General features: G+C 32.3%; 1 long non-coding RNA gene across 1 annotated transcript; it reads right to left on the bottom strand.

The window, feature by feature from the left end:
- Positions 1-15541: 15541 nt before the first annotated feature.
- On the bottom strand, positions 15542-70331 carry LOC143196691 (uncharacterized). The gene is made up of 4 exons (XR_013005788.1): positions 70258-70331; positions 16501-16561; positions 15703-16049; positions 15542-15639 (listed from the first exon to the last, which is right to left on the bottom strand). It is a non-coding gene; the product is annotated as an uncharacterized LOC143196691 (long non-coding RNA).
- Positions 70332-72089: the final 1758 nt, after the last annotated feature.

Genomic DNA, 72089 nt, shown 5'->3' with positions numbered 1-72089 from the left:
CGTTTCACTTCTTATAAATCTCTCAAAAAATTCGTGGATAGCTTGAAAAGATGCATTGTTCTTTGGAGATGGAATACGTAACATAGGAAAAAGGAACTTCTGTCGATAGACAATACCTTGAATAGAATACAAAAGGTAACTATGATAAAATTAACAAAAGATCCTCGAAAACTACTTGATAGACCTAATACTTTTTGTTCTGTGGTCTGTTCTTGTTCTCGACTTTTAAAAAATCGAATTTAAATACAAACCCATTTTAGGAACGTTCACGCCTCTGCCTCGACATCGCCCGCATCTCGAAAAAGTCTACACTGATTAAAAATAATAAAGTGACCGAAAAACAATTTCCCCAGACCAAAACAATGACCAGAACGAGCGGGTACCCAAAATACGGCGATCTATTCAAACAAAATCCCCTCGAAATAAAAAAAAACAACTGATATTCGATTATACGGGCTGTACGCCGACCGCGATGCGAAATAATTGAAATTTCGTATTCGGCGCGTGAAATAAAGAAAGAGGGAATTAAATTTGTTTAGGTTCGAAGACCTTGTGCGGGATAATAAAAAAACACTTTGGTCCCGGTTCTCTATTCCGACCTGTTTTAATATTAAATTTTCGGCGATATGAAGCACATCAATCATTTTATTGTGCAGCGTCGGTTGTTGGGGAGGGGTTGGGAAGGGAACGGCAGCTGATCGAGGAGATTGCGGACGGTTTAAAGGGTTTTATTGGTCCTTATTATGTTTGAATCCTCAAATTCTAAGAAACAGTATGGGTGCGTTTGCATAAAGGTGCGTACTAGCCAAAAGAGCGAGCATGAGCGGGCAATATCAAATCGTCGTTCTACGATCATGTTCGTTGTGTCTGCACCATAGAGTAATAGAGATGCAACTCAATAGGGGACTCTGATGAAAACTTTTGCTTTGCCCAACTTCCAGAGGGCGCCATAATGGGCAATTCAAGTAATTTGATTGGTCAATTTAAATCTCCATTACAGGTACCTGTAAGAAAAATATTTTACCGTCAAGACATTTCATTGGCTCATTAATAATGTTTGGCATGTGACAGCCAATTCAATAAAAAAACATTTTTTTCTGAAATAAATTTATTAAATAACATTCAATTAAATATTAATATAATACCTATAAATAAATAAAAATAAATATATAATGTAAATTTAGGTACAAAATATAATTATAATATAAAAATAATTATATCTATAATATATAAATATTATATACATATATATAAAACCGTAAGCAAAAATCGTTAGTGCTTTACAAATCAAAATTAGCTCTTCCGTCCTTTTTCTTTTTCATATTTGTTTAGTGCCATCAATTTAATGGGATCTATCAGAGTTCTGTCTTTTTGTTTTCTTATACTGAAAGCAAATTTTGAGTATTTCCCTCTTAATATTCTGTTCACTTGTTTTACTCAAAAGTATATAGAATACCTTGTTATTACTTTTAATATTTTATCCAAAAGATCATTATGGAGTGTACAATTGAAGGGTTTTAAATTTACTTTTTCTTAAACATTTGACAAAAATTTGTTATATTATCGACGTGGTAAAATCGTTGAATAAAATAAGACCTACTGACAACTTTGTATAATAAAACAACTTTGTTGGAGTCTGGTGCACCAGATATTGTCTTGCCTCTATCGAATCAGTTTCAGTTTGTGGGTTTACTGATTTATTTATAATTGTATGTCACGCTTAGTTTTTTTTCAAAGGTTTTACTAAATAACCTGAGAGGTACAGTACGGTACAACGTAAAACTTTGTTTGCTCTTATTGGAACATCTGGACTGAAGTTATAGTCAGGTAATTAACGGTAAGAATGAGCAGAAATGGGGATACTGGCTGAATGAATAGAAACTTTACCATTACCTTCTGGAGTTTGTTCAAATGTCGATGATACTTGCTTCGAACATCCTGGTTGTGGGCCTGGAACGATGGAAATAGGTACTACAAATAGAGTAAGACAGTTTAGAAATTAATTACGATACGTACGAGTTTGCTCCACTTGCATTTGTACATATTCTGGGTTCGTGGTATTATTTTCGTCATCACTAACGTGTTCATGAGTACTTAAAAGAAAGTTTAAATGTATCACAAAAATGTTTGACATGGTAACGATCATAAATCTGTTTCATGTTTAACCCGACCAGTTTAGGATTTTTAATGTTTTCTATCCATTTCGCCGGGTACTTTTTCAACAACACTTCCTAGAACGAGAATGCATTTCAACTACCGACTTGTATATAATAATAAAATAAAATAATAATTATTTTATATTCACTTTTCTCTATATAGGGCACATTGAAAATGGCGTACAAAATAAACAAACAACAGAACGAAATGAACCGATCAGACCCCGTCGCGGATCTTAATATAGCGAATAAAACAAGTAATATATTAAAGGTAGATAGATACATCTACATGTTGGACGTCGCAAAACATTTCGCCAGAATTTCCTATGAAGTCTCTATTTCTATATGATCTGTACGTGTCAGCTAGCGAGCGAATCCTTGTTTGTTCGTTTGCGTAAATGATCGAGTCGATGTCGGTACATCAAGGGAAGATCGCGTTCTATTTTTCATAATAATTCCGTTTTTTTAATGCCATTCTAGAATTTGTACACAATATGGAATGGTCAAATCGTACAGTATTACAATTAATAGAAGCATACAGAGAACAGCCTGTCTTATGGAACTCAACTGACTTTTATTATAAAAATAGGAATCGAAAAGAGGACGGCTGGAACGAATTGGCGGGGATTTTCGGGACTGACAGCTCTGAAATTAAGAAAAAAATCCAGTTTTTATTAGCGTCATTTAGAAGAGAGAAACAAAAGGTCATGATCACTTCAGGAGTGGGCACAAATGAAGTATACAACATAAAATGGTTTGCATTTAGTAGTTTGCTGTTCCTAAATGATAAAAATAAACCAAGGCAAACACGGGATACGGAAGCTGGAATAAGGCCTGATGATGGGGTGAGTAAAAATCTTTGTTTCGTTTTTCGTTTTATTCTAAATTAGATTAAGAGCTAATACATGAATGAAAAAGCAGTAGATATATCAACACATGAAAATTATGCATATCAATATTGGCAAGATACTTGTTCTGTATTTAGAAAATATTCAGCAAAATGTTGTCTATTATCTTTATTAACACATGAGGATTTATGTGCAACTTTTTTGATAGGAAGAAGTGATCTCTGTTTTTCGTTTTGTTGCTTGGATCCTGGTACTGCATTCATATAAATACTACGAGATTATACATTTTCGCAAATAATTATGTAAATGAATGCATGCTAAAACAATTTTTTGAGCTTTTTCCAGTTCTAGTAACATTGGTTTCCTTAAAATCCTGAACACTCATGACATAATTCCAAAGACATTTTTCACTACTCTCCTACCTCTTGATAATCTATTATTGAATGCTCTTATCTAAAGAACCCTTTGATGAAGACCTGGTTAGGGTTTTAAAATATATGTCTGCAAAGGAAATTCATCATCCGCGACAAATACGTAAGGTAGTGATTGATCTGTATTTGGTAAGGCTTTTTTGGTGGTAACCTCAAAGTATCTTCTTGTAGTTTTTTTAAAAATGCTGTATTTCTAACGATACCATCATCCATCATTAGGAGAGCTCCATATTTCTTCAAAGTGCTTTGCAATACACAGTCATTCATCTACACCTTGTGAAACAACTGAAACAACTGAAAAAAACACTAAACATCAATACTTTATCAATTTTTTAAATTTTATTGTTACAGCCATATGAGCCCATAAAAGATGATCAATCACAACATGTTGATATTGACCAGCCTAACAATCAAGAGGAAAACAACAATACAGAAATCAACAGTGAATCTCAGCAAAGTTTTTGTGAAGAGAATGATGACAACATTGGCCCGAGATCCAAAACTGTTGGAACATACGATGATGACACAACATTATTAAGAGAACCTTACAGAAAACCCAATAATAACATCAAAAAAGCTCCATCACACTCTAATAACATACAACTGAGGCTCGAAATTTGGCGGAATTAATATCAATCAACCAGAGATCTACCCGTGTAATTTTTATAACTACAACATCTCCTGGCGGTGGATGCAAAACATCTTGTTTTATATTTATATACTTGCTAAAGAAGAACAACTTAACTAAACAAGATGTATTGGTTTCTTGGGTATAAATCAAATATATAAAATAATTATTATCTATATAGATAACATTATCTATAAAGATATTAATAATATATTCTACATAAATACATATTTCTACGTGCCATGTATATAATAATTAGCATTAGAAATACTTACTTTCCCCTGTGCAAATTGTTGAACCACTAAGAGTACAAAAAGGGTATTCATTGGATTAACATCCATTTCATAAATACAGAATTTTAACGAGGCAAGGGTCTGAAAAATCAAATGTAATATTTGTTCTTAGTGAACTGAAATTACCAGTTAATATTTGGACAATTTAATGTTGCCATTATGGAAAAAAACTGTAGTATATTGAGTTTTATACCTAAAACAATTTGTGAGATTTTTTGCCTATTTCCTCTGTTATTGTTAGTTTAAAAATCATATTCAATGTTAAATCAACTTTCCGTCGCTCTTCATCCAGATCCCAAGAAGAAAATAATATAAAAAAATAGTCGCTGATAAACTTCCGTTTCTGTCGTTTTTATTAAATAAGAGTCCCTTTTGTATTTTTTCTGTGTCCTTGCCCTGGTCGATCGATAACATTGCCATGAGCAAAATAAATTGAACAAACAAGCTTAGAATCCTTGTCGGACAATTATTGGGGAGAAATTCGCCTTTTAATCATATATTTTCTCGGAGAAGATAATATTTGATTAGGGGAAAATTCGTCAAAGTACGTTAATACGGTGTTTATTGCTGTTCGAAAAAGAAAATTTCCCTCAAAATAAAATATGTAGATTTTCAAACTTGATACTTGCGTAATATATAATATGTTTTTACGGATACTTCTCTTATTTATACATTATCATTAATGAAAAATATTCCGCAGTATTTTTGGCTTTCAGTATTGGCATGGATGGTTAGTTAATATACTTTTGGGTTTCTTTGGTTTTTGGTGTTCTTTTTTAATATAAAAAGGTATTTGTTAAAAAAAATTGGTACAATATATATTGGTCAAAATATTTATATCATTTTTTACAATATTTTTCCTGCTCTCATCTATTTCATTTTTTTCCTGATTTCGAAGTTCAAGTTGGCTTTTCCTCCAGTAAGTTTTGCATTATATTGTCTTCGAACTTTTTCGGTCATCCAGGCTTGAAGGTCATTGTTAAACATATATATATATATATATATATATATATATATATATATATATATATATATATATATTTATATATATATATATTTATATATATATATATATATATAAATTGAGAAGAGTACCTAGAGCACCTTTCAAAATCAGAATATATATGTATGTTAATCCATATAATAAATTTCATTAAAGCATTAAACGATATGTTTGTTGTGAAACGTTGGTATTTACTTAAATATATAAATCAATTAATCAAGTAAATCTATTACCTATTCGACAACTTACACTGCATTTTACTTTAAAACAAATAACTCAGTTATGTCAATCTCATTCTCGTTGACTGTTTTTTTTTTAATTTTGACACTGAGGCATGTCTTAATCACTTTATGTATCTTATGTGGCAGAGCGGATGCTGGAGACATCACGAAGCTGTTCTCTTTTGAATTAATTTTTAACCGGAATTAACTTACTTATCAAGAAAGTAAATAACTTATCGAGAAAAGAAGAAAAGTTGACGTTGGACTGCCAGCTGTTTACTCAATTTTACTTTATGTAATTTATATAAAAGGCAACGCAATATAGATAATGGAGTCAATCTACTCGATACCAGAGTAGATTGAAATTGTTGAAAGTTCCCTAGTCATGAGTTGCATGAATCAGGAAACATCAATACTTTGAAAAACTGCCTTATATCGTCGATTTCTACTACAAGTTCTTTAGCGTGTAAAGCCTCCAAAAGCAGGTTGAAGTTACTGTGATTTAACCTGGTCAGCTGAAATTAGGGCAGTAATTTGTAATTTGTATTGTACCGCCATTAAAGCAAATTGCATTAGCTCATTAGCTAGCACGTCAGTAGACTATTGAAAGATGGGTATACCATACAAAACATGGGAAACTATTCTGTTCAGGCAACATGGAATTTGGCGTAGAGACAAGTTTAACAAGACCACCAAAGCTAAACTGGTGGACGAAGGAACTTCTCTAGATAGGGCGACGACCACGTATATCCATTTGGTCATTTATTCTGGAGGGAGGTTTTATATAACGCGATTGATACCACCTTGCTTATTGTTTTTATATCTCGCTCCGAGATTTGATGAGTTCAGTCCTTAGAATTAAGGGTTTCGTTTGTTGTTCGAAAACAAGTCGCAACTTCTTTCCATTAAGATAAAATTGGTTTGCAATAATTTAAAGCGGTTTGTTTCAAACCCTCCACGTTTTTTATACTTATATATAAGATTGTATATATAAGACAACGTACAAAACTTATATTTTAAATAATGCATCATCATCATTTAGCTTTCTGGGAAAAGTTAAACGAGACGTAGTGTTTATTTCATCCATTAAATGTTTAATAGAGACGAGAACTTTATTTAACTGGTTTCACCACTTAATGTTGGTCATTCGTTGGCTTTGGAACTAGTTAGTCGCATTTCAATTATTACCGTTAAAGTTTGTCTCTACTTGGTTTTGTTTATGACAAAACAATTACAGATTATGTCTGTTTTAACAATCTATGTTTTGTAATTTATGTTATTTACGACTGTTAAAACTGAAGGAATGATAAGAAAGTAATTTATTTATTTTAATGAGAGAAAAATAAAAGCATTGTAAATATCAACTAATTTGGGTTCCACAATTTTGAACTTAGTCAATTAGCCATCAAAACCATTACTCAGATATTGAAATCAATGGAATATGGTTGCCATAAGCTTAACACAACATTCGATGACTTTAGTTTCAAATTATAGAAGAAATATGGAATTTATCGAATATAACAGTTAGGGTCGATTGTTCTTCATCTTCAGGGTCTTGCATCTTCATCAACATATGTTTCTTATCAAAATATATGCAAGCATGTAATAGTAGCACTGTTGAACATTAAATTTTGCCAATTAACCAATTAAGTATTTGTGGTATCTCTCCTGTGTCGACATCGAGATATTAAGATAAAATATAAAATATAAATTTGGCTTACATTATGTGATCCATATATTAGCTTTGCGGTTGCAGTGACTGAGGGGACAGGATGGTTCTCCTGCTGCTGCGATAATTGCGAATTTCTAAACCACGAAAAGAATATGTAATACTTATAGAACGGTTTGGTATTTGTAAATTACCGATATATCGAAGAGGATACATCTATATATTTTTTTAGATACAATATTGTTAGTTTATTGGTTTTTAATATGGCTACAGCATCTACTATAGTTAGCGGCTTTCTATTTCTAATGTTATTATTAAATATTGACGTTTTTTTATTTAATTTTCATGCGTTCTGATTTTGAAGGGTGCTCTAGGTTCTCTTTTAAATTTTTTCATATCTTTTCTCTTTTATTTGTAAAGAAATTAGTTAGCGTATAGTTAAATCCTTGTTGGAAAAACTTTTCAGACGAAAAACAGCCAATGTTAAAAATGTCTATTTTGTATTTTTGGGTTTTTGTTTCAAATTTGGAAATATAAATACAATAAATAAATTTGATGATATTAATAGTATCAAGCACTTGAAATAAAGACGTGTTCCATTCATCATTTACTCAATATCTGTAGGCTAATTGTCCTTAAATACATATGTTTTTTTTAAAGTGTTGTTAAAAAAGTGTTTATTCTTTTAGCTCAAATCAAAAGAGGAGACATTTTCCAGAACCCTCTTTGTTTTCGGTGTGAAAAACACCACTTTTAAAATATCAAAATTATTCAGATATTGAAAACAATGGAATGTTGTTACTACAAGCTTAACACAACATTAGATACTTTTAATTTCAAATTAGTGTAAAAAAATAATACTACATACCTTTTCAAAGCACTAAAAAGTTTTGTTTGCATTTCGACAAAGTGACACATGAAATATATTTTTAAAACTGAAGCTTGTCATTGAAGTAAATACTTGAAGTTTAATTTTTAGGGTTAATAAATTGAAAACTTCATTGGCATTGATTTCATTACGTTATTACGTTCAGTATTGTCTTAACAGGAAGAAATATATCAAATACATCGTTTTATAGAAACCAATTTCGGTATACATTTTTCATTTCACCTTAGAACTTATATGACTCTAATTTTGTTTATTGGGCCACAGGTGTTACCAATTTATTTTTGCCCTTAAATTTCCCACCGAGAGCGATTTTTTACCTCTATTACTTAGACTAATGTCGTCGTACGACAAGATAAACACAAGGAATGACATATTAATCTTGATTCATTCTTTATCCCGGATCAGAACTGATTCTTCTTATCTACGCTGGAGCTTAAATATGAGGTGGGGGTTGGAGGGAATTGGAATTAAAAGTTATTTTAAGGAAGAAGGTAGGAAGAGGACTTCAAACGATTTAATTGTTTATGGAGGTTTGCGTGCCTCTACCGAAATGGTCAGATTGTTCCATTAAAAACTTAGAGATTTCTAATCCTATTATCTCAAGTTTATTGTGCGAGTAGAGTTGTTTTTTGTCTTATATACGCAGTCAGTTTTTATCTTTTTAATTATTCTGTATTTCAATATTAGTTCTCCTTTTTAACTCTAGTGTTTTCGTGAATATAACTTCGGATTTTAATTAATAATTTTCAAAAATGTTCTGTATATTCATATAAAATATTTTTAACAAAAAGTTGAACCAACTTCTATAAACTCAGTAAAAAGTAAAAAGTAATATAACTTTTTTAAAACAAAAAATACATTTTAAAATAAAATATGTACCTAATAACAGTTGTAATAACTAAATAAATAAACCTTATTTAACCTATCTACTACACGTATTTTATATTCCACTATATACTCATAATTTAGCTTAATACCTACCTAAACCTACTTATAGTCTATTTAAAGTTTTTTTAGTAATGCGTTATGGATATTAGTGACGTCGAAACATTATAATGTAGTCTCATCAACTCTGAGTTTTAGTTCAGTTTGGCTTTGACATAAAAGAAAATTCTAATCTATATAAAGTAATTGAACAAAAATGCAATCAAATATAATTTATTTTAACATTATAGAAAATCAAATACATATATTATCTAATGACTTAAAACTACAATTAAGAACACAGGTATAATAGTTGGTAGGTTAGATTTGTTTCGTTTACATTAAACACTTTTTCCACACAACCTATGAGGTAGAGTTTCTAGGCACGTTTTTTATGTAGTGGTACCCCCCTAGAGGCCTAATCTACCTAATTAACAATTGCATATGTGGGAAACGTATTTTACTATCATTCGAGAGAATAGTTACCTTTTTACGTTTAGTTCTTCTCTCCTTCGATGGTATGTTTACTTGTTAAGTCATCTTGGTATCACTGTATATTTTATTTTTTCTGCTACTATCTGTTTACGCTATTCTTCTTATTATGATTAATTATTACTGAATTATGTCTAACTCATTTACCATATCGACAAAACAAAACGAATTTCCAGCATTGCACAGCATTATCACATGTCCCGAAAGTTTCCTTCAGTCCCTTTTACATTCCGACTCACTGTCCAATTCAGTCACTAAACGTTAATTTCTAATCTTTCTAAAACATGTTTATGATTCTACCATTTATCAATTACTTCCTCTGTATGTCCTATCGAGTTCATCCGAACCGAAGATTTCATCATCCGAACCGTAACGCTTGACAATGCTTCCTTTCACATATCTACATCTTACATCTCCCCAAAAGCTGCATGTCCTAACTCTTTTATGTATATTTTTCAGACAGACAATTTTTTCTAATATAATTTTATTAAATTATGTTTATACCAAGAAAATAGTAGGTTTACTTACTGTGTTCATATACATTTCGTATATTTGCCCTCGAATACAGCCAATATCAAGATGGTAAAGATTCGTCATCCCCTTTATATGTAGACGAGTTTTCTTGGGTGAATCTAACGTATTATTCTTCATTTTGTAAGCGATGTTATTCACAATACCTACACTAACATTTATCGCGGCAGCAACCCGTTAAAAATTACATTTAATAAAATTGTAGGGACTTATGTTATTTAATATCATCAATAATTACCTCTCTAACAGAAATTGTAGGCAAGAGGAGGTCTCCATAATCTCGTTTCTTTTCGAAATAACCTATGAAAGCCGTAATATTTTCCTGACTGTCTATTGTTTTCGGCATTTTCAAACTAAATGTTATATTACATAGCATATATTACGGAGCAATTTAAATTTTATCAAAATAATCAAAGCCCTAAAATAACGTTTGTCGGTTTTTAATCTGTAATAACAATAACTAATATGTTAAATAATTTTGCGAACGTCTGGCAATCGGCCGCCGTCCGTCTGTTGGACGTATGCAAAATTCTTTAATGCAATACTGTTAAGAGGTTTTAACTCTTACCGACAGATTAGTGTGACTGTTTAATTAACTGTAGTTTTCATATATACTATAATGTTAAAATAAATTATATTTGATAACATTTTTGTTGAATTATTTTGTTTAGATTATATTTTTCTTGTATGTTAAAGCCAAACTGCACCAAAACTCACAGTTGATGCGGCAACATTACAATGTTTCGACGTCACAAATATCCATACTAAAAAAATTTGCATATACCATTTACAATATTAAAAGCAAACTTACTTAAAGCTCAATTATAATATGCTGTTTAAAGTAGTAAATACATTAAAATTAAGTCACATGAATATGAGTGTATGATCTTAATTTGAAAATATTGAATTAAGCCGAAAGTTGTTTTCAAATGGTTTATTTTGAAATATCTTCTGGTATATTTTCGTTTCCAAGTTCTAATATAGACATATCAAAAGTTTTAGAAGAACAAGAACTAAACACACGTGCTCGTCGAAGTTTCTTCAGGAAGTTTAATTATAATAGACAAACATGTAGAGGTAAATAACCTGTACGGTAGAGTTGTCTTGGGAGACATTTCTTATTTAGACTCCAGGGCATGAATCCCGAAAAAGCCGAGACTGAATCCTTTTAACTGGAGATTAATATTTTAATTAATTTTGTGTTTATCGCAAGTGATTTTCCTCTTATTATAATTAAGTGGTGTCTAGTATACCGACTGAAAATTTCCTAGCGTGTTTCTTTGATATCTGTGTTTTAGTCGCTATTTTAAAAATTTTCTTAAAATTGTTTTCTTTCCGATCTTTTAATTCAAGTCTGCAATGTTTTTCTGAAACCTATAACTTTTAATTCATAATATAAGTTTGATGATGAATCCCACGATAATTTAATGCCCTATTAACTTCCAATTTTATTTCTTCATGTGCTATTGATATTCAAATTTGTTGTTTATTCGAAAGAGTGCACTTTCAACGTGGTGGAATTTATATTGGAACAATATCAGGATCTTTTGGGGGAAGGGGGGAAATCGAGGGAAGCGCTCAAATTTTAAAGGCACGTACAAAGTTTTCACATATTTCTTTTCTAAAATAATCAGATATTGGTGTATAATCTTTTTGCGGAGCTGATGTGACAGAAAATCGGAATTCATTCATTGCAAAAGACACTCATTTTGTTTTTAAGCACTAACTATAGCATACAAGACCTCGTAGAAATATTACGTTTAGCTCTCAAACTGAGGTCGCAGGTTTGATTCCTCAAGGGGACAATAACTTTTTGTTGTTGTTTAGTTAGAACATTTGTCAATTTTTTATTCATATTTTTCCTCATACGGGTTGAACCTTTACTTAGTTTACTCATTGTAATCTTAAATAAAATAATTGCGTAATTTATTGAGTATATATCTAACTATATAGCTAAAAAGGGAAAGCCCAAACGGTGCCGAGCCCAAACAATGTAAAAATAATAATATAATTTTGTGATATATGCAAAAAATTAAATAACAAACAAAATAAATTTAAATTAATTAGTAGTCAGTTGATAGTGGTGAAAATAATATTGTAAATAGATAAATAGGTTTAGGTAGGTATTAAGCTAAATTGTGTGCATATAGAAGAATATAAAATACGTTTAGTTGATAGGTTAGATGAGGCTTTTGATTATTTTTATTTGGTTATTACAACGACTATTATGTACATATTTTATTTTAATTTTTGTGTTAAAATTTTAAATTTGATTATTTTTTAATTTTTAGGGAGTTTCTTATTTATTTTTGGACGTCGGTTCAATCTTTTTGTTAAAAATATTATATATATATATGCTATTTTAATCTTTTAAACTTTTTGTTAATTGTTCATCAACAATAAGTTAATACATCATTTAATCGTTATAAAGCTCATTTCCTATGTTAGTATATTGCAACATACATACAGACATTTGTTGTGATCTTATATTTAAAATATTAACAAAACAAATTTATCATTTTTTTGCCCGATTATAAGAGAAACATGACTAATTTAATAATTGTGGCCGGATATCAATCAGAGAGAAAGTAATTAATGATATATTAGTTAGACTCAGAAATATAATTCCACATAAAGAAACAATAGAAAGTTAAAAAATATTTGTTTATTATCACCTGATATATTAAAACACATTATTGAACCGTTTAATATTGAACTTATAAATATGATTTATTATTTATTCAAAAATAATTAAAAGCATTTCAACAGTATTCATGGTGTAATATATTTTACTTCATGGAACATCGAACTAAATTGTTTTATAAACAATTTAACAATATAACAAAAACTCTCTTGTCAGTTTAATATTATATACGATTATTGCTGTATATATGTTAAGTCTAATAACAGGTGTTTTGAATGAATCGATTACTTGATAACCAAGGTTTCCAAAATTCTTGACAATATGTGACAAATTTATGTTATTGTTATGGAAACGAAACAAGAACTGTTTAGGTATTGTATCGTAATCTTTTTGTTTTTGGGAATCGTAAAATTACTTCCTTTATGTCTAATGATGACACCTGTCATGATAATTTATGTAACTACATTAAAAATTTTTATTAACATTAAAAAAAATTATTCTATTTACAAATAATTAACGATAGATATTTTTTTTATCTGACATTCGTTCATTAGTGCATAATAAAACTTCTTTTTTTCCAGTAAGGCTCCTCTTTATCCACTTTCGGTTGTGGTAAGAACTCGGAAGGTTTCTTTTAACCGACTTCGGAAAAGGAGGAGATTCTATATTCGGCTATATATATATATATATATATATATATACAATAACTTTTTGTTGTTCTGGTTTAGTTAGAACATTTGTAAATAACCTAGGATAACTAACTGACGCCAGGCGTTCCTTTTTTTTCAATCTCTACTTGGCTTACCCATTGTAATACTTAACAAAATAACTGCATAATTTATTAAGTTAATATTTAATACTAAAACGATAAAAATAAACTTTTTCATAAAACTATACAATACTTTAAACACTAAATTTAAACCGACTTCAAAAATAAATAAGAAACTCACTAAAAATTAAAAAATAATCAAACTTAAATTTTTAACACAAAAAAAAATATTTTAAAATAAAATATGTACATAATTCGCGTTGTAATAACTATATAAAAATAAACAAAAACCTTATTTAATCTATCTACTATACTTATTTTATATTCTACTATATAAACACAATTTAGCTTAATACCTACCTAAACATATTTATCTAGTTACAATATTATTTTTACTGCTACCGACTAATTCCTTTGAAGTAGGCGCCGAGCTTAAACAATACAAATATATTGTTTTTGTTTGTTTTCATTTAGTTGTTACTATTATTATGTACATATGTTATTTAAATTTTCTTTTTGTATTAAATAACTAAGTTTGATTATTATTAATATTTAGTCAGTTACTTATTTATTTTTTGAAGGCGGTTAATTTTTTTTTGGTTAAAAATATTTTATATCTTGTATAATTTCTCCATCCCTTAAATGTCATGATGAAATCATTGACTTCGCTCTTCACTCATATTTCTCCAATTTTCCTAAAATTAATCGAAGTAGGAATGAAGAAAATTTACTTTTAGATTCATTAGGAAATCTAAAGTTTGAAATGCTTTTAGAATTCTTTATTCCTCATGAATTCTGTGTCAGTCATAAGCAGTTTAATGTCTGGTGCGATGTTTTTCTTCTTTCACCTTTCCTTGTGGGAAGACCGGAAAATTTAAAACTATGTACCTGAAGCAATCTCCATGTTTGCGAAGTTATTTGACAAATTGCTTCATTAATCCCAACTTTATATGCAGCGATGGTCAAAGAACTGTATGTGGAGGTACGATTGTTTCTTTGCACCAAATTTAAGTTCCCTCTGTGGGTAGCGATTTTTAATACACACTATAGAAAAAATAAGCAAGAAAGCTTGGTAAACTCAGCTTATTGTCCGAGCAAAATACACAAGATTTAAATATCGCCACAAACCTGCCAACCATGATCTATATATTCTAATTTGAGAAGAACCAATCCCATGTACTTGCAGGTTTCTTTGAGGTAAAACAGGCGTATTTTAAGATTTCTTTTTGGTGAATCTATGAAAGTACGTCAGTATGCTGTTCGTATTGGATCGTAGCAAAATATCCTGAGTTCCTGGAATTTTGTTTCAGCATGCCAGTGTAATCCATAAAATATATTTTAAGCGAATTAAATATATTTCAATTCAATATATAGTATTTATCATTAGATTATATTAAGTATATGTTTAAGTAGTGTAAAATTTCTTGACACAAAGTAATTTTTACCCTGTTTTCATTAGGCTGCTCATTCTTTAATTATGAACACTGTAAACGTACACAATGACTGATGCTTTCCGAACCTATCTATATATAAAAAAGGATAAATAAAAAAAACAAAAGCCGCTTTTATTGCACGCGTTTGAATTGCTATTTTGTATAGCGCGTAAAGCTCACAGCAAAATGATATTTGTTTTATTGTCACCGACACATTTCTGGTTCCCCTCTATTTAATAAAGGGTTGCTTTGTCAACGTGCAGTGTAAATAACAGTGGAAAAAACGATCCATTTCAAAAGGATAATATCGCATATTTGACGAGTGAAGTTGGCAAATGGCTTTTCGGTATTTTTTTTAATGATGGTGGTGTGAGTAACACACAGATATAGTCCTTCCAACAAATCAGCCAATGCAAGTCATCAAAATTTATAATGCAACTTTAACGTATCATAAATTTTGACTCTGACATGACACAACAGTAATGTAAACAAAACAAAAATAATATTATCAGATATATTTTATTTTAACATTATAATGCATCTAATGCTTATATTTCTGAAGGACTTAAACTATAGTTAATTAAACAGAGACAACAGTTTTTATGTTAAAGTTGTTTTATTGAATTTACATTGAAGTGTTTCCACACCACTTATGAGGTAGAGTTCTAGACACGTTTTTTATTTTGTGGTATCCCTTGGAAGTCTAATCTACGGAAAGAACAATTTTATATACAGGTACTGTATTTTAACTTCACTAGAGGACATATTCACCTTTCTACGATTAGTTCTCCTTGCCTTCGTTCCTGTATTTCTTTGTTAAGTTATTTTGATAATTTCCCCTGAGTTTTCTGAGATTTATTAACTGCATTCTCCCTAATGCATTTGCCATATCTGCGAAAGAGTTAGTGTTAAATCTTTCCTTATAAATATTAACCTATTGCACATGTGTATTCTATATAATTAGGAAATATTTATTAATAAATAATAATATAAAAAATATATTAATAAATAATAATATTAAATATGTTTTTCTACAGTTATCCTATCCTATATTAATAATATACTCATCTTTATTTGTTTCTGCTCTTATCATTCTGTGTTAGTAATTGGCAACAAGTCTACAATAAGAATCACTGTTTAGGTCGATTGAAAATTTATTGATTTCTGTCTCTTAATTTCTTTTGTTGTCTGTCTAATTTAGTTTATCCAAATCGACGATGTTATTGTAGACAATGCTTCTTTTTACAGTGTATTTTTTCAGGCTTGTTTATAAAAATAGTTAATTACATAAAACACAAACATTTAATTTATAGTTATCAAGTGACAAAACATTAACTGAACTCCAAGAATAAAGCCATGGCTGTTTCCACCAAGAACAACGATATATCGGCAATAAATTGTGAAAAAACATTACAAGTAAAAAAATCTATGTTATATCCAATTTAGATACATAAATTGAAATAATAATTTTTCCGCAATTTTATTAAATGCTTTAAAAATAGTACTATTTTAATAGTATTCTCTGAAATAATTGTGTTAAATAAACTTTATATGTAACAAACTACTCACTATCTTATTTTGTACCGCTCTTTGTATTCACCCGCTCTCAATGCTTCAATATTCAGTCCATCTGCAACACGCAAAAAATATTTCTAATAAAAATGCATCAAGTTGATATTTAATAGTATAAATACTTGCCTCTTTAACAGCATTTCTATTCAGAGTTATCATTTTTTCGACATTTTTAACAACAGGCAGAAATATATCAAAGCAAGACGACATTGATGACATGCATTGGCTGTTTTATTGGAAGGGCACATATAAGTTATCGTCAAATAAGCTGTCGTAAATTACAATCGAAATTTTGGAAAAACCAATAGTATGGCTTCTAAATACGAAATATATCATGGAAATTTTAAAAGAAATAAAAGTCCGATGTGGCAAGACATAGGCGCAGATAAAGAGATAAAGAATGAGGGTGAGGGTAGACACACTGAAAAAAATAAAATCTAAAATGATAAATACGAAATAAATTCCCGGGTTATACTAATAATCCTGTCAGTATAGCCCTCCCGAAAGGAGACAGCTTATATATAATAAATCCCAATAAAAAATAAAGGTTTTTTTTGTTGTCCTTTTAACTGCAAAAAACATTATAAGAATGGCCGTTTCCCAACACCAAAATGCCATCCCAACATTAAGGGGTCACATCTTTATGGTGAGATAAAATCATTATTTCCTATTTGTTGTTTTTTAAAGTACAAGTTATGGTGCTTCTAATCCTTTCTTAAATAATGTATATATCTGGTACAGATTTTCAGGGTAGCTAATAGTAATATATTAATTTCCACAATAATTCAAGTCAAATTTGATTTCTCACAAATTCCCCTCAAGATTATTTTAAGAAATGAAACAAGTCTCAACCGTTTAAATATTTATTTAATATATTTTCATAATATGAAGTAACATGTAATATTATAGATTATAGCTTTACATTTATTTCTATCTTTTTTCTTGCAAGCATTTACTTGGACGGGTTAAACTTGATACCGCTGCTCAACTCCTTAGTTCCTTCCCTTGTTGCCACACTACAGTATCTGTACTTCAATATCCAACACAGCATGAGCTCGCCACTCGCCATCTAATTTTTGTGGTGATACAGATTTATGAAGCACTCAGTGCATCAGTGTTTTTATTTGTTGTTGTTTAGCTTCTGATGAATTTACAATGGACATGAAAATAAATGATCGTTGAAATCAAATCGTTTGATCAATATAATATAAAAAAATTTGCATCTTGTATGGAAAACTATGATAGTAGTTTGAGATACATTTTTCAAATTTTCTGACCCTGACTATTATGTTTACGATGAGATGCTAAAATCCCCTAGTGTCTAAATAACAATTACGTAATTATGTATATAGTTAAACCATATAATTTTATGACAAGATATAATAAACTTGAGAACGAAAACTTTTTTGGTAACTAATGTTGTATGCTTTTAACATTACGTAGTTCCAAGTCTTCGTTTGACAAATGGTAATATAAATAATCAATTCTACGATAGCATAGGTTATGTCAAATCTAGAGAAATCATTCCTGCTATATCGTTCTGGGCAACGAACATGGAAGAAGTGATGTTGTGTCTTAAACACTACTCCTTATAGAAATCTTTCTTTCTGATACCTTGTTATTTGTACACTCAGAACATAAAGTTTTCTTATAGGAATAATGATACTATTCATTTGATATCTTCACCAAGTTTCCATTAAGGACTCAGTTAAGATCGTCTTCGGTTAAGTATTAGTTGCAATTGATGGTGTCAGTACTACTCATGTCATTTGATATTATCCTCTAGAGGATCAATAGACCTTAAACATACAAATTGAACTGCTGGCTTATTAACTGAATGATAAGTCAACTCGGGGAATCCAACTAGAGGCACAATAGCCTTTATTTGGTTAATCCTCAATTGTTAGAACCAGGTTTGAAAATTAGTTAAGGGCAGGTCAGATTAGGCAGTTGGGAAAGAGGACTATTTGAAATGAACAATATTAACTGAATATGATTTATGTGTTAATTTTTAAAATATATTTTAAAATCTCCGTTTTACAAACGACGCTCTCTCTGGATCGAAAATACTGTTTAACGTAGGCTGCGAACCACTATCTTCGGCATTAAGCCTTCCGACTAGCGAGTGACCAACTAATAATAACTAATACCCAGCCTGGATTCTGACGTGATGGGGATGGTTAATCCTTATCGGATTTTCCACTAGCCTATGAAAACATTTACAATTACAATCACAAACATAAAGTACTTCTATGTTCCAGTAGGATTCGAACCCGCGACTATCGCAACAGGAGGATGACCGTCCTGTCGCCATAAGCACTGCGCCACCAAGCCGGGTTTATGTCACTTAGCATATTTATACTTTATAAATGTTAATATAATTATAATAAATAATTTTTTAGAAAATATTTAGCATTAAAATAAAATTGCCAGCTATGGTAATTGTTAATTATAATTATTAAGGTTATTATTATCAAATCCAACTAGGATTGGAATGTTGTTGTTGAATGGAAAACAATGTTAAATTAATAATATTTATGTAGTAATTTTATTTCCTGGCACTTTTTGCATCACTGATGTCAAAACCAGCCGTAATTTACATTTATAATTAATGTAGCACTCTCTCCAGATGCCCCTAATTTCCACTGATCACGACAAAATAGAAGTGCATAAAGCTTGATATGGTTATGATACGAAGAAGATCGTTACAAGTCAGTGAACATGGTGATGCTGTAGCTTGCATTTGATTTTTGTTAAAAAATTGTCCGTTTTGGAATGCTATATTGTTACGAAATATCATAATGTAAAAAATGCCACCCAGAATACAAAGTTGAGCAAAGATAACACATACCAGTCACCCATAATCCCAAATCAAACGGAGCATGGCCCCTTAAAAAAAACACACACACAGCACACATTTCATTCCATCCACCCGCCATCATCTCTGAAATATTCATAAAACCAAACGTCGCTCTGCCCGCTTCGCTTCTTCTTTTTCTGCGTCGGCCGTCGCTTCGGTAGCAAGAAAAGACAGCGCGGCACCATCCGAAAGAGGCAACAGCAGCAGCCATCGGAATCCATAAAAGAAGTTGCGGCGCTACGCTTCAGAATTTTATATTTTTTATTATGACGTGTCGTAATGGAAAAAATGGAGACACGGCCCAGGGGATGCGTTTCCGTATTCTGGTCCGTGGGGGGAACGGTGCGGGAGAGGTGCGGGGAGGGTGGTCGGGGAGGGTGGTCTCTCGGCCGAGGAACCGGGAAGATTTCTCTTATAATAATTCTCCCATAGAACGCACTATGAATGTCATGAATATATACGATTATGTAATGCATTATTTATGCTGATTGTGCGCGGTTTGATGGCGGAGGGAGCGGAAGGGTGGCGAAGGGGACAGGGGCGGCGGCGCGTTTAAAAGAAGCGTGTTGGGAAGACGGATTTCGCGAATCTGAATAAAATAAGAAATCATTAAACACTAAGCTGCGTCGAGAATATAAAGAATATGAAGAATACTCAATCACAATTATTGTTTTAGATATTATATTAAATTTATATTATATTATTAAATTTTTGTTATATATATGTTACGTGATATCTAAAATAATAATATTTCTTAGTATATGATAACAGGTCAATTGAAAAGTCCCCGGCCTACCACGGTGAAAAACACTATTTTGTCAAAATTTTTTTTTATTCAACATAATTCCCTTCAAGGGTGATGCATTGATAATGGCGACCCTCCAACTTTTCGATACCATTTTTGTAGTATTATTTGTCCTTTGCTTCAAAATAGGCCTCAGTTTTGGCCCATAGGCCCATTTGTCAATTACTTCTTCAGTGTGTCTGATCGAAATCATCTAAACCGAAGGTGTTAGTAACCATTTTATTCAACCAACAATATATTTGTGGATCTTAATGGAATGCTGTTGGGCCATCAAAGGTCATCTACAGGAGCATTTACGGGGGCATTTTCAGGGGCAGTGGATCATCGAAATTTCTCGTAATTGCATCGTAATTGTTATTGCTGTGTTTGATGCGTATGTATTCTAATCCCATCCATTTCGTTTTCAGTCAATGTCGAAAGCAATTGTGACATACCAATGTGACTGTTGTCATTGTTTATACCGGAATAATAAAACATGTGAAATATATCTACAGAGTTTTGTTTTTCACAAACAGTCGTCACACATTTCTACTTTATTCTTGGTAAATATTTACCAAAATTTAATACTAGTGAGCACTTAGGATATGGTTCGAAATAATCGTTAGCACAAAACCATATCTATCATTATTTTTCACTTGATTTTCATTTTCATGAAATATAAATCCTGATAAAGTACGAAAAGGTAAGTAATTACCAAGAAATTATCTTCCATGTTTAATCATATATATAAAATTTTCATGTCATAATGTTAGTTTCCACACTCCTCTGAAACGGCTTGACCGATTCTTATGAAATTTTTTATGCATATTCAGTAGGTCTGAGAATCGATTACTATCTATTTTTCAAACCCCTAAGTGATAAGGGGTGGGTGTCCACCCCAATTCTTTTTTGATTAATTTTTTCTTATTATGTGGCATTAGAAAATGCATACAACCCTACATTTTCACTTTTCTATCACCAACCACCGCTTATTAATAGTAATTTTAATAATTTTATAATTTTTTACCCCGCTCGATAACATTAATGATTATCACTTGGCTTTATTATTTTAAATACCAAGTTTCGAAGTGAAAATATATTAATACCACGAACACCTACTGTAATTCCTAAGTGTATTCAATTTATGATTAGATTGACAATTGCAATGACTATTAATAAATCCCAAGGCCAAACAATGTCTGTTTGCTTCTTAGATTTGAGCACACCATGTTTTTCACACGGACAATTATACGTTACATGCTATCGAGTGGGTAAATCATCAAGTTTGTTTGTATTAGCTGAAGACGGACTAACAAGAAATATTGTTCACGCTGTAGCATTAAGAGATTAATATTATGTAATGAATTAATGATATAAATAATTGTTACTTAAAATAAATTATAATAAATTTTAAAAATTAATGTTTGCTGTTTTGTTATTTTTTTTATTTAAATTTTCAAACGCAATCATAAATATTTGACAACGCACCAAAATGTATGAAACTACTGATGGCAGTGATAGCGACAGCGAAACATTAAATTGGAAATCTTGTTTTTTAATTTTTACTATTTTCCTGGACACTATTGTACATTTTCTTTCCGTATAATCGTTCCTTAGACTCCTATAGATATTTGGAAACTAAAATTAGCCAAATCGGCCCATCCATTGTCTAGTTTTAGGGAGACTAATGAAGGGAAATCCATTTTTATAAATATTGATAATTCGGGAAGTTCTAATCTAAAACGTAGGGCCGGAAATTCCTCATCCGACCGACAGACGATGGTAAATTCATCAAGCCACCGCCAGCAACAACAACAACAACCGTACAAAAAAAGAACCGGCGTAGGAACTAAATTAGGAACAAATTGATTCGATGCAAAAAGCTTGTTAGGCCCAACGAGGCGGACAAAAAATCGAAATAAACCGAAAAAAAATTAACCTTCACTGATCCCGCACTATACGAGCCGACGGCTAAAAAGGCGTCTCCACGGAAATAGATTGATTTTAAATAAGGCGCACGTTAAGGGCTTGGTGCGCGAAGACGTCGACGGCGGGAGGCGGGAGGGGGGAAGTAGGAGGAAAGTGGAACCGGGAGGCGGTGACGGGGGGTTGTGTGTGGTACGACTCACTCTCTGGCAATTTTCCGGGCTGGAGATTATTTCATTTAGTCGACCCATATGAGAAAGTCGTTATAAGGGAAGGTGTTAAGGGAGAATGGAAAACGTATGTACGAATATCCACGGGGAAAATCGCTCTAGACTCGTGTTAGCGTTGAACGCATCATTTCCATTTAATTTTGGATGTTGGGAAATCGATGTAGGGACCCTTCAACGATTATCGGTAAATTTGATTGGATATATATGTATATATAGTCTCTAATAAAATAAAATAAAATTTAGTAGAAATTTTCAATCTTCTCATCATGTTGAGCTTGCGTCCTAGTTCAGTGTTGTCTAAGAGTTGCAGCACTTCGAAATTTACATGAGAGTGGAGTTTTTCTTCATATCTAGTTGCCAATCTCTTAATTTTCTATTTCTTCAGAAAGATGAAAGAAAAGTTGCAGAACATTTTCCTTATTCTTTTTTTATTACTATATTATTACTCGACCTTGTCGACTAATTTTGTCCATTTGTCTATTACAGTGACTTAAGACTAGGTATTGATCTAGGAATACCCATTGGACCATATTTAGTCTCTAATGAAATAAAATAAAAGTTAGTATAACTCTTCAATTTTTATACAAAGTTGAGCCTTCGTCCTAGTTCAGTGTTGTTTAAGAGTTGCAGCACTTCGAAATTTACATAAGAGTGGAGTCTTTTCTCATATCTAGTCTCTTAATTTTCTATTTCTTCAGATCAATGTAACATGGCCAGTTAAGTACACTTTCTTTCGAAATTCGGAAGTGCGAAAATTGTTGTTGCCATTTCAATTATCTGAAGGATGAAAAAAAATTGCAGAACATTTTTCGTATTCTTTTTTTATTACTATATTATTACTCGACCTTGTCCACTAATTTTGTCAATTTGTCTATTACAGTGACTTAAGACTAGGTATTTATTTAGGAATACCCATTGGACCATATTTAGTCTCTAATAAAATAAAATAAAAGTTAGTAGAACTTTTCAATTTTTTTACCCAATTGAGCCTTCGTCCTAGTTCAGTGTTGTTTAAGAGTTGCAGCACTTCGAAATTTACATAAGAGTGGAGTCTTTTCTCATATCTAGTCTCTTAATTTTCTATTTCTTCAGATCGATGTAACAAGGCCAGTTAAGTACACTTTCTTTCGAAATTCGGAAGTGCGAAAATTGTTGTTGCCATTTCAATTATCTGAAGGATGAAAAAAAATTGCAGAACATTTTTCGTATTCTTTTTTTATTACTATATTATTACTCGACCTTGTCGACTAATTTTGTCCATTTGTCTATTACAGTGACTTAAGACTAGGTATTGATCTAGGAATACCCATTGGACCATATTTAGTCTCTAATAAAATAAAATAAAAGTTAGTATAACTCTTCAATTTTTATACCCAGTTGAGCCTTCGTCCTAGTTCAGTGTTGTCTAAGAGTTGCAGCACTTCGAAATTTACATAAGAGTGGAGTCTTTCCTCATATCTCGTTGTCAATCTTTTAATTTTCTCTATAACACTTGGAAACTGATGGTCTCTGTGTAAGCAATTTTTCCTGTGGTAATTGTATGCATCCATAAGACTTCCCAGGACGTTATTCTGAAAGACTTGTATTATGCTGATATTACTTATCGCAGAAAATCTCTATAACATAATTCAATATAGATTTTAGTATCTGCTTGTACAGCAGCAACTTATTGTACGTTATGTACGGATAATTGGGATGATCTTCCAAATAATCGATGTATTTTTTGTATATTAAATCGAATTCCTTTAATTTTTTTATAGCTTGTGTTTTGCGTGAAATTTTATCCCAAGGCACTTGGGATTATTACTGTATTGGGTAATAATGTTATTCATATTTATTGGTACATGAACAGTTTGCTTATAAGTAAATTCAATATGCAATGACTTATTCTCATTGATTTTTATTCTCCATGTCTGGGTCCACTTATTTAATACTATTACTTGCATGCTGCAGTTTTCTGATTGCTTTTTCGCCATTGTCTCCAACAGCAACTGTCGCAGTGTCATCAGCAAATATATAAAGTAGGTAAAGAACAAGACCCAAAACATTGCCTTACGGTACATCTGCTTTTGTTTTTTTCATTTTTGAATAAGTCTCATTTGGTTTGACTGGTTTGTTTGAAGCATCCTGGCTGAGATGTGGGAGTTTAAGTTAATTTTATGTAGGACTTTATAAATGAGTTATAGAAGGTTTGCGCTGTCTCCAAGAATTTAGCTGAGTAAAATGTTTTTCAAAACAAAATCATTTGGTGTTTTTCCAAACATCCCGGACATTTTTTAATCAGGATTCTCCATTAATCAACTTAGTGAGACATAATTGCCTTTTAGTTAGAGATTTTCGCAGTTTTCCGGTTATTAAGTCATAGTCTAGTGCTTTCTTTGGAATTTGCAGAAAATGATGGAAAATATTTTGAATAATCGGAAAACATACTACTATATAGAAAAAAACCAAATATTCACATACTAGTTTGGTGCTATTCGAAAACATTTAACAATTGATCAGGTACATAGAATAGCAGATATGTTCATTTACATTTTTAGATGTAGCACAAGCTTTTGATCAGGTGTTGTTTACAAAGTACCTTAGATTAAGCTAAAATGCATAGAAAATTACAACAGGCAAGTGACAATATAAATAATTAAACTGTATCGCTTATAATCAGACCGCAACAGCATGCAATGCTATTATGCAAGTCGCTATTGAAACCTGTACCTTTCTTGTATCAATATTGAGTTACCACAACTTTTGGATAACTCTAGGATAGGACACAAAGGATTATACCATTTGATATTGTGTAGTATTTTATAGTGTAGTGAGATTTAACAGAAAATCAGAAAATATTACATCAGAAAATAAGATAGGGTTGATGGGTCCTCCTAGATATATACCTAGAGTTAGGTTAGTGTAAAAAAATGTAGGTTTTACAGCAATGGCTATTAATTATGCTAATAAATAAATTATAAAGAATGTATTTTAGCAACTATTCTCAATAAATTTCTTTTTAAAATGAAGATATGTTCAATTTTGGTACAATTAAAGATAGTAACAATAATAACGATTGAATAGAGAAGCAGATTTTTTGCCAAACGGAATAAAAAATCCCATAGTTGTCACAACGATTTTAAAAATGTATATATCAAAGAACACACTCGCAGTAATTAATTTTAATTTCTACAGATTTCTATCCTGTTGTTATTTTAGCAATTGTCTTCGTCCTATCCAATTAACAAACGATCTTTACTGTGCCGTGCCGTTCCATAAACAACTTCTATATGTAATTAACTGATCTGCAAACGATTGTTCTTTCGCCTTTTGTTTGCGCGCAAATTGTTCATTTGTAGCGTTGTTTCCGTCTCCGTCTGACAGTTGCTAGTCCGTTTAATTTGCATCCCGTTCTACCTTTCGTCTTTTTCAATTATTCCGTTTCATTTGAACCCCGGCCTGTCTGGCGCAAACAAACTCGAAATTAAGCAAGCGCCTCCCTGTTTTGTTCTCGGCATAATGGAAATATTCTTGATTGTTGCTCACGAAACTCTTCCTTTTTTAACGTTCCATTGTATATTTTAAAATTTTCACGGAATAATCCGTCGAAGCCTCGTCGAAGAACGGCTCGTTGAGGAACATTCATTTAAGGGTCAAGGTATTCTTCTTAACGGTTGGTTTCTGCGTCTGTGTGTCTGCTTGTACATATTGCGGTATATTTTGCACTATCTTTTCTTGGTTATGTCTAGTATATTATCTATAATGAAAAATCAATATCAATGTTTTTATTCTACGATTTTAAAGATATGTTTTTAAAATTACAAAGTATTTATTCTACGATAGATACTTTGGGTTTAACATTTATGTAACTGTTTTTAATATAAACTGAGTTTTACTTATACCTTCACTGAACTAGATCAAATGGTTTTACTCTCCTTAATCTTTTGACTAAATCAACATTATCTAGGAGCTGGAGAAACTCAATATTCATGTACTGATGGAGTGTCTATTCATATCTTTGGCTCTGATATATATATATGAAAACCATATCAATTGTTTTTACAATATTTACATTTTTCCATCATCTTTTGATTTTATAGATATGTTTTTAAAATTACAAAGTATTTATTCTACGATAGATACTTTGGGTTTAACATTTATGAAACTGTTTTTAATATAAACTGAATTTTACTTATACCTTCACTGAACTAGATCAAATGGTTTTACTTTCCTTAATCTTTTGACTAAATCAACATTATCTAGGAGCTGGAGAAACTCAATATTCATGTACTGATGGAGTGTCTATTCATGTCTTTGGCTCTGATATATATATGAAAACCATATCAATTGTTTTTACAATATTTACATTTTTCCATCATCTTTTGATTTTATAGATATGTTTTTAAAATTACAAAGTATTTATTCTACGATAGATACTTTGGGTTTAACATTTATGTAACTGTTTTTAATATAAACTGAGTTTTACTTATACCTTCACTGAACTAGATCAAATGGTTTTACTCTCCTTAATCTTTTGACTAAATCAACATTATCTAGGAGCTGGAGAAACTCAATATTCATGTACTGATGGAGTGTCTATTCATGTCTTTGGCTCTGATATATATATGAAAACCATGTCAATTGTTTTTACAATATTTATATTTTTCCATCATCTTTTGATTTTATAGATATGTTTTTAAAATTACAAAGTATTTATTCTACGATAGATACTTTGGGTTTAACATTTATGAAACTGTTTTTAATATAAACTGAGTTTTACTTATACCTTCACTGAACTAGATCAAATGGTTTTACTCTCCTTAATCTTTTGACTAAATCAACATTATCTAGGAGCTGGAGAAACTCAATATTCATGTACTGATGGAGTGTCTATTCATGTCTTTGGCTCTGATATATATATGAAAACCATATCAATTGTTTTTATAATATTTATATTTTTCCATCATCTTTTGATTTTATAGATATGTTTTTAAAATTACAAAGTATTTATTCTACGATAGATACCTTGGGTTTAACATTTATGAAACTGTTTTTAATATAAACTGAGTTTTACTTATACCTTCACTGAACTAGATCAAATCCTTTTACTCTCCTTAATCTTTTGACTAAATCAACATTATCTAGGAGCTGGAGAAACTCAATATTCATGTGCTGATGGAGTGCCTATTCATGTCCTTGGGTCTGATATGTTTTTACAACATTTACATTTTTTCATCAACTTTTGTTATCTTAAAAATATTTTTATTATCATCTTGTCATGAGTGGCCATTAGGTGTATGGATTCTATTCTGATATATTCCAAGTCTCATCTAAATACATAAATTGAAATGATAAATCTTCATTGATTTTAATATATGCTTTTATAAATTGTACTATTCTGAAAGCAATATCTGGAAGTACCATTAGATCTCATAGTAACTTATCTTTACCCCGTTTAAATCCTATATTACTCAATGGTGTACGAAAAGTTATTTTCAAAGAGCTGTTTATCTCTATATTTTCTATAGATACTTTCCAAACTAACGGTTCCCTCCGAAATAATTGTATTAAGTTAAATTATGTTTATATTGGAAAAAAGCTACTCATTGCTTTTATACATTTCATATATTTGATCTCTGATAGAGCTAACAACAAGATTTTGATTGCAACAATTTTTTGTATAAGGACGGTTAGTTTTCAATTTCATATTTTGAGATATTTCAGTTACCGTGTGTATACTAATATCCAGTGCAGCTGCAACACGCTAAAAATATTTTCAATAAAAACTGCAGCAACTTAATATGTAACAGTAAAAATACTTATCTCTCTAACGAATTTTATTGGCAAAAGTTCGTTCCTATTCGAAGTAAATGATTAGAGACTTAATCTGTTCTGTCTGACTTCGTCATTTTCAATCAGAATAAGAGCAAGCAGCGATTTGAAATTTATTAAAACAAGTATAGCTCTGAGACAATCTTTGCCAGTTTTCACTCTTTTTAACTAGAATAAAATGGGAATGAAAATATTATCTGATTCTAAAACGAAATACAAATTGGACAGGCAGTACATTAAAGATTTTAACCTGACCTCACTATTATTTTTAATAGACTATAATATATAGCATGGTGTTCATATTATTTAGTTTATCCCCTGTACATAATAGTATGAAAACTAAGTACAGCTCATTTTATCGGGACATATACCCGTTCATATTCACTTGACGTTAAGGGAGACGAAAAATAATATATCATACGTTTTTCTCGCGGTTTAAATAAATCTATTTGGAGACATTTGATTTTTTATCAGAGCCTTCTTGACAAGTGTAAAATTAAACATTTTTCAGGATCCACGAAACGAACCCTGAGGAATAGAAAATATCTACATCACGAGCGGACCAAAGTGTCGAGCGAAGAGACGAAGAAGAGCAGAGGAAAAAAAAAACGTTTACAACTAAGATCATAAATCAACAGATAATATAGATATGGGTCAAATTCTGTCACGTTCAAACTCAGGCGAACGAACCATCTCCATTCCGGCGCTGGCATTTGCGTCTCGTGGCTGACACATTGACGAGCGCGAAATTGAAATAAACGCCGCCGGTGTGGGGACGACCGTGGGGGACAGGAGTGGGGAGAAGGGCTTCGGTACGTTCGTCGAGCGTGCAAAGGAAGCCAACCGATCCTTAAACAACGGAGATAAAAGCGCCACGATCGGAAACGAACGTTTCGTGTGATTTTGAATATTTTCAGGCAGGCGGGCGACACGCTTCCCGTGGCTGTTTGCTCTCTTCGGGTGTAACACGCTCGAGAGACAGCTGTTTCCAATTTGACTTTCGGAATTAGATTTGACGATGATACTCGTTCGGAAAGAGCGACGACACGGAGAAGGAGGACACGTTTTTTGCTTGTTAGACAGAAATTACTTTAAAATTTTTCGCCAATATTCCGCTGTCGATACGAAACGTTTTTCATGCGAACGAAAGAAAAAATATACCGGAAGGTTTATTTAACCAGTTGACTTAGTTGAGGGCGAATTACCACCTAATTTACTGCTGGGGTCGGCTTGGTGCAGATAGAACCGATAACTAACCGATACCTCAGAGCTAAACAAGAATATGCCTATTCTGACTTGTAAGTGTGCCACAGGGAAGTGTATTGGGGCCAGTCCTTTATCTTTTGTATACTCAGGACTTGCCTACCGTCAATGAAAATATTGTTGCTACATTTTCAGACCATACTGCAATCGTATCCGTTGGCAATAACAACAGTATATCAACTGAAACGTTACAAACAGCTCTTTCTGAAATACAATACTGGGCAGAAAATTGGCGCATTAATGTAATTCAGTGTATTTTGATTTCAACAACTAAAGTATCAATCACAAGCTAGTAAATCAGCAAATAATCCTGTATGGAAATATAGCCAATATATTGGTATGGCTCTTGAAGTTAAACTCATGTAGAAGACACATGTTAAGAAAAAATGTGAAGATCTCAAATTGATATACAAAAAAATACTGGTTATTGGATATATATTCAACACTGTCAGTAAATAATAAGGTTGTACTTTACTATCAAGTCTTGAAATCAGTTTGCACTAATGGTGGTCAACTCTGGAGCATGCCAAGGAAACCAACTGATCCTTAAACAACGCATATAAAAGCGTCACGATCAAAAACGAACTTTTCGTGTGATTTTGAATATTTTCAGGCAGCCGGGCGACACGCATCCCGTGGCTGTTTGCTCTCTTCGGGTGTAACACGCTCGAGAGACAGTTGTTTCCAATTTGAAATTCGGAATTAGACTTGACGATGATACTCCTTCGGAAAGAGCCCGGACACGGAGAAAGGGGGCACGTTTTTTTTTGCTTTTTTGACAGAAATTACTTTTAAATGTTTCGCCAATATTCCTCTGTCGATACGAACGGTTTTCTTTCGAACGAACAAAAAAAAAACATAAACGAGAAGATTTATTTAACCAGTTGACTTAGTTGAGGGTGAATTATCGCCGAATTTACTGCTGGGGTCGGTTTCGTGCAGATAGAAATGCCCACAAAGGAGACCGAGGCAAGACGAATGGTTGAGATCAAAATTATATCTGACTGGATTGGCGGTGAAGGGCATATGACCGTACAAGTTGGAATATGGATGAGAGGACTTTCATCCTGTAGAGGATGGATACCAGCCTGGTAAAATATTTCAAAGTCTAATATATTATACTCTATTTTCTGTGTTATCTGAGATACTTAATTATATAGGATATTTAATGAATCAACTATACAAAAGTAGTATTTCTGGGAAAACTGAAATAATAAAATAATTTTAAGATACTCAAAATATTTTAAGATACTCAGAATTATTTTGTTTTTCTTTGCTCTGATGAATATCCGCATTTCACGACTATAAATCTGTACGGTGTTGATATAATGTGGACGGGCACAAACATAAAGTGTAAATGTGACATAATATATAAAATAATAAATAAAATTAAATTGATTATATAAAAATGGGATCTAAAAGTGAAAATAGTGTATGTACAATTTTAAAAAGAGCGCAAATTCAAACCAAGTAGAGACTTCATGCAGACTGCATACACTAACACCCACACCGAAGTTGTAATGATCATTTGGTTAGCGACACTCATCTCAGCATAGGCTAGACCCTATGAATATCACCGATTTCTGGTAGAAATGGGATGACCTTGCTTGTATTTTCTCCTGTGAAGGAATTCGTTATGTATAGGCTGCTATACATAGTTATAATCAGGCTAAGCCATGGACAGTCGTCCAGTATGTAGTAAACTGACGTAAGGACAAGATAACAAATTTAACAGTAAGCGGGCGGGCTGGAAGTTATCAAGTGGTCGCCGACAGACACAATCTCAGTCGATTCTCGGAAAAATATTAAAAAGAGCTTCTAATGGTTGGTCTCCTGGGCTCAACGGTGCTGTACTAGAATAACGTCAGCGTAAATACAAACATTTGTGATGCGGAGGTACCAAATAGAGGATACGGATAATTGGCAGTGAGTCGGTGACTAGGGGATGATTGAATATCTGTTCCAGGAATCATTTGACGGAATTTCGGGGGATTTCATTCACTAAAGGAAATTCATTCTATTGCAATGTGTGATAAAGCTTTGAGTACATCAAAAAGTTAAGCGGTTAATGTTAAACCCTGTTTATGGAGCTTGAAACAGATTGTATATTTGCTTGCAGCCGGGGTAAAAATAGAGATGTTCCCAGGACTTGGAACGAACGAGATAAGCACAAGTCTTATAGCATTCACAAAAGGATGTGTTTATAAAAGGGGTAGTGAAGATCAAACGGAGAATATTAGGATATGGAGGGCAATGGCAATCCAACTCCAGCACTGGAAGGAAGACCAACAATTATATGAGAAACAGCCTCATTTCACTACAGTTTTATTACATTACATTTTTATGTAAAATTGGCGAATACATTAACCAAATTGCACGTGTATAAAATTATGAGTATATAATGTATATAATTATTAAGGAAAATTCATATCATATCAAATATAATCAAAATAATATATTTATTTAACCTCGCTCCTTATATCTCTCTGGTTCATTTCCATCTTGTTCATCTACTTGTCCTTCAGTTAACATAAAGGCTTTAGAGAAAGAACGCATCTAATACGCTATATCTCCAATAACTACAATAGCTGTATATATATATATATATATATATATATATATATATATATATATATATATATATATATAGATCAAAATACAATAAATAGTTTCATCATATAGAATGTATTTCTTAAGATTTTTTTTATTTCGTCCACCCTGTATGAATTAGACGCAACAAAATAATTCCTTGATAAAATTTCACCACAGATTTATTACATTACTTCTTTACGTGAAATATACGGAATGTATAATTGATAAGGAACAGGCCATGTCATAACGCAACACTATCAATAGAAAGTTACTATATATTTACATTATTGCAACTACCATTTTACAAAAAATGTGCAAAATTATAATTTCGATTGTTGAAACTAATTTTTAACAAATAAATAGAAAAAAAATACATAACAGTGTTGAATTTATAAGCTTCAACAAAAAACCACATCCAACATTACATCTCGAATAACTCTACAACAAAATCGCTTGAAAATTTAGGATAAAAATATGGACGAAAATACAAGAACTAATATCTAAAAAGCCTATTTATATTTCTATACACTCAAAATAGGTAAAAATACAATAACTCGTTTCATTATAAAGTGTTTAATTCTTAAGTACATTTTTATTTCGACCTCCCTGTATTCATTCGACCTCCCTGTATTCATTCGACACAACAAAATTCCCTTTTGTTAAAATTTCACCACAATTTTATTACGTTACTTGTTTACGTGAAATTGGCGAATATTTCAAGCAAATTACACGGAATGTATAATTGATAAGGAAAACGCCATATCATATCAAAGAAAGTAATATTTCTATTTAGCCTCGCTCCTTGTATCTCGCTGGTTCATTCCCATCTTGCTTATCTTCATGCCCTCCAATTATTCCACCAAGGCTCAAAATATAGCAGCAACTCTCATAAAAGAAAATATAAACTTAACGCAACACTATCAATAGAGAGTTACTATATATTTACATTATTGCAACGACGATTTTACCAAAAATGTGCAAATAATACCTAAAAAGCCTATTTATATTTCTATACACTCAAAATAGGTAAAAATACAGTAACTCGTTTCATTATAAAGAGTTTAATTCTTAAGTACATTTTTATTTCGACCTCCCCGTATTCATTCGACACAACAAAATTCCCTTTTGTTAAAATTTCACCACAATTTTATTACGTTACTTGTTTACGTGAAATTGGCGAATATTTCAAGCAAATTACACGGAATGTATAATTGATAAGGAAAACGCCATATCATATCAAAGAAAGTAATATTTCTATTTAGCCTCGCTCCTTGTATCTCGCCGGTTCATTCCCATCTTGTTCATCTTCATGCCCTCCAATTATTCCGCCCCATTTACGCCAGCCCTCGACGCAGGAAACGGTTCAAATTAAATGAACGCAGAATCTTTTCGTTTGGCCTCGTAACGAGGTCTTAAATTGTTATGCTGATATTCGCCAAGTGCGACAAAATATCATGACCGAACGGAAATAGAATTTACAAGGGATCACTGTTATTAGGTAAATTGTCCCAGCTTTATTACAAGGGATAAATAAAAAATACATTAATATAATTCCTAAACTAAATAATATTTTTTAAGAATACTGAGTATGCTGAGTACTAAACTGAGAACTATAGCCTATTCAATTTTTTTTTGTACATACATCATCAAGATGTCTAATGTATTGCTTGCTGCAATTTGTAAATTCATTTTAGAATCAGACATTATTTTCTTTCCTATTTTATTCTAGTTAAAAAGAGACACGTTGCTGTCAAATAGGTTCGAACGTGTAACGGAATTAGCCTGTCAAAGTTGTCCGGTTGTCAAACGCATCCCAAATCCTTCAAAACAATAGTGATAAGAGGTTATAAACCGACAAAAGCCAAGGAGGCGGAAGAGGTCAAGCGGAACTTCCAGATATTGCTTTCATAAGAATAAATTTTTTAAAAACATATAGTAAAATGAGGGAAGCCTCATTCAATTTCTTATTTTCTTATTTGTTCTCAATTTATGTATTTAGATGAGTCTTGGTATTTCACAATGGGACTAATATACCCAACGGTCACTTAAGGTAAGATGGTAATAAAATCAGTGTTATGATAACAAAATATCAAGGAGGAAGGTAAACGTTGGAGTAAAAAGAGATAAGGTTTTAATAATCATAAGATTTATTAATAATTCATTGCAGATAGATAGATTCGGTTTAGATGAACTCCATAAGGCACATTGAAGAAGGAATTGAAAAATGAGGGAATTGTGAATAAATGCTAGATAGATAGGAAATTATCAGCTCACTTACTCGCTGGAAATTTGAATGAAACTTTCTGAATATGATAAGATTCAATGCTGCTAATTTCTAAGAGAGGGTGATGAGAATGGACACAAGTAAAGATGAGTATGTAATTAATATATAATAACTGTAGGAAATGTTATTGTATAATGTAAAAGATTTAGGTGCACAGATATGTGTGTGATTGTTCAGAATATACATATGCATTTGGTCAAAATGTGTCTGGAGAGAAAAAATAGTAGATGTTTTACAGATTTGGCAAATGTGTTAAGCAAAATGCAGTGATCAAACAATATGTATACAGGTATTAACAGAACAAACAAAGGAAAAATACAGCAATATAAAACTGTCTTTACAATGAAACACTGTAGGAAGGACACAAGAACTAAGTATAAAATGTCAATATGCTCTCTAACGAAAGTAAAATATATTACTTGGATTTTAAGTCCTTTGATAGTGTATTAGATATACTATAATGTTAAAATAAATTATATTTATTAACAGTATATTTGTTTAATTATTTTATATAGATCAGAATATTGTTGTATGTCAAAGGCAAACTGAATTAAAATTTAGAGTTGACGCGGCAACATTGCGAGGTTTTGACGTCACAAATTTAGATGACGTATGAACAAAATAACTTTAGATAGACTACATATTTCTTTTAGTTTGAACCTCATTGAACCTAATTTAGTGAAATCGGTACAATATATTTTATTTAGATTATTGTACATTGATAGCCCCTACTTTTTCTTATCTTTCAGGCAATTTACGGATTCCATCTCGAAAGAACGATGTACCTTCTGAGGATATCTACAAATCGACCCATATTTCAATATTTTTATTAAAATTAGTAGTGATACGTTACTCAGATTGGTCACTATTCGTATGTTGGAACAGGTAGTAATTAGAAGCAAAAATGTCTGGAGAATATGGCAAAAGGGGCAGCAATTCCCATTTTAATGTATCGACGTATGTTTTCACCAGTTTTGTAACATATGGTCGGATATTATCATGAAGAATTGCATTGTCTTTAGTCTTACCCATATTCCCATCCCATTGATTCTTTCATCGATTATTTCCTTCAAAATATTTGGCAGTCCCGAACTCTCTTGGCCTTCGATATCAAAATCACTACTTTAAAAAAATCGATCTCAGTATTCACATGTTGAAGTCCATGGAGCATCTTGCAGCAGGCTTAACGTAGAATTCGATAAGCTTTAGCCTTCCTTTCCTTCTAGTTGAAATAAAAAAGCAAAACTTCTAACAAGATGTGAGATGCACCGATCTAAATGTAAAAAGAGTTGGCTACCGAAGAGCTTACATTTTGCGAAAAGAACTGCTTCGAAACGAATCAATATCTCTTATTGGTACCTCCACATAAAGCTATTATTTACCACTGCTGTATATAAAATCGGGATTGATGAAGCAATTTGTAAAATCACTTAAGAAAGATGGAATGGAAAGATGGCTTCATATAAATGGTTTCAAAGGCTCTGGGTATATCGGATGCAAATGTATCAGAGGTAATGTAATTTTATTAGATCAGACAATAGACGACTTATGGGTGACCTGCAATTCATCACAAATATGACAGATCTTCAAAAAAAGGATAGATTAATTTTAGGGAGATAATACAGACATAAACTATAGAAAAATGGTTAAAAGAGTTTTAAAAGCATATCCACCTGTAGGTCGCCTTACAAACCCAAAAGTACATTTTCTTCATTCTCACCTTGATTATTTTTCGCAAAATTAACAGGATATTAAATAGACGGAAAAATATACCAAATAATATACAGAGTCCCAATGATATAGGACTACTATTGGATTCTTCAGAGTGACCTTATCACAAGCGAATATGTACAAAGACCTCACTGACAAAATAAAGTATTATAGTATGTACTAGTAAACGTATAATACATAAAGAATATATAAACTGAATGATGAATTTAATAAATTACCTAAATGGTCAAGAAACGTGAAAAAATGAAGTCATTCTCGGATTCAGCACACCAAAAACATATAGATTACATCACAAAACCCAAATAGCCCTTAGTATTTTTGGCAAACTTGTGTTATCAATATATGAACGGACAGAAGTGTTCGTGTAAAAGCAACATTCACAACAAGTGTTTTGTATAGACATGTTGTCTTTATGTTAGATTTAAACTAACTCTATTCAATCACGCACTGCTGTGGCTCAAAAAAGAGGAAATACATGCTCAGTCATAAAAAAAACACAAATACTGATAATGAGAATAGCATGACGATGATGACAGCCTGGGAACCAATTCCAAAAACTTCAAAATATGTGTTTTGAACCTGTCAATCCATTTAATTTGATTTTAATATGCAGGAATAAAGTGACATCGATATCGGATTAGGACTGTAGAGTGGATGATATATTAATCCGATGACTTGTATTGTCGTGATCAAAAACGATTCACCTATTCTTCGATTTTCCAAGCAATAGTCAATCATTTGCTTCGGGTTTGGCTTCTTTTTGGTTCATAAGCATATATCAGAACGAACGGATTACGAACAAATATCTACGTTTAGCTGAACTGACAGAATCTAGCATTAATTGACTACTGTATATGAAAAGATTTGAACAAAATTATGTTTACAACAATCTTCGGTAATATTAAAAATAAATAGTTGTCCATGATGGAAACTGATCTTGTTTTATCACTATTTTTTTACCGGCTATTGTTTCCTTGACTTTAGATAGAGCATATTATACGTCACGCGACTAAAATAGCTATATATATATATATATATATATATATATATATATATATATATATATATATATATATATATATATATATATATATATATATATATATATGAACCACAACAAATTCTTAAAGGCATGAACTTCAAAAATATACAAAAAATGGAGTTTTAAAAATTATAGTCCAAATTCAAATAGTATCTTGAATATCAACGAATAGAATCTCTTTCGTATTTCGTTGGAAACAAACAATATAATAATTATAACATATTTCTACTTATCTATAACAATATGTTAAAGATAGTGCTGGTTTTTGTAATTTGGTTTAATTTTTAAAATTATTAGATAAATGCGACTAAATGTGTATTATTAATAACCAGTAATGTTATGATTCATGTTGGCTTTTAATAGAGCTTTATACGCGAAAGTTACATAACAAAAGAGTTCATTTCCAATGCATGCCGTATTTGGTTCATTCATGTTGCCTAAAAGCAACTAAAATTAATCGAAACTAGCAGTTTCCTGCTACAAAATTGTAATATGTCCGAGAATGGTTAATAGTTCAGCAGATTCAAAGCAGATTATAATGTTCCATTCATATGAAAGTTATTTCAAAAACGTTAAAATTAAAATATATTTTAGTCTAAATTAAGAGGACCGATAGGTTAGTTATTGGCAAGATTAAGTTTAATTAATATTTTATATTTTAACTACGTATTTAGGTAATTACAAACTATTACAAACATCTACGCTAGGTTTCACTGACATTTTTGATCGGAACACGTAAGGTATCACACTTATAGATACCCTCAAACAAATTGGAACATCCCAAGACGAACGATGTTCCGCCATTTCTTCGATGGCAGCTGACCCCGTAAAACTCCTGACTAATGTTGGATCCCCATCTCATAAGCAGTCACTGGTCGATTGATTGCGTGGTTGCGGATGTACTCAGGAACCTGCATGGGAGTAATATTGCAACCGTTATCACCCTTTAGGCCACTATAAAAGAAGATTGGCAACGTTGGTGGATTGGTATAATGCTATTTCCGGCTATCACGACGACGTCTCGTTCTCTATTCTGCTTTATCTACCCCTTGTAACAGTACCACATCCATAGCGCTTTCGTACTTCCTTTACATATATTCTATACTATTTATCCTTTACTATATATATATATATATATATATATATATATATATATATATCAATATTAGCAATATTAGCATATATACAATAAATGTTAGCTCTAACCTTCAAAAGATGCGTATATACATTTGACAGTTGTTGGATCATTAGTTTCTGAATTATAGCATTTTGAGTGAATTGACTTTTGTTATTGTGAAAAAAATGGATAAGAAGGAATTTGGACATTGACAAAATGGAATTTGACAAAATATTGCTTTTTGAAGGGAAAAAATACAGTTGAAGCAAACTCTAGGTTTGCTGCCGAGTTTCCGAATACTGCCCCAGGAAATTCAACTATCAAGGATTGGTATGCTATGTTTAGACGTAGTGAAATGAGCACCGAAAAAGCAGTGGATGCCCCAAAGAAATTATTACCGACGAAAACATTTCAAAATGCACAAAATGATTTTGAATTAAAGGACGAAATCGCCAAAAAACGGCCGCATTTGAAGAAAAGGAAAATGCTGCTTCACGAAGACAATACACCTTGTCCCAAGTTGGTGAAAACGATGGCAAAAATCCATGAATTGGGTATCGAATTGCTTCCTCATCTCAAAGAATGCTCGTTGGGAAAATATTTCGTCGGATGAAGAGGTGATCCCCGAAACTGAGGCCTATTTTGAAGCAAAGGACAAATCGTACTACAAAAATGATATAGAAAAGTTGGAGGGTGTGCTATCTTCAGTGTAAAAAAATAATTTTGCCAAAAAATGTTGTTTTTAACGAGGACCCTTTAGGCCACCACTAATTCACCATCAGCAACTACAAAGGTTGGCAACGCCGGTGGATTGGTACCATGCAGTTCCAGGGTATAAAAGACCATCACGACTACGTCTCGCTCTCTTTTCTTTTCACCGTCCCCTTGTAACAGTACCACTTCCACAGCGCTACCGTACTTTCTCTACTTAACCTAATATCCTGTCAGTTCTCCCATCGACCACATGTACCAATCGTAAGTTAAAATATACAACTTTGATTCAACCAGTGTTTTTAGTTCCCGTGCAAATTCCTTCCAAAAATAGTAGTGAGTGTTCTGACAAATAATCGCAGCGGCAGCTACACATTTCGACCGACGAACATTCCTACAATTGGTGACCTCGACGTGATTAAAGTGCCTAACAGGTAAATCAACTCAACATAAGCCACTCGACAGGTGCTTGATACGTACATGGAAGGATAGCACGAGGAACGGAACCCATCAACATTACGTGGTCGACGACATCCCACGAGACTAGCCTAATGGACGAAAACCACAGAAGCCCATCATGTATACCAGCAACACATGAACACCCTGGCATCACGAAACGGGACACGTAACCCACTTATAGGTACCCTCAAACAAAGCTTAACGCCCCAAGACGAACGACGTCCTGCTACAACTCCGATGGCAGCTGATCCCGTAAAACTCCTCGCTCAGGTTGGGATACCCATCTCATCAGCAGTCCCCGGGCGTTTGTTTGCGTGATTGCGGGTGCACTCCGGAACTTGCCCCACATATAGGTACGTTCCACGGCAGTTCCACTAGGAGGGGAGTTATGTGGCGACCGCCACGACCCTTTAGACCACCACTAACTCACCATCAACAACTACAAAGGTTGGCAACGCCGGTGGATTGGTACCATGCAGTTCCAGGGTATAAAAGACCATCACGACGACGTCTCGTTCTCTTTTCTTTTCACCGTCCCCTTGTAACAGTACCACTTCCACAGCGCTACCGTACTTCCTCTACTTAACCTAATATCCTGTCAATTCTCCCATCGACCACATGTATCAATCGTAAGTTAAAATAAACAACTTTGATTCAACCAGTGTTTTTAGTTCCCGTGCAAATTCTTTCCACAAAATAGTAGTGAGTGTTCTGACAAATAATCGCAGCGGCAGCCACACATTTCGACCGACTAACCGACCCGACGAACATCCCTACTGGATTATATTTGAGAAAAAATCTTATTTCTACCCTATAATAATAATAGTATGAAGAAAAGTAGTGGATCAAAACTTATTGTTAGTTCAGTGTTAATCGATCAAATCGAATGTATGTGGACGTTTCATTTGTGTGCATCCAATTGCTGTATAGCGACGAAACATAATCAAACTGTTCTCGCGATGATATGTGAGCGAGACCGTTTAAAACCAGTTACGGGAAAACGTACCGGACGGACCATAAACTGGCGTATAATCCGCCACGTCCGAACGAGTGGCGTTCAACGTCTGAAAGCCACCAACAACGGAACGTTGCGCGTTAGTTCATTAGCGAGACGGCTACATTCGTTTTCCCGTTAATTCCAACCAGCGGCGATTTCTCGCCCATAAACATATCCAGCGAACGTAGAAAACCTAACCCCGTCGGGGACTGGCGCGCCAAGCCCGAATTAAGGGCATAAAGGGAAACGTCATAAATTTGCCACCATAAATCAAAATATTCCGCCGAGTTGCAATTGCATTTCCCACTCCTTCGCCGGATCGTTTCGTACCGGGGTTAGGTGAAAAATGCTTCGGCTTGTTTTTAGAGATATCACGTTTCTCAATCCTTTCCTTTTTTCTTAGTCACCAAAGTTTTATCCATCTTATTTTATTTTATGTTAATACTAGCTCACCTGACATATGTTCTCCTGTCTCAGCTATAAATATTCAACTCGAAAATATTTTTAAAACATTGAGATACTTTTTCAAGCACAACTTTTGTAAGTTTTGTTTCCTGGTTCCTAAATAAATCTTTTGAGCGAATAGATTTAGATTAGATTTCATTTATTAAAGGCTCATCAGCCTCGTGGGCTATTTAGGACTTTTGCGCTATATACATTTTAATATTAAAGAACAAACAATATAAGGAACAAAACAAAAAAGCTTATAGTTAATTTAACATAAGTATGCGAACAGTTTAAAAGTCATAAGTTAACAGCAGTAATATTTATAAACTGTTTTATATTTTTTGAGTACTCCGATGGCAGCCAAATAGTTCACCATCCCTTCGTACCGGGGTTGGCTGAAAAATGCTTCGGCTTGTGTTTAAAGATGTCACGTTTCTCAATCTTTCCCTTATTTCTTAGTCACAAAAGTTTTATCCATCTTATTTTATTTTATGTTAATACTAGCTCACCTGACATATGTTCTCCTGTCTCAGCTATAAATATTCAACTCGAAAATATTTTTAAAACATTGAGATACTTTTTCAAGCACAACTTTTGTAAGTTTTGTTTCCTGGTTCCTAAATAAATCTTTTGAGCGAATAGATTTAGATTAGATTTCATTTATTAAAGGCTCATCAGCCTCGTGGGCTATTTAGGACTTTTACACCATATACATTTTAATACTAAAGAACAAACAATATAAAGAACAAAACAAAAAAACTTATAGTTAATTTACCATAAGTATGCGAACAGTTTAAAAGTCATAAGTTAACAGCAGTAATATTTATAAACTGTTTTATATTTTTTGAGTACTCCGATGGCAGCCAAATAGTTCACCATCCCTTCGTACCGGGGTTGGCTGAAAAATGCTTCGGCTTGTGTTTAAAGATGTCACGTTTCTCAATCTTTCCCTTCTTTCTTAATCACAAAAGTTTTATCCATCTTATTTTATTTTATGTTAATACTAGCTCACCTGACATATGTTCTCCTGTCTCAGCTATAAATATTCAACTCGAAAATATTTTTAAAACATTGAGATACTTTTTCAAGCACAACTTTTGTAAGTTTTGTTTCCTGGTTCCTAAATAAATCTTTTGAGCGAATAGATTTAGATTAGATTTCATTTATTAAAGGCTCATCAGCCTCGTGGGCTATTTAGGACTTTTACACTATATACATTTTAATATTAAAGAATAAACAATACAAAGAACAAAACAAAAAAGCTTATAGTTAATTTAACATAAGTATGCGAACAGTTTAAAAGTCATAAGTTAACAGCAGTAGTATTTATAATCTGTTTTATATTTTTTGAGTACTCCGATGGCAGCCAAATAGTTCATCATCCCTTCGTACCGGGGTTGGCTGAAAAATGCTTCGGCTTGTGTTTAAAGATGTCACGTTTCTCAATCTTTCCCTTCTTTCTTAGTCACAAAAGTTTTATCCATCTTATTTTATTTTATGTTAATACTAGCTTACCTGACATATGTTCTCCTGTCTCAGCTGTAAATATTCAACTCGAAAATATTTTTGAAACATTGAGATACTTTTTCAAACACAACTTTTGTAAGTTTTGTTTTCTGGTTCCTAAATAAATCTTTTGAGCTAATAGATTTAGTTTAGATTTCATTTATTAAAGGCTCATCAGCCTCGTGGGCTATTTAGGACTTTTGTGCTATATACATTTTAATATTAAAGAACACACAATATAAAGAACAAAACAAAAAAGCTTTTAGTTAATTTAACATAAGTATGCGAACAGTTTAAATGTCATAAGTTAACAGCAGTAGTATTTTTAATCTGTTTTATATTTTTTGAGTACTCCGATGGCAGCCAAATAGTTCATTATCCCTTCGTACCGGGTTTGGCTGAAAAATGCTTCGGCTTGTGTTTAAAGATGTCACGTTTCTCAATCTTTCCCTTCTTTCTTAGTCAAACAAAGTCTCAGTTAAACAAAACTTTTATCCATCTTATTTTATTTTATGTTAATACTAGCTCACCTGACATATGTTCTCCTGTCTCAGCTATAAATATTCAACCCAAAAATATTTTTAAAACATTGAGATACTTTTTCAAGCACAACTTTTGTAAGTTTTGTTTCCTGGTTCCTAAATAAATCTTTTGAGCGAATAGATTTAGATTAGATTTCATTTATTAAAGGCTCATCAGCCTCGTGGGCTATTTAGGACTTTTACACTATATACATTTTAATATTAAAGAACAAACAATATAAAGAACAAAACAAAAAGCTTATAGTTAATTTAACATAAGTATGCGAACAGTTTAAAAGTCATAAGTTAACAGCAGTAATATTTATAATGTGTTATATATTTTGGAGTAATCCGATGGCAGCCAAATAGTTAATCATTTCTTCAAGGTTCTCTAATTGTAGAAGTTGTTTCATGGATCCCAGGCCAGAGAGTCGCCTTCGGACGGCGTGCATCTATCACAGACCAGCGGACTTTCTCCTTTGAGAAGAAGCTCATGAGTCAGCCGGCAGTGGCATATTCTGTGTCTGGAAACAATACCCAATTTACGCCTGCTAAAGTTACAAAAGTTCAAATCTTGGTAAAACTCCTCTTTTACCTCCCAAAATTGGTTATTAATCATTAGGTCTCAGTTTAGTTTATCCAGTTTTTTATACAGTGCGGTGCAATAGGTATTCAGATTCCTTCTTCAGTACAGAAGGTTTTCCAAAAGTGATCCTTCCCTTTTCGCTTCGAGATAGTCGGTTTTTTATTACCTTCGATTCCCGTAGGTAATATTCTTGACGCTCTCCGACGAGCGGCAATATTTGCAATTGTCTGTGGATGATGTGCCTGTACCGATTTTAAGCCCTCAAGAGAGCTCATAGAGTTAGTGATGATTACCACCGAGATCATATCTGGGCTGTCTTAAATGCCTTTAAGGGCCTTGTATATGGGCAACATTTCGGTAGTTAAAACACTCGTCAAAGAGGGCAATTTGTAATGTTCTTCCTTCGATGTTGATGTATATATATATGTATGTATGTATCCAGTGTATTCCTTGTTTTAGATCCGTCAGGGTGAATCTGATAATGATTAAGGTCTTTTCGAAGATCAATTGTTTGAAAAGGGAGTAAGCATTAAAAGAGTTCAAGGCATCGTTAGAAAGAAGTCTCATTGAGAGAACAATAGCAATAGGTGCATTCTGCCAGGGAGGTACTTTATTCATACATTTACAGATAGATATCTCCAATGACAAGCGATTGTAGATTTTCTGGAAGAAATAGCCGATCCTTTGTTTGTTTGCCCTTTTTGATACTGCTGTTGATGGGGAAAAATTGCCCATATGGATAAAAATTAGCCCCGGCTTGAGTTTAAAGTTCTCCTTGAGAGTTCCGGGAAGGAGTCTCCATCTCACAAAGTAGCCTGTCAATTGGACTTGTATGGAAAACTAGAGCAATCCTTAGTACTGTGTTCCGAATTTAATTTAATATCTTTATATATGAGGGACCGCAGAAATAAAACACTGGCAGTCATAGTCCAGCTTACTCAACGTCAGTGCTCTATAGATGTTCAGAAGAGTGATACTATGAGCACCTCAGTGAAAGTTAACGAGGGACCTGTTGATCAGGCATCTCTTTTTTGTATGTTTAATGAGTCAAATATAATTCCCAAGAATTTATGTATATATATATTTTTTTTTAATTTATTTTTTTTCTCTCTTATAATCGGTTTTACTCTTTGCAACAAAAGTTTTGCCAAATTCTTAGATATTACTGGCAGCGGTGATATAGGTCCATAGGGTTTTATATAGTTTGGCGACTTTTCAGGTGTTGGGATCATTATAATTTCCGCCATCTTCCAAATGCCTGGGACATGTTTTAATCTAAATGCTGTATTGATCAAGTTGGTGAGTTTTATAGTTCCATTTCTTGGTAGTTTTTGCAGTAATTCTCCTGTTATTAAATCATAGCCTGGTGATTTCCTTGGATTAATGTCAGTTTTAGTAACTTTGGTTAGCTCTTTCGGCGTGACCAATTCAATCAACGAATTTTCAGATTCTATGTCCGGCATTTTATATTCATATTATATGTTAGTTTAGTTTGGTTTGGAAGTTTTTTTCTAGATATTCAGCAAATGCTTCTGCTTTTTAGTGATGATGCGTGAAAGCCCTATACGTGAAAAAGATTCCAAGTAGTATAAAAAGCTCAATTCAACCTCTGTTTGTTTCTGATTTATATTTTGTAATGTCAATTAATGTTGAAATATAGTAAAATTATGAATTTATTCCATATTTGGAAAACAAGAATCTATTTAAAAAATGTTTTGATGATTTTATAATTTGTCTTTTAAACAGCCTTTGGTAGCTATATCAGTGGGATAATTTGATTGATTAAAACTGTTTTCATAATAGGTTTGTCTCAGTTCTTCTCTTTGTTCTTATTACACTAGTTTACCATTTCTCTCCTTCACATTATATGTATACAGAGACTTTCTAAATGAAATTGTATGCCTTTATTGTGTACAATTTACAACATTAAAGTAAAAAGAGCCAGAATGAAAATAAATAACGGAAAGAACGGGCCAGGAAAGGACATGCTAAGTATAAAACATTGCGCCTTATAAATTTCAGTTTATTTTTTATTAGCAGTCGCCCTCTGCAAGCTTAATTCGCCAATTAATATTGCGGCTTGTTTCTTCACGACTGGGCTCCGGTTCCCTTATTTATTTAGTTTCTGCCGGCGTCGTTCGTCCGCATTCAGACGATTTTACTGCCCTTCCGGGCGCGGAAGAATTCTCATAAAATTCGAGTACAAGCGACGACGCCATCGCCTCAGGTAAATCTACACCGACTTCAACTTTAAACCTATTTCTTGTACATTCTTTCCGGAATAACATCGGCGTTTTGTTACACTGTGTACGGAACGAGCGCTCAATATAATTTTGTTTTCGTCCCACTCTATCGGTGTGATTAACTTTGTCCGTGTCTTATTAGTCAGTGAAATGTTTAAATAAAAGTATAAAAAGTCAATCGAAAAGACTCCGGCCTACCATAGTAAAATTCATTTTTTTAGTAAAATTAGTTTGTTTTCAATTCAACATAATCCCTTCAAGGATGACACTCTGATTATAGTGACTCTCCAAATTTTCGATACCAATTTTGTGGAGCGATTTGTCCTTTGCTTCAAAATAAGCCTCAGTTTCGGCGATCATCTCTTCATCCGACGAAAATTTCTTCCCAGCGGACACTCTTTTGAAGTTTGAGAACAGGAAATAGTCGCTGGGGGCCAGACCTGGAGAATACGGTGGATGAGGAAGCAATTCGGCAAGCCCAATTCATGGATTTGTGATACGGTGCATTGGCTTGATGAAGCAGCACTTTCTTTTTCTTCAAATATGGCCGTTTTTCGGCGATTTCGTCCTTCAAACGGTCCAATAACGCCATGTAGTATTCGCTGTTGATGGTCCTTCTTTTTTCAGGGCAGTTAATGAAAATTATTCCATGCGCATCTCAAAATACAAACGTCATAACCTTGCCAGCCGGCTGTTGCATTTTCCCACGCTTTGGAGTGGGTTCATCGTGTGCAATCCACTCGGATGACTGTCGTTTCGTTTCGTTTCATCCATTGTCACATATAGACGCCAAAACTCGGGTTTATTACGACTGATCATCTTCAAACACTGCTCCGAATCGTCAACTCGTCGTTGTTTTAGGTAAAAAGTGAGCTCGCGCGGTACCGACTTTGCACAGAACTTTCTCGTACCCAAATATACGTGAAATGATGATGATGAAATGTGATTCGTGAATGATATGATGGACACGTTCAGTTGATATTCTTAGAGTGTTAGCTATTTCATTCGATTTCAATTTACGGAAATTCAAAATCATTTTTCGATTTTTTAAATGTTTTCGTCGTTTCAACAACCTCTTTTGGGCGTCCACCGCTTTCACCGTCTTCGGTGCTCATTTCACCACGTCTAAACTTAGCAGAACAATCCTTGATGGTGGATTTTCCTGGGGCAGTGTCCGGAAACTCGGCATCAAGCTAACTTTTTGCTTCAACAGTATTTTTTCCTTCAAAAAGCAACATTTTTGCTTTTTTCGAAACAATAGATCAACAATAATTTCGTGTTTTAATTTTTCACAGCTTCTTGATGGCAAAAAACACCCTTCAAGTAGAGCAATGGCTTAAAAAGTGTTATAAGGACTCTGCTCCATCAGAGACAATAATAAAACGTTGGCCTGCTGACTTCAAACGTTGTCGTAGAAACACCGATGATGCACGACGCAGTAGACGTCCAAATAAGGTGGTAACATCAGAATACGTCAAAACAACCACAAAATCATTTTGAACGATCGAAAAGTTGCGTGAGTTAGCAGGTCTATTTTGATACAAAAGATAAATCGTTCTATAAAAGTAGTATTGAATGATGGTGAATTCATAAATGTGTAATAGTTTTCATAAATGGTGAAAATTTCGAGATTTTATCCAGTATCCCCTTCAAGAGAAATAATCACGACCGACAGTTTTTCGCGTCCAGGTAGTGCTTTACCACCAACGACGCCATTTCTTTAATTCCAGATCGCTGGACCGAGACCGCGGCTCATCATAAAACAAATTGGGTCATAGATCAAGGTTCCGCTCCAGATGAGTGGCAGGCTAGAAGGCGCGACGCCGTCGACGACGTCGTATCGCCGAATTTAAATCATAATTTCGTGCCCGACCTATATCACACCATCTCATCGCTCTTCGCGTCTGAATGAAACTCCTTCGATGACGCGTCTAACTGACGGCACTGTGAACCTACATCATTCTAAATTAATCCCACTTACCGATTAATAAATTATTGTATGGTTAATTAACTTATTAGTTAACGATTACCACGCGGAACAATAACTTAATTAACTTTTAATTCGTTTTTAATTAGTTATTGATTGATTAGTAACTGATTACTTATCAGTATCGAATTATTTATTAATTGGGTTGTAATGAATAATGGATTGGGATATACCAATCTCATTATCTCAAGTGAATACATAAATAATATATAAATAAATAAATATATATATATATATATATATATATATATATATATATATATATATATATAGCATAGAAATTCCTCTTACAATTCATTTAATAAAAGCAAGAAATGTAATTCAAATTCATATATTTCTAGCTTGTGTGTAGTCATATTTTTTCTCATATTTTGCTTATTTATGCTCATAAATTCGTGATTTATTTAACGGAAAGATGTAGGCAAATTAAACTACATTCGGCGAACACGAGTAGGTAAACATACACCGCGGACATTATTCATTCATTTTTAAACGTCTAGTTTGTCGGATGATACGTAATACCATCTGACGAGACGACACAAAAACGTAACACAAGCAGGATGAGAGGCGAATAGAGAACGAAAGCCACGAGAGAACGAGAGAGGCGGTAAGAAGTTGGAAAAATGAAGCAGGTTCGCATTTCACGTCAGCTAGTCGACACCGATTCAGTTTGTCAGGCGTTAAGATGGCCCGAGCCTAAATTATAATTTAAAATTGGCGAGACGATGTCACGCCAACGCCCTCGTCATGCACTTACACGTCTCATTGGACGGCCGATTTACGGCATGAACCAATTTGTACCGTTTATATAAAGTAGGTATGTAATATTAACTGAATACATCTTAGCTAATGGTATTTAGTTTTATATGAAACTGTTCATTATGGGCTAAATAAAATATATTTAACAAAAAAATGGAACCTACTTCTAAAAATAAATAAGGAACTAACTAAAAATTAAAACAAACATAGATTTTTATCACCAAAAAAAAAGTTTTAAAACAAAATATGTACATAATAATCGTTGTAATAACTAAATAAAAATAAACAAAAACTTATTTAACCAATCTACTACATGCTTTATATATTCTACTATATACACACAATTTAGCTTAATACCTACCTATTTATCTATTTACAATATTGTTTTAACTAATACCAATTGATTAGTTTGACAGCCGATCAGGTGCCGAGCAACAAATTAGATTTATTTTGTTCGTGATTTAATTTTGTGTATATGTCACAAAATTATATTATCATTTTTGCATTATTAAGGTAGATATCAAGCCAAATTGTGTGTATATAGTAGAATATATAATGTGTGTAGTAGATAGTTTAAATAATTTTTTTGGTTGTTTTATTTAAATAATACAATGATTTTTATATACATATTTTGTTTTAAGATATTTTTTTGGTTTTAATAATCTTTAATTATTTTGTACATTTTAGTTCCTTATTTATTTATTGTTCAATTATTTTGTTAAAATATTTTATTTTTCTCTTTTTAGTGTTATATATCTACTTAATATATTATGCAGGTATTTTATTAAATATTACAATGGATGGCGTAAGTAATACAATGGATAGAGTATGAATAGAAATATGAATAAAGAAACAATGATTGAAAATAAGGATCGACTAAGGCGCCAAGGTCTGCTATCTATTATAGGCGATTTGACAAATGTCCGAATCAAACTAAAATTGTTGTCGCTTCCTTTGCGAACCGAACTCGCGAACTCCGCGAGTGAGTTTAATGTTTTAACCATTACACCATTAAAACAGCTGCCTGGAGTTTCTACGGCTGGTCGTATGGTATAGTTAGCGCTTAAAAAGCAAACTGAAACTGAAAAACTTGCTTTTATACTGGGGTACTTTCGATTTTTCGTCCCATCGTTTCAACAGTAACACAAATATATGATTATTCTAGATAAAAAATCCAACAGCCGAACATAGAACCTCCTCGTGTTTTCAATTCGGTTAAAATGTAATTATTAGTGTTGGGAACGGAACTATCGACTGTAATTGACTATCGACTGCTTAGTAATTGACTACTTTTTACTATCGACTGTTTCAGTAGCTGTTCTTAATTCTTTCGTTATTTGCCAACTTTTGTTATTCGGTTATGACTGTTCTTTTGTTCTTAGTTCTGTCCAACTCTGATCGTACGTTTTGGGTTTTCAATTCTTTCTAATTATTTGCCAATTTATTGATCAATCGTGGCTGTTCATTTTAGTTCTTTAATTAGCTATATTCTATCAATCTTATTCTCATTCTCAATGTACTATGTTTTATTGTCTAAGCTCCTCTCTCGGATTCTTGGTGGTGGCTGTGAAAGTTGTGTCAAGAAAACCTATTCTGTGTCGTGGTTCGTTCAGAATTTTGGGGAAGGAAAGACTGTTCTTGTTAGGAACTTCTCACACTTGTTCTATGTGCTTTACTAATTTTTAAGGATTGGTCGAAAATTCCACGATTCTTGAAGTTTCTGGTTATAAACACCATAAGGGGTTTATCAAGTCTAACTTCTAATACGCTTCATCCAGCCCTGGTACCTGAACTACCATTATCCGGACAATCGACAATGAGCTGATGAGAGATCCTTTTTGCTGGACACAATTTGTTTGTTTGCTTTTTACCTTTCTTATTTTATATTAGCTCAAGTCATAGATAGTTTTTTATGTCACAAATTTTACAAAAACACCGCTTCTGCAATATGTCACCCGCTTTCTGCGCAGTGTTCGACCTAAATACATCGACTGTAGTCCTTAACTATCCCTATTGATGGTTTCATTTGGTTTTAGTAGCTTCTAGTGGTTTACACCAAGCTTATCTCACAAAATCTATCATTAATAAGGATATTCGGCTGTGTATTGATGCAGGTACATGTTTATACATATTTTTCACTTTGGATAAACACAATAGATCTACTTTTAATTACTAGTAACAGTATGATATAAAAATATTTCCAATTTTGCCGTTAAAACAACATGACCAAACGCCTTTAAATATCATTGATTTCAATTCATATGAAGTTTTAAGAAGATTCCCATATTTTTCAATTGATTGAAAATGGTTTTGTTATGGTACTTCCAATAATTTTGCATGGTCTTTTTGCGATTTGTACGGATCATCAAAATAATACTTTCAAATCTTCGTTTTCAAATTTTTCTAGTTATTTAGAGAGCTCTTTGTCTTCGGTATTAAAATAACCACTTTTAAAACGACGAAACCAGCATTCACATGTTGAATTCGGCAGTATTTTTCTGCAAACTGAAGTAACAAAGTAAAACTTCTCGCAAATACGATTTACTCGCTACAGTTCCAGACATTATCAATAAACTGTATTCACACTTTTTTTTGAAGAGGTGGGGCTTCAACTTCAGGTTTATTACACTATGTGGATAATGATATATATTAAGAAAGGCAATGAAAAATGTAATAAAAACGAAAATCTGTAAAAATAATACAGTTGAAATACGAGAAAGGGTTTTTGGTATGGTGGTTATAACCAGAAACTTCAAGAAAACCCGAGATCGTTGAATTTTTGAGCATTCCTTAAAAATTCGTGAAGCACATATAACAAGTGTGAGAAGTTCCTAACTAGAACAGTCTTTCTTTTCCCAAAATTCTGAACGAACCAGGATACAGAATAGGGTTTCTTGAACCAACCGTCACAGCCACCACCAAGAATCCGAGAGAGGAGCTTAGACGATAAAATATAGTGCATCGAGAATGAGAATCAGATTGATAGAACGTAGCTAATTAAAAATCTAAAAAGAACAGCTAGGATTGACTAAAGATATACAAAACGACGCTGATGATTTGCTTTGATATTTTATTAGTGTTATTAACATATCTAAATTCGTTGCTTATTCTCTATTGAAGTAACATATCATATATTTATTGATTAAGTGTATTATAATTCTATTTTTATACTATCAGACAGTCATATACTCTCTTAGCGTTACTTAATGTATATTTATCCTTTTCAACTTTTTATACATGCTGTTTTTCTGTATATCCATGGAATTGTCGGAAGTTTTGATTGATAAAACCGGCTCTTTTATTTGTGTTACGACAGTTATGGACTCTGGTGAATTATGTATTTTTCTTACTTATGATATTAAAGTTTCCCTTTCTAAATTGAATAATGTTCTTTCATTTTTGCAGCTGAGTTATCTGTGTCTGTATTCAGTTCCGTAGTATAGAAAAAAAGTTTCTATATACATTAAAACTACAGCCAATACTAAGTAATATTTTATAATTGGAGCAGTGGTATCTAAATTTCTTTATATAATAACAATTTGTTGTGGAATAATAAGTCGGATTATCGTCCAAGCAATCACCAAACGGTTTTTATTCTTATAAAGTTCTACTACCGTCATTTTAAAATGAGCTTTCCACTTAAGTGTGGAATCTAGCGTCATGCCTACATATTTTATTGAATTTACTTATGGAATTACTAGAACCAATTATCAGCTGCAGATAATAGACTTAATAGCATTGAATTTTATTCGCATTTTCCTATTCCATTCAGTAATGTTGTTGACAACTATTTGTGCGCTATTTACAGGTAACTCAATATTGTTATTTGTAGCGAGTAGTGTAGTATCATCAGCAAATGTAGTTTGTGTTACTCCTTTATATTTAGTTGAAGTAGTTGGTATAAAACAAATATAATATTGGACCAAGGACACTACATTGTAATATAGCCGGATGCATGGGTTTCAAATATTTAATATAACTCTTCACTGTATTTTATTCTAAAGTAGGTAAAAATCTCACTCACCTGTCCAGCTAGTTTGTTGGTGAACTTTTATTCAAGGCTCTATTTTATTCTTTATTTTATTTCTCCAATTTATCAGACCTGGACTGCCAAGAAATATTTTTTTAAATTAATCTCTTAAAACCTTAACAATCTGCCCGTGGAAAATAATTATTATTGTATGATTTCTGTTATATAATATAACCATCCTAACATGTAGAATATCACTTCAGTAAGTGATCTATTGTATGACTTATACTATAAGTCTTATTCTATAGATACTATTCTAACTTATTTTAAAGCCTATCCTAACTTATTCTAATGACTATTGTAACTTATTCTAGAAATTATTACATTTCGCTCTGTGTCTATTAATCAGTTCGTATGGTAGTTTGCGTTTGAGCCTACGCACTTCATCGTCATCACACACATTTAACTTTTTGGCGAGTGCATTAGGATACGCACTAGTACTTCGAATCACACCCGTTATGTGTTCTAAGGGGATGTCGCGTTGAATCAGTTTGTTGGACATGTAATATGGGACATAGACGATGATTCGCAACACTTGCCAAGAAATATGACTGAACAAAATTATTTTCAAAACTTTTCTTAATTATTTCCTATTGAGGAATACATATTGATGTGTTTCCTCGCACTCGTCTTGCTTGTGAAAAGTACAAATGTAAAGTAGTAATAAATTAATTTAAAATTAAGATTGCACTAAGCGTATCTAATAAAGATGTTATAAAAATTTATTTCCTTAATACAATGTAATTGAACAATTATTTATCTCTAATATGAAAATAAATTTGGGTTAAACAGCAATATTTGAGTCTGATGAAACTGTGAATGAGAAAGCAGGAACATATAGAATTATAGTTCCATTCGTATATAGAGATTTGGATTTAGAAACAATTATTGAATCTGTTGAAACTATGACTGAGAAACGAGAAGCTGATAGAAGAATAATAAGTACATTATAATACAGTATTAAGTCGATAACAAGACTAGATTAGCTTAGAAAAAGGAATTTATTTGTAAAATGGAACATCCAAAAGTTGCCTAACCGTTTTTTGCGACGGGTTTTCGGTTTATATAATCTGGGACGAGCTTCGAAGCCTCAAACAAGCCAGTAATACTTATCGTAACGAGAAAAAAAGTCGAAAATACCGTCGAAAATATAAATTTCTTCTAGCTGGGGCTTTATCTCCAAAAATATACATTACATATTCGGGTTTAAATTTACGATAATTCGCTAGACTATCGGTCGGAATCGACAAAGGTTAAAAAAATATATTCCGTAAAGGGAAAATCTTTCGAAAAAGAAAGACCTTTCTTACGGCCGTTTTGATAATATTATCGTGGCCAGGACGAAAAAGAAAAAAAAGTAAGCCTTACAGTCTTATGCAAACAAAAAAAAAGACAAGAGTAAAAGTACAGCAACTGACGACATCTGTTTAAAAGTCACTAAAAAGAAATATTTTTTTTGTTTTAAGTCGATCTTGTGGATTAGTTTCCATATTTGAAGTAACTGTGCTCTGTTATTGAATATTAATGTTACTTGTGACACTGCGTGACAATTTTTTGCCGGTAACATTAAATAAAACAGCCTTTTTGTCAAATTGTACCTGCTAAATGGTTTTTTTATTGCTACACGTACCGTTTCAAAATTCTGATAAAAATAGTATAAACAAAAAGAGACACTATGAAAATTTTAAATAATATTAATTTATTATTATTGGTGGCGCAGTCGTAAAATTTTTGTTTGTGATTGTTTAAAATTTGTGATTGTTCTAGGCAAAAGTGTAAAATGCTACAAGGAAAATGATCCCAGTCACGCCAGTAACCAGGCTGGGTAAGACCGGATGTCTTCTGGGATGATTTCTAAAGTTGGTCACTCGCCAATCGGTAGGCTTAATGCTGAGGACCGTGATTCGGGGCCCACGTTAAACTTTAGGCCCAGTCCAGATAAACCCATCGTTGGTAAAAGGGAACTTTAAAATATATTAAAAAAAAACAAGGAATATATATTTACAAATAAACAATGAATCAAGACAGCTCAGGTTTAAGTGGTCAATAAAAAAATGAGCCATATATTATGAAAGAAAACCTTTCATTACAAACCAGTAGTAATCTGCTAACATTTTATTAAGTATTATATTATTATTGTAACAAGTCATTCGCCAAAAACTGAGTATTTTCGGCTTTGAGATTGCCTAAAAATCCATGAATTACTTTCTTTAGAGTTAACCAAGTTGCTAAATTTTTCGCGGTAAGATTTTCATCGAAATCATAGTTTTTAAAAGTTTTTTTTATTTGTTGGACAACAAATATGACTTCTTTTAATAGCATCACTTAATTTAGAGAAAACAGTTTTTAAATACAAAAATAATTTACTATTTTTATCCATGACCTAGATAAAATTTTTCATTGAATCAAGTTTTATACGTAAGGGTGGAAGCATCAAATTTATTATCAGGTGTATGCGTATTTCTCCTCTCAGTGTTTTCATTCTAGTGTCTCCATTTGTTCCATGAAGCTGTTGTTTGGATTGTTTATATAACTGGGATCAGATTCTTTTAGACAATAAATGGCCATATATTATTAGATAATTCTGTTAATCATTTTATATAAAAGAAAATATTTAAAGTGTTAGTGACAGGTTTTACCGTGGTTTGTCACAGCAACGAAAAAAGTGACTAATTAAAAATAGGTTTATTACCAATCGATATTAATTTTTGTTGGTTTTAGAACAACTGAATTGTGAAAATGTCCATTATTTGAAATGGTCTCTTAAATTTGTAAACAACCTTTGTTACAATTTGTTTGTAATAAATTTTACTATATATATATATATATATATATATATATATATATATATATATATATATATATATATATATATATATATATATATATATATATATATATATATATATATAGACTTTAAAGCCATCTACTAGGGAAAGTAGGTTTATATATTATTTTGTATTGAAAATGTGTAAATAGCAATATAATTTTTTTAATCCTTATATAATTTTTCAAATTGAGAAACGGGTATATATGACTGTTGCGCATTCTTTGAGCTGTGGAAAGATATAGCGAGACATTTTGTTTCCATGATTCCACATAAAGTAAAGCTAGGAATGCTTTTATTCATTCATATGGAATGTTGCAGAAAAATGGCATACTGAAAATTTTAAATAAACAATAAACCTAAACAACTGCTAAGAATCACATAGCTGTTAAATTAGATAGTTTTGACATTTCTTTATATAAAATAACGTTTTTTTTATTTAGTATTATTGAGTTATTCGCTGTGTACAGATGCTAATCATTGAATGCTTAAAATTGAATTTTCCACATTCATTACATTTGTTCCTTGATTTAACAATTTTAGAGACTAGCGGTGATGCTGATTCGTCGTGTTCTAATTGTTGGTTTTGAATTTAAAGTTCTAAAGTGGTGATTTTGATATTAATGACAAAGAACCGATTGAATGGTCAAGTAATATCAAATACTATGAATTGCATGACTTATTGGTCAAAAACCCAGCACAAATTCAAAAGCTTAGCCCTTGATGGATTAACTCTTCAGACATTTACATATGACGGAAATAATTTTAGAAAAAGTGAAAACGACTATCATACCAACCCTTTGTTTTAACTTGCTAACTGCGGTCTCATAGCTTGCAGGAAAATGTTACGCGTAGAAGATGTTCTATAGCGAATTGTGGCGAAACGTGTGTAGATACATCCCCACGTCAGTTTTGATCAATTTCAATGATATTTTATTAGAGAAGAGATTAGTAGAAGCCAGTAGCAGACCCAAAATCATCCTCTTGCATGACTACGCTTTGCCACGTGTTTTGAGGGTTGTGAAGGACACAATTTCACACGAGGCGAACTGATTCGAACCTGGATCGATTATTAGACCGCTGCATTGGGAAAGTTCATAATTTAAATTTATTTATTGTAGTGAAGATGAAGGGTTAAATGTTTAGGAATTTATTTTCATTCTCTGTCAGTTTAATATATCGATAATTTTGATTTAATTTTCTTTTAACCCAGTCCAGCATCAATTAAATTTAAGAAAATTTCTCACATATCAGTTATAGTCTAATAACTTTGTTCATAAATTTAGCATTTACAATATTTGCTAGTCATAGTGATTTTTGTGTATATTTCTTCCCCTTTATTTTCACCAATATTAGGCTTATTAAAACTAAATGATAATGAGTTATTTATTTTTGCAAAATTATTTGGTTCATACAAAGTAACCCCCAGTTGTTTGTTCAATTTAATATTTATAATAATAACCTTCATTGTGCAGTACTTAAATCAGGCGAATAAAGTGTGTACTGGATAATCTATGTTTTCTATTGAAGACTCATGATAAATAAGGTAAGGTATAATATCATCGGATAATGTTCGTCAGGTACTTTCAAAATATGCCATTTTCAACATTAAATCTCTGATATTTTATTATTTCTTTCATAACTGGCCATCTCCCTTATCCCTATCCGATGCTCCATCAACAGGATGACGATGATCCCCCGGACTAATCGCATTAAAAATCTATTTTTCCCGTTGTCTTCGCGTCCTGACCGAAAACAAATGACTGTTCCGTTCTTCGAGGCCGCCCGAAACTTCTTCGGGCTTAGGGGGCGACCCCTTTTTTTTTCACGCCCTCTCGCCAACGAACGCGCATCCATCAAGATTTATTACCCCTGTCCCCCCGATCAACTTTAAAGATTGGATTTTGTACCGTGACGGTTCGCTTTCCTTTGTTTAAATTGTTGGCGTCGTAGGCGATAGGTTTCGGTTTGTTGTTTTTCGGATTTGCCGGTTTGCTAAAAGATTTAACATCGTACGTAGAGGGGGCGTTTCCCCCCTAGAGACGGGGGGTTAGGGTATCGGCCGATATTTTCGTTTCCCCTGTGTTTTATTTGTTATTGATATATCAGGGATGGAATCATACATGGGGAAATGATAAGTTCGATTTTTTTGTTTATTTCAACGAAATTATTCGTATAAAACACTATGTGCCCTTTCGATATTTGGTTAATAAAATAGTTCAAAAATTAGATCGATTCTACTAAAATCAATCTCTCTCCAAAGCCAATCATTCCGTTAACTATACAATCTGATTATTTTCTGTATGCTTGAAGAACTTTAACAGCGATGCTTAAGGTAAACTTCACATATTTCTTTCAAAGATCGTATTAGACATGAAGTCATTTGTTTATTAATGCATAGCTGAGAGGCAAGTTTAGAAACGCAGATTACAATTGTTTGGACATGGCTTTCAAGTGAAAGGTAAACGAATTCTTCCCTGACTTCTGTAAAGAATTCGACCTTCAGCTGCAACAAACAGTGAGCAGTCACGTCACATTTTCTCTTTAGAATATTTTTTGATGAAAAATGCATATTTCTATGACATAAATATTCAAATTTATTATTCATAAACGTTGCCAAATATTGAAAGATAAATTTAAAGCTTTCTTTAAAACAGTATACTGATTTACCATCCAGTTTACCAAGACACTTTAAAAAAAGTTTTAGTAAGTTGTCGAAAAATAATTTATATTCCCAGAAATACTGGTGGTAAAACTAAAGAGTTTTATCTGCTTTCCAACGGGCCAGCATAGCATAAAGTTGACGGGGCAAATAAGTCCGAACTTTTCAAAGACTATTAAGTTTTTTCGAGCAGGTTCCCTTTTCTGCGGTTGCATTTTTATAATATTTTCAGACTGCCGAGAAAACATTTGCCAAGTAAATTGAAGGTAATTCCGTAGCCATATTTTAGAAACTCCAGTATTTTGGCTTGTGAATAATAATCTTGAAGAAATATATGAAATATGAATGTTATCAGGAAACTTTGTATAATACGATTTATTTCGAAACTTTATATCGATCAATGAAATATTTCTGTAAAGTTGCAGTCGCCAAATATCGTCCTTTTTTTAAATGCGTAGAAATAAATATTACATGTACAAAAATAAATAAAACTTCAAGCATTAGATTCATTACTTCTTTATTCTTAAAAGTAATCAACAATTTGTTAATTGACCTAAAGATTCTCTAAATGCTGTTTTAACAACACAGTAAAAAATCTATAAATGTTTTTGGGACATTATTTCGTCCCTGGGATTATATTGATTGATTCTAAACATTCTTCATATATCCATTGGATGCATGTAATCAATTATCTTATCCCTTTTTGTCTGAGCTAAAGCTTTTCTGACGAGAAGTGCAAATTTAAGTTTATATATTATATCTAAGTTATTCAACATTTTATAAACATATTTAATCTTAAAATGAAAAAGAGAAAATAAAACAACAAGGTAAGGTAACAAATATAATTTATTTACCAATCCACATACAGCATCCATTTATCATTAAAATTATTCACTAATTATCTGGTAATAGTAAGTGGATCTACTAGGATTATATCGATCGCAGAAACTCGCGCGTTTCAGTCACAGAGAGATCGAGAGAAAACTCACTCCAAGAGACCCATCCACATGTACACCGAAATAGAACATCATGGCAATACATTTTTGCTGTAACAGATCAATTTTAAAGTCCCCGGCCTGACACATAGATCGCGCCACTAGAATTAAATCTATATCATTTTAATTAGCCCTAACCCTCAAAAAGATGCGTGTATAAATTTGACAGCTGTCGGATCATTAGTTTGTGAATTATAGTATTTTGAGTGAAGCAACTTTTGTTATTGTGAAAAAAATGGATAAAAAGGAATCTGGCGTGTTGATAAATTATTGCTTTTTTAAGTGAAAAAATACAGTTAAAGCAAAACTTGATGCTTGATGTCGAATTTTCGGATACTGCCCCAGGAAAATCAACCATCAAGGATTGGTATGCTAAGTTTAGATGTGGTGAAATGAGCACCGGAGAGGGTGAACGCAGTGGACGCCCAAAAGAGTTTGTTACCGACGAAAACATTTAAAAAATCCACAAAATGATTTTGAATGTCCCTAAATTGAAATTGAATGAAATAGCAGACACTCTAAAGATATCAACTGAAAGTGTAGATCATAAAACTCACGAATATTTGGGTGTGAAAAGCTCTGTGCAATGTGGGTGCTGTGCGAGCTCACTTTTGATCAAAAACAAACACGAGTTGATGATTCGGAGCACTGCTTGAAGATGATCAAGATTAATAAACCCGATTTTTTGCGTCGATATGTGACAATGGATGAAACATGGCTCCATCATTTTACTCCGAAGTCCAATCGACAGTCATCCGAGTGGACTGCACACAACTAATGCGCTAAAAACGTGGAAAAACGTAACAGTCGGCTGGCAAGGTTATGGCGTCTGTATTTTGGAATGAGCTTGGAATTACACCGTTTGAAGGACGAAATCGCCGCAAAACGGCCGCATTTGAAGAAAAGGAAAGTGCTGCTTCACCAAGAAAGTGCACCGTGTCACAAGTCAGTGAAAACGATGGCAAACATCCATGAATTGGGCTTCTATTCGTATTCTCCTGATCTGGCCACCAGCCACTATTTCCTGTTCTCAGATCGCAAAAGAATGCTCGTTTGGAAGAAATTTTCGTCGAATGAAGTGGTGATCGCCGAAACTGAGGCCTATTTTGAAGCAAAGGACAAATAGTACTACAAAAATGGTATCGAAAAGTTAGAGGGTCGCTATAATCAGTGTTTCACCCTTGAAGGGAATTATGTTGATTAAAAATACAAATTTTGCAAAAGAATGTGTTTTACTATGGTAGTTCGGGGACTTTTCAATTGATCTGTTTTATAGTGGGATAAGTAACGATTTTGAGTTCTAGCCGGCTAGTCACTCAGCTTGATGAATGGAAGAGTATATTATTTTGAAACCCAAATTGTTAGCCAGGGGTGATGTTGCTTATCATTGCAAAATACCTGAACGTTTGTAATATCGCTGTGTTAGCAATTACTGAGGGTAGTCTCTGATGTTTTGGATCCGTTCTTTAAAATCATGCCAAATTACGACATTTGGGAGCCTTCAGTTTTGGTCTATAGCTTGATATTTTTTGAAAACAACCTTGCTGTTGATTCTCGCTAGGAGTCTTGGCGAGACGGTGTGTTGGAGAAATATGTGAAGGCACATATCACACTCTCTCATTATTCTCCCAAGATTATTTAAGATATCATGGCGTCAACTTTTTTATTTTTAAAAATCTCCTTTTACCAACGAGGGTTTATTTAGACTGGATCTACTGTTGAACGTCGGCTCTGAACCACGGTCCTCGACATTAGGCCTACCGACAGACGAGTGACCAACATAGAAATCATCCCAGAAGACATCCGGTCTTATCCAGCCTGGTTACCTGGTACCCCTGTCTAGGACAATCACAAATATTAAACAATCACGAACATACATTTACGACCATACCCCAGCAGAATTCAAACCTGCCACTATCGCAACATTAGACCGTCCTATCGCCGTTACCTCTGCTCTAACCAAGTCGGCATGGGGTAAACTTATTTGTCCGTGTTAGTCACTCAATATGTACGTTTCTGTGTGAGGATTAATTAGCCACATAGAGGAATATATTTTAATTTTTTAATTTTTTATATGTAGCACAACAGACCCAATATTTTCTTTCGTCATAATTATGGCGTATACACAGTGATATTTTTCGAAGTGCCGTAACCAAATATTTGTCGCATAAATATTGATGTACTGTAGCATGCTCTAAATATAAATTTTTTATCAACAATTACTTTAAAATGTTTATTTTGCGAGCGCGCAACGTGCAGCCGCTAATAAAATAACCTGTTTTATTAAAAACAGCTTAAACAGTACAGCACTGCAGAATGAAATAATGTTTCTTGGAATATTGTACCATAGCGTTGGCGTTCTCGTTTTTTGTTACTATATCTAATTTCTTAATTTAGGTCTGGAAACTTTCTCCGCAAACTTAATTTCGGTTTTGTAATGTGAAACAAAAAGAATAGATAAAAAAATACAAAAAATGGAAAATATAAAACAGCTTTAATTAGCTATGCCAATTTAAATTATAATGTCATTACTTTATGTAAGTGATTTATTAAGAACATTAAGGATTAGAAATCTTACTGTAATTCATAAATTATTAATCCGAAATATACATCGATACATAATATAGATCATCAAATAGGGTATATTAACCTTAATAAATCATTTTATTATTCCGTTGATTATATCATTTTAATGTTTGAGTTTGTATCGATTTTATCCAAGAATACGTGATACAATATAAACTCTCTCTTAACCAGCTATCATAATATGGTCAATAAACATTAAAATCACATATAAACTAAAACAAAATATGTCAATTAGGTCTCACATATTTTTTTTCTGTAGTTAAACTCCATGGGAAAGCAGCAATCAAATTGCAAATATCTGTAAATAAAATTAAGAATAGGAAATTAGTTTGTTTGAACGCCAATTTTATATTCAACAGAATTTAATAAAACAAAAGTTTTCACAGTTTCTTTTTTTAATATGTTGTTACTTGTCGCTGCCGACTAAACTTTTTGTTTTATTCAGGTTTGTGTGTTCTTGTGGTGTTTAAATACTTATTATCAATATGAGAGTGAAGTCTTTGTTAACGTCGTTTTGCGATTCTTGATCTCCTGAGTAGCTGTAAGGAAATAGCATGGCGTCATAGTGTAGGTAATCATTGTGTAGTATCTGGATACATCTACGGTACTTCTTTGGACTTTGTTCTAATATACATTCATTTTCATGATGTTACACTTTGCGAAATTTCTACAAAACTGGATACCATAGATTCATATGGTTTTAGAATTGTCTTAACCAACTTACTATGTACGGATAATTGAGATATTCCTCAAATTAACCAATAAAGCTTTCTGCATTTCAATTACAATTCTTTGTTTTAATGTGCTCCATTCAACGAACTTTGTATCAAGGTTCATCACAAGGTACTTGGCCTTGGGTTGCTATATCGGCTGGGATGATATTATTAATGTTGCATGTGTAGTTTAATTATAAACAAATTATATATTATACAAATGGTTGTTTACCAATCAGAATTTACTGTTCTACATACTGTTGCAATATGACCAGTTTTCCTGAACAGACAGGCCACCATTTTCTTTGAAGTGATTCGTGCGCGAACAACTTTTCTTAAATTTGGTTCATCTTGGAATACCTATACAGTCGACTGTTGCTTACTTTCGGGCTCATACGAATATATCCATGATTCGTCACTTGTCACCATTTAAACGTCTTTCGAAGCACCGCGACTGAATTTCTTAAGCATTTCATTGCATCAATCGACACGAGCCTTTTTTGAGCGATTGTCAAATTGTATGGGATCCAACGCGAATATAACTTTCGCACAGCTAAGTGTTCATGTAAAATCGCATATATGCTGGTAGAACTAATGCTTAGGGATGCCTTAATCTCACAATAGGTGACATGACGATCTTACTTATTTCTCACGCAGCGTCGATGTTTTCTGGTATAACAGCCGATTTTGGACGATCTTCAGGAAGCTCGTCGGACAGCGAACTACGACTACGATTGAATTTACTAAACCAGCGATACACGGTGGTTTTTGATGGCGCTTCATCGCCAAAAGTTAAACTAAGTTGACTGATGCACTCTTGTGATAATCTACGTCGAAAATCGTAAAAAATCATATCACGAAAATGTTCCATTTCCATTTTTTGCCGAGACGAAACTTTCAACTAAATATAAAATAAACAAAGTGTTTGGGTGACTAAATGTTGTGTGTACCTATACCTTCAAAAATGTCAAACTTTACGGTGGACTCACATGACAACAGTGTTGCCAATTCCCGAAATATAAATAGTGACCCTCGTACTGGAGAGTGTGCCCCTTAATATTGCAGTAAACAATTCGATGGAGCCTAAGATATTTTTAGGTTGCAAGCTTGATGTAGTAAATTAAAACTACACAACAGTATTTACTGTTCATTATCATTACAAAAAGCTTTAAAACTAATTACTTGTAAGTATCTCAAGCTGTGTTATATCGTCAAGAATTTATCATTTTCGAATAAATAGATTTACAAAACCAATTTTATTATTAAAAAGAAACTTCTTTCGTTCAGCCACATTTTACAACAGGCATAACTCGGATAGACAATGGAGTAACGCCGGAAAACTGGTGCTCGGAAAAAATATTGAAAAGCTGGTTAGAAACTCATTTGTGTGAGAAGTTTGCCCTCGCCCCGCGTTCCACCGCCCACCCGAAATGTTGAAGTCCAACGTGATAAATGGAGCTCCCTTCTGGTTCTTTTTCATAAATTTTTATTGGCGAAAAAGGGTCGCTCCTAAATTAAAAACCAACAGGAGCTAACGTCTGTTTTGGCATAAGTGCGCCCGTGTGTGTGTGATTCGGTCAGCTGTTTTTTTTTCGTTCGTTTATTTCGGTTTTTGTCTTAATCGTTTTAATGTATTTTCAAGATTTATGTCAGAATATTTGATATTTCCAAAAATATACACGTGATTGATTTGAAATTTGACATAATCATTTATATTTTAGTGTAAGCATGCACCAAAAGTCGAATTTGAAGAAATTTAACAAACCTAAAACCTAATTCTCTAGTTTAGAAATTTCAAAGACTTTTGATAACGCAGCGGAATATGTAAATTTGCTTTAACCTGTAACTCGGAAACTATAAAAGAAAATTCAGTTTGGTGAACGATGTCGTAATCAGTGTTTGAACAAAATTCGTAATTTTAACGCCAAGTTAATTAATAAATATTCTATGCTTTAAAATATCTAGTTTCGATATATACTTTTAACTATTTGTACTTATGACTATACATATATACGTATAAATGACCATATATTATAAGACTATACAGAAATATATGACTCCAACACTAGATGACTGTATATTTTTCCTTTGCTATTTTCATGGTTTTCATCCATTTTGTTTTCAAATATGTAAAAAATAATGTCAAATAATGTAATAATGTGTCAAATAAGCGAATATTTGTCTAATTTTGAACCAATAAAGAGGACTTACTGTTACATTCAATTAATATGTTCTCTTTATAAATTTCTTTTATTATATACCTTTTCCCCGTAAATATATATTCGCTAGAGTACTTTTAATTATTCTCCTAATAATAAATACTAGAGTATGCCATTTCTCCTTCTTCAAAATCAAAAAATTAGTTTAATTGCATCGAAAACTCATTCATTCAAATTTAGGAATGCGATTAACAATTGGATTTATGAAATTATTTTCCAAATATTATAGTTTAATAATTAATAATATTTTTTTCTAAAAACTGGTCCATTTTCAACTTGCTAAATATAAACTTTTTTTGGTACATCTTGTAGGTCTTGTAAATAATGGCACTAAAGTTTTTCAGATAGTTTTTTTTTTGGAATAATTGGTTTACTGTTATTATAGTTACCAATAATGATTTCAATTTAAGAAGGCACCAAGTATTATAGATAACGATCCCCGTTTCATTAATATGACCATTATCTCTCGGTTTTAAAATACATTTTCACGGTTTATTTTTCTTTGGGCAATAGTTGACTAATTTTCTGTAACAAATATAAACCCGTATCATTTTTGTCCAATTTTGAGCATCTCACTGAGATTCTTCTTTGGTTTTAGTTTAAGAGGAACTAATTTTTAACTTTAAGCTATTTCTGATGGTTCTGATAGACGATATTTGAAGTACTAATTTTATATGTACTAATATATATATATATATATATATATATATATATATATATATATATATACAGTATTTTTGCTTATTCTGCTAATAATAAATACCAGATTATGCCATTTCTCCTTCTTATGAACCAAAAAATTAGTTCAATTGCATCGAAAACCCATTCATTCAAGTTTAGGAATAAAATTTACATTTGGATTTACGAAATTATTTTCAAAATAATATAGTTTAATAATATTTTTTTCTAAAAACTGGTCCATTTTCAACTTTCAACAATTTTTTTGGTACATCTTGTAGGTCTTGTAAATAATGGCACTAAAGTTTTTCAGATAGTTTTTTTTTGGAATAACTGGTTTATTGTTATTGTAATTACCAATAATGGTTTCTATTTATGAAGGCACCAAGTATTATAGAAAACGTTCCTCGTTTCATTAATATGACCATTATCTGTCGGTTTTAACATACATTTTCATGGTTTATTTTTCTCTGGGCATTAGTTGACTAATTTTCTGTAACAAATATAAACCCGTATCATTTTTGTCCAATTTTGAGCATCTCACTGAGATTCTTCTTCGGTTTTAGTTTAAGAGGAACTAATTTTTAACTTTAAGCTATTTCTGATGGTTCTGATAGATGATTTTTTCAATCATGACAATTTTCATTTTATAATATCTGATATTGTTACATTTCACTTTAACAGCAAAAGAAAAGGAGTTAAGTCATGGTCATGAGGACAGTCACAATATTATCAATAGTTTCATTTCCAGAAAAATTTAACCGCAAGTTAACAAGCTCATTTTGACTATGTGGAAGTAATATAATTTCTACTTCTTCTAGAACCTTCTTTACGATATTATGAATTTACTTATATAGAACGTTCAATAAGCTTTAATCCAGTCTCTTCTTAATATATATGGATAAAAATAATAAAAATGAATGAATTTTATTTCAAAATGCATGCAATGCCATTCATATATTTGATAAATTACTCTACATCATTATGACGAATATTATTTATTAATATTTTTTGTTATAATTTAGAATCTATTTTTACCAACTAGAATTTATCTGAACTAGACCTAATACTTGGCGTGGGCTCCGAACCATAGTCCTCAGCGTTAAATCTACCGATAAGAGAATGAGCAGCTTCAAGTGAAATATACGGTCTTACCCAGCTTGGTTAATGGCGTTCTTGGAATCATTTTGTACTCTTGCCTTATGAACAATTACAAACGTAAATTTATAACCATGCACCAGCAGGATTCGAACCCTTGACGATTCCAACAGCAGTAGGATCGTTATGTCGCCCAGTTCACTATGCAATATCAGGAAGTTGTTGCCATCGATTTTTTTAAGTAATTTTAGTTATTTTAATTGTTCTGCGAGCATATTGAGCTATTCTTTATAGTAATGTATGGATATTCATGACAGATCCTATGCGATACACCCTGTAAGATTAATTAAGGAACGTTTTCTTTGTTAGTCCGGTTTTTTCGATGATTTGGCGTGATAAATTTGGCACAGATTAATAATAAAATTTCGCCAACTTTTTTTGGCTTTAATTCCCTACGAAAATGTGAATATATCGTGTCCAGCTCTCTTTTGTAGAAACACTTAAACCGATAAAAAAAGCTATTAGCAATCATGTTACGCAGTCGGATCTGTTGCCCTAGGTAAATAGTTTATTATTTAACTCTCGATGTGAGAGAATATCAACCACGAAAGGTTATTCTATTAAAATAAAACAGTGGACTTTTTGGCAGACACAAGTATAAATTTTTTATTAAATAAAGTTTCTTTTATATTCCAAGTGGAAAAATATAGGTCTTGAACAGTTTAAATTTTCGATTTATTTTCGAATCGTTGAACTGTAAAGATATTGTTAACGTTTCCGGTGGACAAACTTGGTTTTATATATCTGACTTTTTTTTCATTGCTTTCTATTGGTTTGGTTCAATAATAATGGCATAAAATCTTTGCGCCATGCAATACTGCCCATTATGTAGGGAGGTTATTTTGACATTTATTTTAAGAGTACACTTTGTATTGATCCATATATATGTACAAATATATTTGCCCTGTATATATATAAAAGCAAAACATAAGCCTATAATATAAAATTTTGAAAATAATTGGTTTTTCATATTAAAAGTATACAGAACAATTAGAATTTTTGTCTAAGTAAATAATAAAATGGTATATAATATATTTATGGATAGAATAAAACTTTTAGTAGTAATACAAGTAATATAAGTAATAGACAACAATTACATTTGTACAAAGTTACTGTATCTATAGATAAAGTAGAAAATGGAGCACAAGAGTCAGTTTCCAACAGCTATTATCATTGTTATCGAGTGCATGTATTTTTGATATTTAATTTTCTATCAAATCTACAAACTTGTACATCAACTAACCTTCTTATTTTGTTTTTTTTTTCTTTTTTATGACATTTTCGGTGTTTTAGTTTCTTGCTTAACCATTTTACCAGTTACCTTTATCAATAATAGTATTAATTTTTAATTTTTTTTAAGCATTTAATATAATCCAATAGTCAGAAGATTAAGTTATGTGCCGAACAAACAATCCCTTTAAGAGGATAAAAATAAAGTGATGAACACTTTTTATTCCGATTATGATAAATTACTGCTATTTGCTGCTAAATTTCCTCCTATTGTCTGGGTGGAAAGTATAACTATTTTTTCCGTTTTGACGAATGCTGATCATTCAAGTTATACCTTGATAAATGTATCATGAGTGTTATATACGTTATGTACAAAGTCTGTGTTGTATTACATATTGTCTGTATTGATATTGATTAATTAACAAAATACTAATTTAATAACTAGAATAACTAGACTATTCCAATATCGGATAAGTTCTTTGTCTTTTTGTTTGTTTTATTATAAAATTAAATAAATAAGATGTTTTATAAGAAAAATATAAAAATATAAAAATTATAAAAAATAAGAATATTTTGTTCCTTAACTTTGTTGCCATTCTAATCTGTATACGGAAGAGTCAATGTGAGCAAGAGGCCAATATAGTCAATTAAGTCGAAACTTAAATCTGAACCAAATGGTTGCTGTGTTATGTTCACCAGGTATGCGAGTAATTACTTTCCTATTTTTCTTTACATATTTTACTAGATATAAATAAGCACTGTTTAGGATTGAATAAATATGTCAGCTTATTCTACTGACATTAACGTAAAAGTCACACATTACGTTCTTCTAAAATAACAGCATTATAGACCTATTATTACTTGAAAATGTAATCTTTAATGTTTGAAACTTCACTTTTTCTGTTTGCTCAAAAGTAAAAAGTCACTGAAAGTCATCGTTTGTCTGTAGATATTTCGGGCAAACATGTTCCATACATATTATTTCCATTAATAGAAAGAAAAAGTGGTGAAACGTTGTTTCGACAATTTAAATGTAGTGATTTAAACGTTCAAGGCAGAGAGTGCATTTGTAGTGAGAAAACCTTTTAAGATGCGGAATTGCCAGGATTATTAGATGAAAAACAATTTGCAGAAAATAAAAATATAAATAGAAATAGAAAATATAAATAAATAAGCAATAGTCAGCTTATAAACGATGGTAACGATACAAAAAATGTGAAGTTAGATGCCATATGATTGGGTTGAATGACAATGTCAATTAGAAAATCGAGAATCATCATTGAAATACTGCTTGAGACGTATGGAAGGAAGTTATTTCTGCATCGAATTGTAACGGGTGATGAAAAATGAATTTAGTTTGGAAATCCTAAGCAAAGCTAAGGCTAAACCATTTTGATCGCTATAGCATGCCCTGTGTCTGATGGGAATAGGTTGGTGTCATATATTATGGCCTGTTGCAACCTGGATTAACAGTTAGTACTGAATACTACAGACAACAAATGACCAATTTGAGTTATTCATGGATCGAAAATGCCTTAAATACATTAAGAAATATAATAAGGTGATTTAGCACCATAACAATGCGGTCTCTCAAATGGCATAAGCAATCGAAGAAGTACTGAAAGCACTTGGTTGGAGCATTTTATTGCACCCGACCTACCCTAGACACTTGGCTCCGCCTGACTGCCACCTTTTCGTATCAATGGAGCACACACTTGTAGAGCAACACTCTTCCGTTATTAAACCAATTTTTATGTACATATTTTATTTAAAAATGTTTTTTTTTGTAAAAAATCTAAGTTTGATTATTTTTTAACTTTTAGTGAGTTCCTTATTTATTTTTTTATTACATTTAATTTTTTTCTTTTTAGCGTGAGATATTTACTCAATAAAATACGTAGTTATTTGATTTAATATTACAATGGGTAGGCCAAGTAAAGGTGCAGACCGTATGAGGAAAAATAGTGATAAAGAAACAATAATTGAAAGTAAGGAGAGCTTCAGGCCCCGGGGTCCCCTACCTAGCCTAGGTGATTTGACAAATATTCTAAATAAACTAGAATAAAAAAAAAATATCATCTGCGCCGGGAATCGAACCCGCAACCTCCGATTGGGAGCTAAACGCTTTAACTATTACACCACAAAAAAAACTGCCCAATATATTTCTATGAGGTGTTATATAATCTATTTAGTGCTTAAAAAGCAAACTGAATGGCTTTCACACTGAACCACTTCCGATTTTCACATCAGCTCAGCAATAACATTTTAAACAAATATCTGATTATTTTAGATAAAAAACATATGAACACTTTGTACGTGCCTTTGAAATTTGAGCAATTTGCTCGATTTCACACCCTTCCCTCCATCAGATCTGATTTCGTTCCAATGGAACACCTTGGAACACTCTTTCGAATAAAAAAAATATTTTTAAAATTGGTGCATAATCGTCGGAGAAATCCGCGAACATAGATTAAAAAAATATATATACAGCTGAACATAGAACTTCCTCCTTTATCGAGGTCGGTTAAAAATGGCTCGATAAATAGTTTACTTCAAAGGAGAAACTGTTATTTTAGAAATACATCTATAAATTATCTAAGAAATAAACAAGTATATATATATATATATATATATATATATATAATCTAACCCCCAATACTTTGAATAAACATATTTTAATTATCCATTGTAAATGTGTATGAATTGATGATAATGACGATCTTATAAGCTAAAAATAACATACAACTTCACATTATAACAACCTTAAGAACAATTAATTAGTTAATAAAAAACTTACTATATAAAATACAATTTTTCGACAACACTAGAAAGACATAAGAAAAATGGAAACTGGCTGAATAAAACGTATAATTAATTAGCGTAAGATAATACATAAGCATTAAATTGTCTATCGTTTTGCTGTGATATAAATTATAGTTTTTTTACGGCTTATCGATCAAGTCGGAGAAAAAAAAATAGTGATTAAGGAAACTTTTTCATTGTCGGTTCGTATTTCTTGATAAATTGACCGATAAATTTGCCGCTGACTAATAATAGAATTTTAGCCGTTTCCCCTCACTTTTGTATGCAAATTTGAGGCTTTCGTGTTCAAGTCCTCTTTGTAAACGAATTTAGCCAATCGAAATGACCATTAGCAGTTGTGTAAGTTATTTTTCCAACGAACAACTTAATGGAATAGTAACTAGTATAAATCTTATAAGCGTATTTGAAATGTTTTTTCTTCAGATTTGCTGTAATCAATTTGAAATTTCAAACTTTTTTAGTAAAAATACTGATAAAATAATTGTTAGTGAATGTAATTATTTGGAGCTTGCATGTATTTTAATCAGCGATATCTGTTAAACAAATTAAACAAATTGTTCAGATCGACGATTTTGACATATGTCTGCATAAAATAACAGAATTATTGAGTTATTCCGTGTATAAAAAATGCACTTATGACATTTGTTACTTTAGTTATCACACGTTGTTACAAAGTCCGCCGCATCTTTTTAGAAACTTACGGAGACGCTGTTATATCATATTCTAATAGTCGGTTTTGATTTGAACGACTGTCAAGACTGATCTGAATGATCAAATAATTCGAAGGCGATGAATTGCAGACTTATTGGGCTAAAACCCAGTTCAATTTTTTAAGTGATTTTTGGACAGATTGGAAATAGTCACCCCAAAATGGTAATTGTAGCTTCAGAAAGAGAAAAAGGCTGACGGATCCATATCAGGTGAATGCAGTCGTTTTTGAATGTCACTTATTGAGTTTCGACTAAATACTCTTATCATATGGATGGGGAAATCCATGTGGCAATACTTTTCTTTTAACAAGTCCGACTTTTTAAAACCAAATTCTCTTTTCAAATGCAGTTGAGATGCCCTTTAAAGAAGGCAAAATCCATTTATCGTGTCAACTTAGAGAAAAGTCTTTTTAACAGTTTTAGATTCTAATATTACTTGAATCATTGCGGATTTGATTATAGATATTCTATAGGCTCTCAATCGCCTGGTCATTTTTAGTTTCGAACTAATCACGACAATATACCAGAAGGTACTGTATTAAAACCATTTATCTATCTATTATAAAGATTTTCTATACATCAACAACGAAAGAGAGTTTTTGTAGGATTCTTTAACGATACAGCCTTTACGACAAGATTATTAAACGTTATTATAAAGTGGAAACTATAGGTAAGAGCTTCAGATTACTAAAGAACGAGAATCACGAGAGTTACAACAGGCAAGTGGCAATATAAATAATTGGACACAAGCTTGGAAAATAAGAATTAATGAAAGTAAATCTGTACATGTGCAGTTCACCTATAAACAGACCGTACAAGCACCAATAACATTAAATAACACTATCATTCCATACACCAACAATGCTTAATATCTCGGAATGAATCTCGATGCAAAACTTCGCTGGAAGGAACATATAAAGAAGAAAAGAAAATAACTGGAATTGAAATATTGGAAAATATACTGGCTAATTGTAAGAAAATCACAATTATCAGTACACAATAAATTGTTATTATATAAGCAACTACTGAAACCTAAATGGACGTACGCAGTTCAGTTATGGAAAAGAAGTGCTTGAAATTGAAGGAACCAGCCCTG

This window comes from Rhynchophorus ferrugineus, unplaced genomic scaffold (assembly GCF_030347505.1).
Source record: "Rhynchophorus ferrugineus isolate W39M unplaced genomic scaffold, kcgeb_rfMv2 rfM4, whole genome shotgun sequence".
Classification (NCBI taxonomy): Eukaryota; Metazoa; Arthropoda; class Insecta; order Coleoptera; family Curculionidae; genus Rhynchophorus; species Rhynchophorus ferrugineus.
This window is presented reverse-complemented; position numbering and strand designations above follow the sequence as displayed.